The sequence below is a fragment of the Asterias rubens genome, chromosome 4 (assembly GCF_902459465.1).
Source record: "Asterias rubens chromosome 4, eAstRub1.3, whole genome shotgun sequence".
Taxonomy (NCBI): domain Eukaryota; kingdom Metazoa; phylum Echinodermata; class Asteroidea; order Forcipulatida; family Asteriidae; genus Asterias; species Asterias rubens.
Genome location: NC_047065.1, coordinates 6,967,420 through 7,039,508, shown reverse-complemented (window position 1 = coordinate 7,039,508; position 72,089 = coordinate 6,967,420). Strand labels below are relative to the sequence as shown.

At 39.8% G+C, this 72,089-nt stretch overlaps 1 protein-coding gene across 1 annotated transcript; it reads left to right on the top strand.

The window, feature by feature from the left end:
- Positions 1–35,970: 35,970 nt before the first annotated feature.
- On the top strand, positions 35,971–71,302 carry LOC117289754 (glycine receptor subunit alpha-3-like). The gene is made up of 7 exons (XM_033771019.1): positions 35,971–36,033; positions 39,855–40,081; positions 54,445–54,527; positions 57,260–57,409; positions 60,415–60,650; positions 64,651–64,800; positions 68,832–71,302. The coding sequence occupies exons 1-7, from the start codon at positions 36,007–36,009 to the stop codon at positions 69,198–69,200; spliced, it is 1,242 nt and encodes a 413-aa protein (XP_033626910.1). The 5' UTR covers positions 35,971–36,006; the 3' UTR covers positions 69,201–71,302.
- Positions 71,303–72,089: the final 787 nt, after the last annotated feature.

Genomic DNA, 72,089 nt, shown 5'->3' with positions numbered 1-72,089 from the left:
AAATTTAGGATACTCAAACGCACCGGTTTTATCTCAAAAGGCTTTTCAGTATTTTGAAAATCACACGATGCAGAACGCAAATGTACGAATATTGCATGTTGACCTACTTAGGCCAGGCACATCTCCTTTAGTACATGCCCTGCCGGCAGCGTTTATGCCAATTTAAGCCTTGGTGTCAATGCCTAGCTGCGTGAGTACTTCAGTCACTCTCATGGCCATCAACATTGTCTTAATTAAGGGATAATGGTCCTTGCAGATCAATCGAAACATACATTGTACAGCTCATGGCCGTGTTAAAACCTTCAATCAGGTCAAGTTTGGGTGTCGACCAAACATCACCAAAACTTACAACTCTCACATATACATAGCTACACTGTAAAAAGTATCCGTATTTTAACGGACTCCGTAAAGTGAATTATTCCGTAAATTTCGCCGTTATTTTACAACCGTGTACACATGTATAAACCCACGTTAAGGGATTTTATATTTTACGGAATGAAAAACTTTGTCCGTGTAATTTTGCTGCAGGAATACGGAAAAAAAAAAAAATTCCGGCAGCAAAATAACCGGAACTTTTTTTTTAATTCCGTAACATATAAAATCCCTTAACGTGGGTTTGTACATGTGTACACGGTTGTGGCTGAAACGAAGTATGTACTTACATGCACTTTATTATGTGTAGGTGTTTGGGCAAACGTGGTTGATTGTAATTACGCTAATTAGCATAATTAGTATTTGCATATACGGAAAACCCGTAAAATAACGGCGAAATTTACGGATTAATTCACTTTACGGAGTCCGTTAAAATACGGATACTTTTTACAGTGTATTTTCAAACCTTCAGTCAGGTCAGGTATCTGTGTCGATCAAACATCACCAAACATATACAACTATCACCAATCCACGTGACGTTCGATGATTCAAATGGGTCGAGCTTTGGTGTCGATCAATCGTCAACAAACATATGCAACATATACCCATGGCTATGTTCGACCCTATAATTAGGTTGAAAATCGTTGTCGACCAAACGTCACTGAAACATGTAGAACTCTTGCATGCGTTGGCTTTGTTCAAATCTTCGCTCTGGTCAAGTTTCTGTGTCGACCAAAGTCTAACGCATCATTGTTGGCTTAATAGCTCAATCGGTATTAATTTTGGTTTTTACCCATACACCGAAGTGTGTTAGCACTGTACACTCAGCACTGTATACTCAGCTCAATCGGTGTTCTATGTGTCGATTAAAATGTACAGTGTCCATTCCTAGTCGCTATGTGACATTGCAAGCCCACTGATTAGAAACAATGCCCTTGGCATTAGCAGACGTCTGTGCCCTTCCAACACCGCAGCTGCGCTGTTCAACAAGGCGTAACCTGATTTGGATACAGTTGAAAAAGCTAATCAAAGAATGTGAACTTGTGGATATTGACAGAATAAGGGTGATGTAATGGGCCTTCCTTAGGCATCTTTGACCATGGAATTTACACAACCTTTCTGCCTCAAATATTTGCAAGCTCAATTAAAGCTAATTATTGCAGTAGGCATTTACAATGAACATCGCAACAATCTTTTATAGTTGCATTCTTTGTTTCGCTTATACGGTAAGAAATTACAATAAAGCCACCTTACAAAGCGAAGTCCAACTGTATTTTTGTAAAACCCACAGCTTTTGGGTTGAATGGAAAACATCTAAGTATGGCTGTATTCCACATAGAAAACTTTGTCCATTGTATTCAGACTTCGACTGCACACCGTTGGAAGACAAACCATTACTTATAAAGTTGACGTTTAATTATAGATTTCAACAAATGGAAACACGATAGCCCAACAGTCAGTCAGAGCTGGATTTTACACACAAATTTTAACAAGATTCATCTTACGACGAGTTGTCTATATACCGCCATAGTGACTTGCATTGTTGTGACTTATTACGAACTTGACTTGTATTGTGACTTAAGCGCCTTGTATCCTTTTGCGAATACAGTTATTATTATCACACAAGATAGTAACTTAGATTGATTCACAGCTTAAGATTAATTTTAGCTCTGTGTGAAATCAGCCCTCTGCCTCTCACGTTCTTTTTGAAGAGGGCAGACCTTGGGCTTGGGCTTCTTGTCTGTGATCTCCTGATAACCTTAAACCTGAAACCTGAAACCTGACGTGTGGGCTTTTAAGTACTCTATACTAAAAACACTTTATAAAAATGACTTATTTAAGTTTAGACAAATCTATTGTTCTTTCAGCGTGAAGAATGACACTATGCAAGGGACCCCGGACCCACGAGGTAGCAGCAACAAGACTGCTAAATGCGATCCGACCGTAGTCAAGACGGGAGTCAGTGAATCCCAGGCTAGTACGACGGGTTCGGAGGATTCCGAAGGCTCTGCTAGTGAAGCAGCGATTTATAAGATGCTCGGGCAACGGCAAGCCGGCCAGCCGCACGTTGCGGAGTCGTCCGAGATTCTGTATTATCTTCTGCGACCGTACGATAAAAGAATCAGGCCCAACTTGGGGGGTAAGTTTTGAAAACTTCACTGCAATTTCACTAAGAAAGTTATTCCTTACAATTAAAACTTTACTTTGCTATCACAAGGAGTTGAACAAAGGAGGGTCCACGATTGCAGGTGTTTACTCACTTGTGTGTGTATGTGTTGGGGGCAATTCATTTGATGCCGCCCCTTCTCACAGGTGGATCTGACATGTCCCCCACATCCCATCCCCACCCCTTTGAGTTAGGAGGTATTGAATTGTGCTGTACCAGCCAGGCTCCAGTGGTTGATACCAATGCCTACATCCTTGTGGACTGTAAAAGGGGGTCACCCTGTTTCGGCCCGGGAGTAGTTGGCACGTGCCCCTGGTGGCAATCGGTTTGGGTCAACAGCCCACACCAGTTAAAGTGTAGCCCCCATGCCGTTTGGCCCCAATATTTTAATTAAATTTACCATCATGGTTTTAACGGATACAAACTTCAAGCAATCAGCCGAAAACAAATGACGCCATCTAACAGCGGAAATATTATTTGACATATCACGAGACTTCATCGCACGTTTAACGCACCACGTGTAGTGTGTGAAGTCCACTGGTACATACATTAAACGCGATTATTGCAATGCGTATGGATATGTACATTGAAAATGAGTAGGTCTTGTTCTGCATTAATGCATTCAAAAACACACATTAATTTGGACAACTTTATTGGATTTTTGTTCGGAACGATTATTTTTATTTAGTCTGGGAATTTTGCTTTTTCAAGACCATTGCGGTCGGTTTCGGAGTATCGTTGTGGGGATTTGTCGACGACGGAATTTATTGTAAGGAAATAAAACTGTGTTAAAAGAGCTTTAGCATTTAGTCGTCAGAATATCGTTTTCTCTTAATTTGCTGTGGTGAAAATTGGCTAAACGTTTTCTAAGTATTCACATGTTGGTATCAATTTGTATTTACCAATAGGCAAGGGTTTTGTATATTTTGATCAAAAGTATTGTGTTTTATGTATTGTTTTCTAGCAGTGGAACAATGGAGTGGTTAACCAAACGTACATTTTCTTATATTATAAAATATTATTATTATATATTATGTATATGAGCTCAATTTTTTTTAAATTTAGTTACCAACTAATATTGTCAAGGAGTGAGCCATAAATTTCGTCTCTTTACATACTTGTGTTATATCTGAAAAAACTGAAATGGAGAGTGTTGCACGAATAGCCAAGCTTACACTACCGTACGTTCCAGGGCCGCTCAAGAACCCCGGAAAGGGCAAACATATTAAAGATTAGGATCATGTTTTGGATCATGTTACCATCCTTTCTGGGTGATTGTTTCAGAAAAGAGGTATGTTCTAAAGCGTGAAGTGTCCTAACGTTCGATCACATCTTAAAAAAAAAAAAAAAACTCATTCTGAGATAATAAAGGGGTATGTGCTATGCCTCTAACTTCTCCGTCCGCATCAATCCTCCCTGATTGGTGCACAATCATAAAGCACTTTAAAGGCAGTGGACACTATTAGTTATTACTCAGAATAATTATTAGCATAAAACCTTTGTTGGTGACGAGTAATGGGGAGAGGTTGATGGTATAAAACATTGTGAAAAACGGCTCCCTCTGAAGTGCCATAGTTTTCGAGAAAGAAGTAATTTTCCACGAATTTGATTTCGAGACCTCAGATTTAGAACTTGATGTCTTGAAATCATTCATCTAAACGCACACAACTTCGCGTGACAATGGTGTTTTTTCCTTTCAATATTATTTTACAACTTCGATGACCGATTGAGCTCAAAATTTCACAGGTTTGTATTTTACGCATATGTTGAGATACACCAACTTTGAAGGCTAGTATTTGACCATTACCAATAGTGTCCACTGCCTTTAACAGCTAACCTTGGTTAAGGCGGTCGCAGTTGTTATTCCGAAAAAGACGGCGCAAAAACCAGCACATAACTTGTGTATCACACAGTACGTATAGGTCGTCCGCACTTGTATTACCCCATGCATGGAGTCGTTAATTATTAGATGAATAATTATTTTAAAAGCCTCCACCATTTTGAAACATTCTTTCGAAAACCAAGCTACGGTACACAAATTCGCGAACAGAAGAGTGTTTGTTATCATACTATTATAAATTGAAACAACAAAACATTTCTACTTTGCGAGACTTCCCAGTTGTCCGACAGGTCAGTGGCTTGGAGTCCCCGTGTGAAACGCACCGCCACCGCACTATCAAAGGCCATGCCGATTGCCGTAGTACCACATCCACATCATTAAACTTGTCATCACTAATCCACTTGCATTTTTAATTACGTCTTCAACGTGAGCGACGGTGCCGTGTCTGAAACGCCAGATTCCTGCCATCGTTGTTAAGCATTGAGGTTGCTGTTCCTGTTCTAAACTTAAATCCATCAAACTCACAGCCCCTTGCAAATCACGCGATTATAATTCTGTGGTGATCCTGGCCTGGGGTGGGGTGGGGGGGGGGGGGGGGGGGGGGCAAGTCCACCGACTACCCCTCAAGTAGCATGTACACCTTGTCAACTTGACTCGGCGAGTTCATTTGTGTAGTGCAATCAGGTCGGGCTGAGCCGTTGCATCGTTTAAGTACCCTGCTCTGGGTTGGTTTGACACACAGCAATACTACTGCAAGACAGGAAACTTGTGTTCTCCTCAAGAGAATGGTAATTGCATTTCTAAAGTGTTTTGACGCGCTGGTGCTGAGGCAAAAGCAGTGAGTTATGCACTGTTATCCCGAAACGTAAATACTTGACTTGCTTAGGAGATGTGCTAGCTTGATACTTTTTTTTTTGAGGAATACTATAGTGGTGAAGACTGTAAATTCTTTCTTTGTTTTCTGAACAAAATGGTTAAGTTCGTTCCAGAAGTGTTGGTGTTCTTACCGAACTGGTTTTGCTTTCGTTGTTGTTGGTTTTTGTGCCTCGGTGTTTTTACCGAGGATGATACTTTGCTTCATTCTTTACTTCTTGTTGTTGATACAAAGAATGTAACAACATATGCAAAATCAACTGAGGCATCGCCTGAAGCACAGCTGAATGATAGCTTTAAGGTTCAATAAATAATTCGCCTTTTTTCAGGAGTGTCAAAACCTTTAAGCGCAACTTGTTTCACTGCCGTCTTTCTCAAAACTGCAACAATTGCTGCCGAAACAGACATCTTTAGACACTTCAATAGTAACAATAATATCAGGACACGGGGCAATTCATAACCGACCGCTACCAATTGTAATCAAACTTGCCGTTTAAAAACAAAATTAGAAGAAAACAAAGAAAAAGAAAAAAAAACCCAGTTTAAACTTCCCTCGTCGTCAATAAGTTGGCTGAGAAGTCTCGAAACTTTTACAAGCAGGTTGAAAATATTTGTGTTGATCCCCCATTTTGACAAATTTCCTCAGCCCCTGAATGCATAGCAACCTCGTATCCCTCCAGGATACAGAAATCCCACCGTTTTACTTCCACACAAATAAAACTACAACGGCCCGGGCTACTTTCTTTGCTCCTCGGGCATTCACAGTCCAATCGTCGTTTCAAACTATTCTGTTTCTTAGAAACTCTATACAAATCCAATTAAACAATTTATAGCGTTTACGATGTCTTGGTGTTATTTGTGGAAAGAGTCGGGAGCTCTGGCGGTGCTGCAAGCATAAAGATGCCCGTGGGATACACGGCTAGCGTTTTGTTACAATGCTTCCGGGTTTTAACCATGCACGTGGATGCAGCTCTTTACAATTTCAACCCAAATCTAGTATTGTATTTCAATTTAATTCCGCCCAAAATTAGAACGGGTTTTGGTCGTAGATGAGTTTCGGTGAAATGTAACCCCTCAATTATGTGAATAGTCAATTTACATATTAGGAATAAGCCTGATCTTGGCTTCAACATTCCAATTAGAGTGTCGTATCGTGTTTCGGTTTGATTCGCTCAAAATTGGAGACTGATTTGAAATTACTTTCTGTCAATGTTTGAGTAGTCTTTTTGTCGATCTCCATGATGTTTGCAAGGCTATGTTTTTTTGTTTAAAATGTGGAAATCAGGCCGTGCGAATTCAGAATAGGTGATCATTTTCGGCCCAGTTCGTTAATGTTCAGCCCCCAATGTCAGGCATTTTTAGAAATGTAATTGTTTTCCTAGAAATGCCATTTATTAAAATGAAACAGAGTTTTCATCAAAATGTCCAACGTTATCCGGGTTAAGTCACTAAAATGAACCCCGGGAAAGAGGAAATGCCAAAGACTTTTATGGTTACCCATTTATGGGTGCACACAACTTCATTTTGGACATTACAGCTGAAATCTCAATCTAGTGACAAACCGATAGCAATCCCACAGTCTTCCGAATGGTTTACCATTCCATGGGCGGACCCATAGATATTGTTGTGGTCAGGTGTGCAAACCATTATATTACTATCACAACGTAAATGCTCGTTTGTGTACAGCGGACCAGTCTTGGTTGTAAAAAAAACAGCGGGTAAACGACCTTGCCCTGGGCACTCAAACTTTAAGTTGTGTTTCTCAATCGTATTTTATAAAGAAGTCCGGGGAAAAATCTTTGCCCTCAACATCATTGTTCAATACAGTCGTTCAATAACATCCCGATGTTTGGCAGTGGAACAACTCCCGCAACGGCCAAAGGATTGTCTCTACTTTCTCGTCACTCCGATGACCGATTATAAAAGCGTAAACTTTCACAGCTGAGTCATTTCATGTATACAGGCGACTGGGAACATACAGTACGAAAACCGCGAAGGTTGTCAGTTCGCTTTAAGTCACTACAACTAGCTATAAATCCGTATTTTATTATTTTAAGATGTGTTACATATTTCATGATATCAACGTTAGCTGCCTTCACAGTAACTATTCATAAACACGTCGTATAACCCAGATCTGTCTCCACTACACTACTGCATGTAAAGCTCACTCAGAATGGCACCACACCGCACCAGTGTGACGTCGAGCTATTCCAATGACAAAACTGGGGGTACCCAACCTCGTTCCCAGGGGTGATCGACTTTGCCGTGCCATTTTCCCCCTAAATCCCGTGCTCGCTCATAACTCTAGGACTTGGATCATTCAAAGTGGCCAGAGTCTGGCACATGTTAATTAGGCTTATGGCCGATCCACCCTATCAACCAAATCAAGTATGGTAACTCACAAAAGAGGCATCAAGTCAAAAAGCAGCTGGTCTCCTCTTTTTCTTTTTTGATCTTGTAAAATGTCTAACTTTATATGCAGTTCAGGGTGGCCGTGTAAAAACATGATTCCTTTAAAGTAAAGTCGTGTACAATACTTGCATTTTGACGTGCACGTACTAAGCGTCATAGCGTCACACAAGCGCTCGAAAGTTTTAACAAACGCTCTCACATTTTTTTAACAAGCGCTCTCACTTATTTTTTGGGGCCACCAGCTTGTTTTTCAGTGTCCCCCCCCATCCCCCTCCAAGGGGGTAATAGTGACGAGAGGTATCGAAACGGCGCGCCGCCCACGGCAGCGAAGCTGTACCGCACCCAATCTGTGACATGGACGGAGGACAGCGAAGTTGAAACTTTACCCCAAAATTAAAAACCAGAAGTAAAATACCACAGTCATATTTATTACTTCTTATAAAAAAACGCATACCAAGATGAAGCTTGCAACGTTTCCCTAAATTGCTTTCCCCAAGAAACAGATTTTTTACGCTCCTCGAAAAGGCAAACATTTATTAGAAATTCCAATTCCCTAACCGCCGGCCAGTGTCCTACGAATTCCCACAGCATAATGTGAGAAGTGCATTGTAAATAAAGACCGTGCATCAGGGATATATTTGTCTCCCTGAAATCTATAGGTATTTATGGCCGGATTTCTTTAGAAGGTTCTAGGATAATTAAACCGGGCTGCACTATCAAGACAAGTTTCCTTATGATGATTGCAGGTGTTTCTCTCACTGGCCAAGATTAAATAGCAATCATTCCTAGATAGCGGAGTTTAGAGTTACTTGTTCGCGTCTATAATATCACATAGATTCGTACACCCTGCCCCGGACAAGATCAATGTCAATATTGTTGATCGTATATAGAAACCTGTTAACATTTACGCTGTCCGCCCTCTTCGCTTTTTTTTAAATCGGTATAGTTGTTTCCTCATAATGCTTGTAAAGAAACCTGCATTTCTTGTACAAGATTGTCTCTGTATTACTCTCGGTTTTTCTATCCCAGCCGTTTCTTACAGCGTGTTAAGCCTCAGAATAACAACGTGAAATCTCTTCACCAATATTGTCCGTATAACTTGTCATGTCCAAGTTTGTTCGATTTGCAGATATGTTCTCTGGAGTATTTTTTAGTCAAGAGATTAATGATCGAGATTGCCCTGGACGTCTTGGAAAACTCTTTGTCTGCACTTTTCTAATAAAAATAGAGCTAATGATCACAGATTTGGATTGTTTTTTTTGGGTCGATTGACGTTTCACGGAAAAGTGTAACTCATGACAGTCTGACTTATTTTGATGTTGGAAAAACATTAATATCTTGGTGGGAAAACAGACTAGGTTGTTGTTTCTATTTCAAATAGAGTTGGCAGGTCCCGGTGGTGTAATATTCATTCGATCACACACGAGTTGAGACAGACGAACTTCTTTCGATTAATAGGTTTCGATTTCCCTGAAGGGAAGGTGTACGGTTGGTGATCAGTCTTAAAATGAATTGCAATACAAACTTTTATTAGGAAGCCTATATAGATTCGCTTTCGATGTAGTATCAACCCTTTAAAAAAACGTTTCACTTCGAAGTAATGTGGTTTGTGGAGAATTACATCAGTTCGTATGCCCTAAAATTTGAATCCGATAAACGTTACTGTCCAAAACATTCTTCAGATTGTGTATTTCCTATTAGGGTTTATTTTTCTGCTTAAACATTATTCACTCCGGATTTATAATAATAGTAAAAATATCGAAGTCTTATATAGCGCACGTATCTACCAAACAAGGTACTCAAACCTATCAGAAAGATAGGTTATTGCGTTGATGAATGTTGAGACCCAATTAGTGAGCACCTTATATGGGTTTACAAGGTGCTACGGTGCATTAAGCAGCCACAGCCAGGAACACCGGGGCGAACCCCTTCTCTTTTCGATAAGTGCACTGGGTTCTTTTACATGCGTTACACAACACATGGGACCAACGGCTTTACGTCCCATAGGAAGGACGAAGCAATGGTCAAGTGTCTTGCTTAAGGACACAAGTGTCACAGCTGGGGATTCAAACCCACACTCTGCTGATCAGAAACACCAGAGTTTGAATTCGGTGATCTAAACCGCTCGGCTACGACACTTCCACTTATGGCAATATCTCGCGACTATTTTCATCATAATATTCTCTGTACACAAAATGTACAAATTTGAAATATGGCGTTCCGAACATCAATTCGGCGTCTGCGAAGTTTGCTCCAACGTTTAAAGGTATTGATTGATTCCAACAGATGGTATAATAGCAACTTAAAGGCAGTGGACACTATTGGTAATTGTCAAAGACTAGCCTTCACAGTGGGTGCATCTCCACATATGCATAAAATAACAAACCTGTGAAAATTTGAGCTCAATCGATCATCGAACTTGCGAGATTATAATCAAAGAAAATACACCCTTAACTTGAGGTCTCGAAATCAAATTCGTGGAAAGTTACTTCTTCTCGAAAACTACATCACTTCAGAGGGAGCCGTTTCCCACAATGTTTTATGCCATCAACCTATCCCCATTACTCGTCACCAAGGACGGTTTTATGCTAATAATAATTTTGAGTAATTACCAATAGTGTCCACTGCCTTTAAAGCTATACAACGAAAACATATCTTGAGTTGCTAAAAACCTTTTTCCATAAGACTAAACTGTATTGATAAAGCATGAGTACCGATAAAGTAAAGCAAAAGTTGTATGTGCCCGTACGCACAATGAATTCCAATAGACTACAGGTTCATTAAAACAATGATAGATGACCCAATGTGATTGACAGTAATTGTGTTTATAGATCAATGTATCTACAGCGGTACGAGCTTCGACAACCGTTGTGGCTTTGAAAGATCTCTTCACCCCAAACATCACTGGAAATACCGCGTGGTTTAAAGGCAGTGGACACTATTGGTAATTACTTAAAATAATTATTGGCATAAAACCTTACTTGGTGACGAGTAATGGGGAGAGGTTGATGGCATAAAACATTGTGGGAAATGGCTCCCTCTGAAGTGCTATAGTTTTAGAGAAAGACGTAACTTTCCATGAATTTGACTTCGAGACCTCAGTTTTAGAACTTGAGGTCTCGAAATCAACCATCTAAACGCACACAACTTCGTGTGAGAAGGGTGTTTTTTTCTTTCATTATTACCTCGCAAGTTCGATGATCGATTGAGCTCAAATTTTCACAGGTTTGTTATTTTATGCTTATGTTGAGATACACCAACTGTGAAGGCTATTCTTTGACAATTACCAATATTGTCCACTGCCTTTAATCAAACAACTTCAAAGTAGCTTTTCACACTGACATGCTTTAGAGGGATTTTGCACTGTGAGAAGTTGTGTCTTATTGGCAGGGCCTAATTTAACAGAGCTGCTTATATTAAGCACCAAATCAGCTAAGCACTATCAAATTTTGCTTACTAGAATAAACTTACTAGCCTACAAGTCGCATGTACAATTTTTTACTGGTGTCCTGCTCATTTCAATTATTAAGCATTATGTTTTGCTTTAGCAGCTATATGAAGTTTTGCGGTACAAAGACAAGATCGAAGAAAGTGGTAGAGAGTTCCATATGCGTGGCGCGGCTGAAGAAAAAGACCTGTCACCCCATGAGTGTCGAGACTTGGGTTCAATGAGGAGAAGATGTTCATGTTCATGTTTGGAGTAATGGATTTGTTTAGTGGCTATAGCTCGATTGCTAAAAGCCCGATTCCTGAACGCTATAGCTGTAGCCAATGGTCGTAGCCGTAGCCGAAGCCGAAGCCACGTGATTCAGACACTGCGTCAGTTTCAGGAGGAAATTACTACCCACAAAACTTGTCACCCACAAAACTTGTCTCTGTCAAGTTTGTCTCTGTCAAGTTCCAGTCACGTTCCAGTCACGTTCCAGTCACGTTACTGCAGCTATTGGTAACAATATTACTCAAAATAAAAGCTTACATAACAACTTACTCGGTAAAAAGCAATGGAGAGCCGTTGATAGTATAAAACATTGTGAGAAACAACTCGCTCTGAAGTAACTTGGTTTTCTGAGAAAAAAAGTAATTTTCCATGAATTTGATTTCGAGACCTCAGAATAAGGTTTTAAGCCCCGAAATCAAGCATCTGAAAGCGCAAAACTTCGTGTGTCAATGGCGCTTTTTCTTCCATTATTTTCTCGCATCTTTGACGACCAACTGAGTTCAAATTTTCACAGGTTTGTTATTTTATGCATATGTTGAGATACATTAAGTGAGCAGACCAATCTTTAACAATTGCCAGTTGTGTCCAGTGTCTTTAACCACCCTTGTTAAGGTAAAGCTGCTCTTTGGGTTCGAGTCTTGGAGTGTACTGTTCTGCACCTCTGGAGCAAGCTTCCACTCAATAGCCTCATATAAGAATAATGATGTCCTGGATGTTTTTAAATCAGAAAAAAAGAGAAAAGAGTTTCCATGGTCATGTTTATATAGCTTCAGTGTTTTGAAGCTTTGCGCTTTTGGTGGCTTTCCCTTGTCGTTTGTTTACACTGTTTACCGCGGTCGGTATACATCTTTTATTTTATGTCTGTTATTTTCTAAAGCACAAGCTGATTTTGCCAATATTGGAAGTGTTTTCCGAAACCCAAACCCTGTCTGAGTTGCGACGGATTACCTGTTTCCAAAATAACAATCAGCAACAATCCAGACGACGTTCCAGCAAACATTACTGTGCGCAAAATGTCTGTCATGCAATCAGACACCACATTAATATTACTGAGCATCGCCAAATAGACCGGAAAACCATGTAGACATTCAGTGCTTTTATTTACTGAACCCACTTGGCGGAATTAAAGACCGCTTTTCATCTTAGATGGATCATATAGATTGGCAAAGCTAAAGACCTGCTTGAACGAAAATGTCAAGTCGTAAACTTTGCTGAAATTCACTTAAAATGTTTTCAAAGAATAGGGAAATTTAGGTCCGGGCTACATTTAGGAATATGTTTGGGTCTACATTTAGGTCCGGGCTACATCTAGGTACATGTTTGGGTCTACATTTAGGTCCGGGCTACATCTAGGTACATGTTTGGGGCTACATTTAGGTCAGGCTACATTTAGGGCTCGGGCTACATTTAGGTGCCGCACAGACGCCTGTTGCAAGTGAGAAAGAGGGGGAGAATCGGCGGCGACAACGGGATCTTCAAGCAATTGAACATATTAACTGAACAACCTACATGATTCTATACTGAGGCTAAAAGAGTTCTATAAAGAACACCGTGGCATTCCTGAACATTTTGCGTGCCTGAAAAGAAGGGTGTTAAAGATTTAAGAGATTCTCTGTTTTAAAGTTAAAGCCTTTCCAGGAAAAACAGGAAAACCTGAACGAATGATGCATTTGCAAAGCTTTAAACACTAACCGAACCAATACTTTTGGTGTGAAATGTCGAATCTAGTGCACGGCGTGTTTTACCAACCACATCAAAAACACAGATTTATTGATCACGCCACGATTCACTTCACACTCTTTATTACAAACTCTCCCCATACCAACCTTCTCGGTATATGCAGGTGTCACCACGTCTGGCGGCTATTATTCATTCCTTCTTCTTTTTTACTACTTCGACCAAGAGACTCTTGTATAGTGTTTGGTTTCCCTACGCTGTTGTATTGGATGATCGAACTACAGAATGGGAGCTTACTCTGATTCAACCTAGGTATGGGTGATCAAATATAATGGAGATTTATACTTTCTCAGCTGATGTACATTAAGATTCTACCAATTCTTCCGTTACCCTTTTCCACCACTCACACAGGCTGCCTTAAGACACTGGACGTCGAAGTTGCGAGATAACAATGGAAAAAACCCACCCTTGTCACACGAAGTTGTGTGCTTTCAGAAGATTGATTTCAAGACCTCACTTCAGAAGGAGTTTTACACTATCAACCTCACCCCATTACTCGTATCAAGAAAGGTTTTAACATAATAATTATTTTGAGTAATTACCAAAAGTGTCCACTGCCTTCAAGCAGACATTCCAATACTTGACACGAGTTTCTACAATGTCGGCCGATTATCAAAATGGAAAATTTGACAGTGGAGCAATAGTTAGGCATATGAATGATACTTTAAGTAGTGACGCAGTAGTCAATCCGATGTTGTCACTTTAATTTTAGTATCACCAAATATGGACAATCTCAATGTTTAACTACAATGTCAGTTAGCAACTGGCTGATTATGCTTTTTGTATACTCTGCAGTATGAACTTAGTTAAAATCCCTGACTTCTTTGAGAGGACCCTTGAGAAACATAATTTATTATTCAAGTGCCTTATGCAAGGTAGTTTACTCGCTGGATTATTTACAACATAGACTAGTCCGCTGTCTCCACGGAATTTCTCAGTGACTCGTACACGCAAACGGGCTTTAAGCGTTCACGTGGTAATACTAATATTGGTTGACACAGCTGACCCCACCCCTGCAAACATAAATGGGTCCACCCCTGGAATGGTGGAATACAACCACCTGAAAGACTGTTGGATTGCTATCAAGTCGTTTATCCTTCGGTATAGGACTAGCATAGACTGTATAATTTTCTGATTTTATTATTGCTTTGTGTACTATGTTATGTTAAATCTATATTGATTTTATTGTGTACCCCAGATGTGGGGCAACAGATCTACAGATCACAGTGTTTATTTGCTTTTGTTGTCCCTTGCCCATCCTGGGGTATAATTGTCTTGTATTTTGTTTTGTACTGTTATGGCAAATAAAATGATGATAATAAACAATAATAGTAATATTGAGACAAGAAATGACGGTTGCCAAATGGTATGGTTTTATTATAATGTCCCAAAAGGACTCTTATGCACTTGAGGGTGGCCGATTCACTTACTGCAAAAAAAACTTAGCATTTCCTTTTCCTTCGGGGAATTCCATGTGAAACCTTGATTCAGTTATGGACGGGAAATGGGCTTGATTTGTCCCCAATCCTACTATCGATTAGTTGAAACCGAATTGGAGGAAAGAGGGAAATGTCCCTATCGATTTTTAGCCGATGCTGGCGCTGTTGACGACTGATTTCCGTAGAATGTTGATGACTTTTTTACAACCTTCCGTTCAATGACTTAATGATTTCAACGTGACCGCCATTTCCCTCGTCCGTTTTCGGCCATATTGGAATTCATTACTGACACCATGTTTAACAAGACCTTTTATCGAACTAAATTTTGTGTTTTTGTGTGCTTTTTTTTTTTTTTTTTTTGGGGGGGGGCTGACTCGTCATAATGAAAATATAACTTTCAATTTTATGTCCCAAGAGAATGGTTTGAATTGGGAGGGAATATTGTTGCTGAGCATGTTGTGATTGCGTTGGAATAATTTGTCAGTACTGAATTCAGACTCAACGTAAAAACCAATCACAGATACTAATATGAATAATTTATCTCTCTTGGGATATTATTTCGTGTGCGACGGGGTAAGTCAATATTCTGTTCTGATTTCACATAACATAATCACTCATGCTTTAACCAAACAAAGCAAAGTTCATTAGCTTCTGGGAGTCTGTGGACAAATCATTTTGGTTTGAACTTCTTTTAAAGGCAGTGGACACTATCGGTAATTACTCAAAATAATTTTTTTAATAAAACCTTTCTTGATTACGAGTAATGGGGAGAGGTTTATAGTATAAAAAATTGTGAGAAACAGCTCCCTCTGAAGTGACGTAGTTTTCGAGAAAGAAGTAATTATACACGAATTTGATTTCGAGACCTCAGATTTAAACATTGTGGTCTCGAAATCGAGCATCTGAAAGCACACAACTTCGTGTGACAAGGTTTTTGTTTTCTTTCAATAACATCTCGCGGCACTTCGGCGACCGATTGAGCTCAAATTTTTCACAGGTTTGTTATTTTATGCATTATGTTGAGATACACCGACTGTGAAGACTAGTCTTTGGAAAATTATCGATAGTGTCCAGTGGCTTTTAAAACTGCTGTTAAAAATGCTTTCCTGAATATGTTCAGCGAATGTGTCGTGTTCAAGAACCTAACTATCATCTGCAAAGTATTCTCTCCGGATAAATGAAAATAGGATACGTTATGGGATTCGAGGCATTGCATGGTATTAATATAAATGTGGTTTGTGGTATTGTATATCTACCTGCTAGGTAGATGTTGTTCTTGAGAGAACTGTCTTGTTTTTTAGACTAGAGCATGTTAGTCGAAACGTCACTGAGACCAACTGAGAACTGATTTGCGGTAGTGAAGTTAATAACGATCCACTAAAAGCTGAAGTATGTTAATAAAGGGTACGCACGTTTGGTAATTACTTAAAACAAATATTAACTCAAAAACTGACTTGGTATAAGTAGCATTGGAGAGCTGTTGATAGTATAAAACATTGTGGGAAATGACTCCCTCTAAAGTAACGTAGTTTTTGGAAAAAAGAGGTAATTTCTCACTAAAAAAATATTAAAAGACTTCTAGCTAGAAGTCTTTTGTTTCCTATCCGAAAGCAAAAAAATTCGTCCAACAAGTGTGTTTTTTCTTTCATCATTTTCTCCCAACTTCGATGACCAATTGAGCTCAAATTTTCACAGTTTTTTGTTTATGTTATGTATACTTTGAGATACACCAAGTGAGAACACTGGTCTTTCACAATTGCCAATAGTGTACCTTCCCTTTAAGTATATTATTAAGACTGATATTCTACCTTCACCCCAGCAGGTTAAAAAAGCGGGACAGCTCTTTTCAGAATTGAGAAGTCTCCCGAATTCTAAAAATCAAGACATTTCTCTAAAGAACAACTTGACAGGTAGATGTCACCACAAACCATAGATATGATCAATGAATAATATTACTGAATGATTTACACTACGGCAATGTCATCCTTCGTGCTGAACCATTTTTGCAATTACATCCAGTAGTTTTAAAATTCTCACAGGCACATTATAAGCAAACACTTTGATCAACAAGGGACACCAATCTCGCAGTGAAAAAGTTCAACAAATCCCCTCCAAGCATATCGCAATTTCCCCCATCCTTCACCAACTAGACATCACGTTTCAAACTGTTGATTCATTTTCCAAAGATCCTTCTAATTCCTTGGTGAGAGTCAAATCCCTACGCCCCTGTCCGTCTCTTTTCCACCCCCTCTTCTGTTATTTAATTTCCAGAGCGTTTGTAGAGACGAAGCCTCTGGTGGTCGCTCGGTCTAGTCACTCACAAATCGTGCCGTGACGGCAGGTCACGGGCTTTTGATTTCGTCGAGGAGGAAGTGGAAATACCACGATAGAATTCCTCAAGAAAATATTCATCAAGTCTGCTTTTAGAAGGAAAGACTTAACAAATTACAAGGGTGGCCGCAAGAAGGATCTTCGCTATGCAAAGGTTTAGCGATCCACTAGGTAGTTTTACAAAGTGGGAGATGCACCGATAACAAGCGTTGTCTGACCGACAGTATGCCGGTAGCTGCCGTTGATTTCAAACACTTTCATGATCACGAGAAAGGAAGATTTGTGCGTCATTTTCAGGGCAAAATTAAATTCATATCCCGGTGTGTTTTTGCTCAGTGATGCGCTCTTCCTGCCAATAAGGGTATAGGTATGGGGAAGGGGGGGGGGGGGGGGGTGACGATATTTCATTTCCTCTGAAATGATTTTGACTAGAGGGTTCAGAGAGATAGATCGAACAAAACGATTCATTAAATCTAACAACGCGATTTTCTCTTATGTTCGCAATGTCAAGTTTATCACAGATTATGTACCTTCTTCCCTTTCCTATTTTGAATCATGACTGAGTCTTCTTTTCACTTCGGGTTTTTGAAAAGTGAATCCTGACAGCAACGATAACATTTTCCTATGGTATTAACTGACTGATAGCCTATATGCACTTTTGGTTTCCCTGTGAATCCACTTTGGGTTTCCTAAATGTGAATCTTGCTAATACTGAGGTATTTTGTCACTATATGTTTTCCTGATTGAGGTCCTTTTGCAGGTTGGGTTTTCATAATCTGAATTCACTTTGAGTTTCCTGAGTGTGAATTTGCCACAACTGAGGTGTTATTTCACTATGGGTTTTCCTGACTGAGGTCCTTTTGTACGTTGGGTTACCTAATCTAATCCACTTTGGTTTTCCTAAATGTGAATATGGGTTTTCCTGACTTAGGTCCTTTTGCACGTTGGGTTTTCCTACTCTGAATCCACTTTGGGTTTCCTAAATGTGAATCTTGCTAATACTGAGGTATTGTTTCACTATGGGTTTTCCTGACTGAGGTCCTTTTGTACGTTGGGTTTCCTAATCTAATCCACTTTGGTTTTCCTAAATGTGAATATGGGTTTTCCTGACTTAGGTCCTTTTGCACGTTGGGTTTTCATAATCTGAATCCACTTTGGGTTTCCTGAATGTGAATCTTGCTAATACTGAGGTATTTTTCCACTATGGGTTTTCCTGACTGAGGTCCCGTTGCACTTCATGTTTCCTAACGTGAATTCACTTTGGGTTTCCTGAATGTGAATCTTGCTAATACTGAGGTATTTTTCCACTATGGGCTTTCCTGACTGAGGTCCCGTTGCACTTCATGTTTCCTAACGTGAAATCACTTTGAACTTCCTAAACGTAAATCCTGATAACGAGGTATTCTTTTCTTAAGGTTTTTTTTAAATTTTGATTCTGAGTGAAGTCTTGTTTTCATCAAAGGAACACATTGCCTTGGATCGGTCGAGTTGGTCTTTGAAAAGCGTTTGTTATAAAACGCATATGGTTAGAAAGATGTTTTTAAAGTAGAATACAATGATCCACACACATTTACCTCGAAATTGCGTGGTTTCCCCTTGTACTTTGCGAACAAACACGGTCGGTCAATTGTGGGAGTCAAAAGTTAACTCCCATAAATTGCCGACCGTGTTTGTCGACGAGTTACAAGGAAAACCACGCAATTTTGACTGATCCTTGTGTGGATCATAATATTCTACTTTAGAAATATCTTTCTTTTCATATCCATTTTGTAACAAACGGTTACAAACGCTTTTAAAAGACCAACTCGACCGATACAAGGAAGCGTGTTCCTTCCAGGGGTTCTTTTGTGAATCATGATAACTGAGGTATTTTGTCATTAGTAGGTTTATAAATGCCGGTTGTAAAATATTCTTTCACCCTGGGTTTTCCCAAATGTGATTACTGATAACTAAGGTATTGTTTCTTCTTAAAGGTTTCTTTTTGAAGTCTAAATGGGGTATTTTTCCAATAAGAGTTTTTTATATGAATCCTGATAACTGACACTGTTTTTAAGGGTTTTCTTGTTCACTGGTACTTTTTCACTCTAGGCGTGTTAATTAATATCCTGGCGGTGGCCTTTTTCACTCTGTGGTTCACTGAATCATGACTTATCATTGTAAACTGAGGTCTGTTTTTAAACTTTCGATTTCTTATTACAATCCAGACTTCTGTATTATTTGAGTAGTCTAGTTGTAAGACACTGCTCTAGAATTGCGAGGGTCGTGGGTTCAAATCCCACTCGAGAGTAATATGCCTGTGATATTGTTTTTGCACAGGACTCGGGAAAGTACTGAGTATACAGTGCTAACACACATCGGTGTATGGATACATAACCAAAATTAGAATTAATATATTTGAGACATGTTTGTATTTCCTTTTCCCCTTCAAACTCACTTCAGCTTCGATATCCATCAGACTCATCCCCTTTTCCTCAATCACAGTCCCAATGTAATTTATTGGCGGGAAAAACATTTTGCTGAGCCGTGACCGTCCGTCTCCAAGGCCCTGAGACCACAACTCAAATCTGATTGCTAGATACCACAACTCGGTTGATCGTAAATAACTCGTCCTTTATAGAAACGAAACTTAATAGGAGCGACCTTGTGTATACGTCTGGTTCGAAATGCAGCTAATTTCCAGGAGACAAGATTCATGATGCAATTAATGTTGGGGAGTTATGGTCTAACTCGGTCGCAGTGGGGAAAACGTGTCAGTCATTTATTGTCTGATATACGGCCCTTCCTATATGTCAGTTGCTGCTGAATCGCAGATAATATTAGAGAAGATCAAGTGGGGCGCGTTTCATATTCGTAAGTGTGACGTCATTCCACTTGAGCCACATTTACTATACGTAAGCTATCTCAACTCAACGGTACTGGACTAGAAGCCCATAATAGCATTTGTATTGACTGGTGTATTGACTGTGACGAAATCTGGGCCCAATTTGATGGCCCTGTTGACTGTAAACAACGAATCGGCACTTACGGAAGCATGGAATTATGTGCTTACGTCAAGCGTATTTCAGGGGTTAGTGGGGAATTGTGACCTCTGCGCTAGCGGTTTCCACGTTACTTTGCATTTTAACGCTAACACAGCTATCGCAGAAATTCGGCCCTTTCTGGTCAGCGGCGAATGGTGATCGTAAGCACAGAATTCGGCGGTAAGCAGAGCCTTTATGGCCCTGTCGATATTTTGCATTAGACGCAAGATCTTTCCAGAATTGCCACTTTCTGCCAGTGTACTACAACAAGGAATGCATTTGGTAGATGACACACAAAGGTGTACCGCGCCATTGAAGCCTAAAATCCGGAAGTATAGCTAAACCTTGCGATGAATGAAATTCTTACTTATCAGGATTCATTGAGTTGCTGCTCTAGTTAACATGCAGCTGTAGTATGTCCACTTTATGTTTTTTTTTTCACGATTCTGGTTAAAGCCATTGGACACTTTCGGTTAACAGTATTTTCCAAAAGCCCACACTTCGTGTATCGCAACTGATATAAATAATAACAAACCTGTGAAAATTCAGGCTCAATCGGTCATCGGAGTCGGGAGAAAATAACGGGGGAAACCCACCCTTGTTTCCGCACGTTTCGCCGTGTCATGACAAGTGTTTTAAATAAATCTGTAATTCTCGACAACGAAAATTGATAATTGTTTTAAAGTTTTCTCGAAAAGTAAAGCATTTCATGGAACAATATTTCAAGAGAAGTCTTTCACCATTACCTTCTGTAAACCCTGTAAGTTATTGGTAAATCTGTGATTTTTATTTTGTCTGTGCCGAAAGTGTTGGTGGCTTTAAACATGTACCATGCTGGATAATCTGTCTCTTCTTCTTGCAAGCTATTTACTCTATGTACCTATGTTAGTCTTCATTGGTTTCACTATTTTACTCGGTCCTTAATATGATGTCTTCAACAACAATATAACAAATATTTAACTATTTCCCAACTTGTAATGGTTTACTTATTCTTCTTGATTCAATTTGAGATACAGCGTTGGTAACGCTGTTCAAACTGCGGATTATTGTAAACTAAACTTGTGATGTTGTTACAAATGAATTGAGAAAAGAGAGGTCCATCGTTGATTGATTATACTTTGTTGCTAAAAGTAAACTTTGAGTCCAGCAGAAAATAATGTATATTTTTGAATGTTTGCAAAAAGTGCTCGGCTTACATTTAAAGGTTTGCTAAGAAACCTGCTTATTAGTTATATGCTGAAAACTCACAAATCATTCCTTCATGTTAGACCTTTGTGAGAAACAACTTCCTCTGAAGTGACGTAGTTTCCGAAAAAGAAGTAATTTTCCAAGAATTTGATTTCGATACCTCAGATTTAGAATTTTGAGGTCTCGAAATCAAGCAACTTCTTGTGACCATGGTGCGACAAGGGTGTTTTTTTCTTTCATTAATATCGCGCAACTTCGACGACCGATTGAGTTAAAATTTTCACAGGTTTGTTATTTTATGCATATGTTGAGTTACACCAACTGTGAAAATTAGCCTTTGACAATTACCAATAGTGTCAAGTAACTTTAATTAATGTCAAAAACTCATCAATCATTCCTTCATGTTAGACCTCTGCTTAGTAACAAGCTCACATAATTAGATAAGACTTGAGCACATTTATTCATTTTATGAACACTACACAGAGTTATTTAAAACCTGAATGAAGCATTACAGGTTTTTGTCACATTTTTTTCATTAATATCTCGCAACTTCGACGACCGATTGAGTCAAAATTTTCACAGGTTTGTTATTTTATGCATACTTTTTTGTATGTTGAGTTACACCAATTGTGAAGACTAGCCTTTGACAATTACTAATAGTGTCAAGTAACTTTAATTAATGTCAAAAACTCACCAATCATTCCCTCATCTTAGACCTTTGTTTTAGTAACAAGCTCACATATCAGGTGAGACTTGAGCAAATGTACTCATTTTATTTTATGAACACTACACAAAGTTATTTTAAACCTGAATGAAGCTTGATAGGTTTTGGTAATAAGTACCTAATCTACCAACCAAAGCTCCGGGGGGATTGACTAGAGTTCTAGAGTTTGGAGTTCAATTGAAATATGTTTCTGCTCTATCATCGGGCGGATTCGGTTTTTTATTTACTCTAAGATGGAACAAGTTAATCGAACTCTCGACAGACTTTGTTGATAAAAAGAATATCCAATTGAGCATTAACTCTGCGACCCACACACAAATAAACAAATACCTTTTCAAACATTGACTACATTTTACAACAGTCACAGTTTGTTTTATTCAGTTTTAAATTGCTCAATCTGTGGTCGCATCGTTGATTCAGTATTCAGGGACTGTGAAATGCTTGTTTCTATCGTAAACCATGTTATTGTTTAATCAAATATGATTAGATGGGATTTGAGGCATTGCATCGTGAGGTATTAATGGTTTATGGTAACACCAAGAGTGTCTACTTTCTGCGGTAGATAGTATTCTGTTGTCGTGCTATATATTCTATTATGCGGAGTAGATTTTTCTGAATTCGGGAGACTTATTTGAATGATTCAATGTGTATCTATTTTCAGCAAATCGTCTACTCAGATGGTCATTAGTGTATTGCATGATTTCATAAAATTCTTTTTTGCATTGGAGCTCCTGGTAAAGGATTGATAACGAGTGGTCTTCGGTGTATTTATTTGGCAAAACAACTCATTTGGTTTTCTAATTTCTAAGTAAAACATTAAGTTGTTGATTTTTTTAAACAAAATTCTCCGGGATTTTTTTTTTTTAGCATGATAAGACAACACCTATACACTTTTTAACAAACAATATATAGTAGGCATAATGGTACGCTTCAAAAACTGGGTGTTAAAATTAACATAACATAACACTAATGTGTTTGCAGAAATATGTGTCGTTTTACTACCTTACACGGTGTAAAGGTTTCTACTTGTTATCTAAAACTGACGATAAATATTGATTACGTAATGTAGTTTTATCGCGAATCTCTCAGAAAAGCGCTCGAAAAGGGTATTCGAAATTATAGTTTTGTTTGTACAATTAAAATCTATTTAATTTGACACTTTCCATATTGATTGGAAACATTTTAAATAAAACTAAGCAAAGTTCGCGACTTGACAAGCAGATCTTTAACACCCCAGTTTGTGCAGTGTAAAACACAACACACCTTTTGTTTTCTTCTGCACAAAATACACGAAATAGTCAATTTAACACCCGAATGTTTCTTTACAATGTGTTATTTTCATCACAGGGTGAACGTCTGTGCTGTTTCGTCAGAAATTTGTCAATATCTTGACACACAACAATCATATTGTACTTTTCAAACTGTGTATACACTGTTACCCCTAAGTTGTTTAATTCAATTGATTTAATTTAAAGCGGATATTTTTTACACGTGTTATATTCCAAAGGACAACGCGTTTATTAACAAAAGGCAGGCGCTGACTTCATTTCTTGCTTTAAAGCCATTGAACACTTTTGGTAAACAATATTGTCCAAGGCTCACACTTCGTGTACCACAACTTATATATAAAATAACAAATCGGTGAAAATTAAGGCTCAATCGGTCATCGGAGTCGGGAGAAAATAACAGGAAAACCCACCCTTGTTTCCCCAAGTAAACATTTCATGGAATAATATTTCAAGATAAGTCTTTCACCATTACCTACTGTAAACCCTGTAAATTATTTGTAAATCTGTGAACTTTTATTTTTTTTTGTGTACCGAAAGTGTACGGCTTTAAAGGTACGGTACACGTTTGGTAATACTAAAGAAGGACCAGTATTCTCTATCGGTGTTTCCCATTACATGCATCAAATAAAAACTTTAAACATTTGGGCTCAATTGATCATCGAATTTGCAAAAAAATAATGAAAGCAAGGAAAATGAAAAACACCCTTCTTGTATTAATTTGTGCTTTTAGATGCCTACTAAAAGACTTCCGCGACAGTTTGTTATTATTTGAGTAAGAAATTACTTGTCTCTCAAAAACTACGTTACTTCAGAGGGAGCCGCTTCTCATAGTGTTTTATACTAAAGACAGTGGACACTATTGGTAGTTATCAAACACTAGTCTTCACAGTTGGTGTATCTCAACATATACATTAAATAACAAACCTGTGAAAATTTGAGCTCAATCGGTCATCGAACTTGCGAGATAATAATGAAAGAAAATAAACACCCTTACACGAAGTTGTGTGCGTTTAGATGGTTGATTTCGAGACCTCAAGTTCTAAATCTGAGGTCTCGAAATCAAAATCGTGGAAAATTACTTCTTTCTCGAACACTATGGCACTTCAGAGGGAGCCGTTTCTCACAATGTTTTATACCATCAACCTCTCCCCATTACTTGCCACCAAAAAACGTTTTTTTTTGCTAATAATTATTTTGAGTAATTACCAATAGTGTCCACTGCCTTTAACAGCTTTCCATTGTTCGTTACCATATAAGTTTGTATGCTAACAATAAATAATTTGAGTGATAACCATCAGTGTCCTGCCGCCGATTTCACCAAACTCTTCCTTACTTAGGATTAATCTTAGGACTTAGGACGGGTTCAGTTCCGTATCCAAATACGTAGGACGCATTGAACCCATCCTAATGTAAGGACGGGTTAGTACTCGTCCTAACTTGAGATAGGTTTAATCCCAGCCTTTCGTGAAATCGGCTGCAGTGCCTTAAATATTCAATCCCAGACTATCGGGCGGAAAGCTATCCGTTTAAAAACTGCACCGGAAAAAAAACACAATGCAGATGGGGCTGTTTCAACTCGTATTTAATTAACTGTTGGGGCAGGTGCCAGCCCCTAGAATGTTCACTGACTCGTGGTTGTCGTCATGAAATATTCATGGCTAATCAGTCGCTCCCAATCATATTCAGCACACACACACCTCGGCGCCTCATTAGTCACGTGACGCTTCATGCTCTCTTAGTTTGCAGCTTAAAGGGCCGACCTTTTATATACCGTAGGCAACTGCAATATACCCCCTATAGTATAAATACATTTTTTTTTCAGAGTCTCCTTAGGTTCAGAACTGACCCGGATGTCAGATCGTTGGACCTGACCCCAAAATAGGTCAGTATAATCCGGAGTTTCAAAAAAAGACGCATAAACTGAGTTAAATTCCACTGTATTGACAACTTTGTGTTCCGCACTGACCCCCTTATAGTCACTTTGACCGAGAGTGTCATAATGACGCAGATTCGGAGATGGGTATCCACTGTGTTGACCATCAGTTTCCGGATCAAGTTACCCAGAACTTGGTCAGGCTCCCCTGGGACCCGAAGTCCGGATTAGTTCTGACCCTGTTTTTTTTTTATACTATTACCATTGGACATGTCTATCGAAACAATGCTGGAAACATTTCCGACCGTTAAAACAAAATGCATAAAATTTAGTTATTCTGATGATAAATCCACAGTTCTTTGAAGAGTCGCATGACTTTTAGGAAATTATACTCTCCCAAACTCCGAAAGTGTTACGTCATCTTTAAAAAAAAGTTACAGCCCCCCCCCCCCAAAAAAAAAAAAGTGGCGTCGCAATGAAAAAAAATCAAAAATCAGACGGTCAGTATCCCCAGCGCATGAAATCAATCGATCAACGCGAACTTCCGTACCCCCGTGCTAAACTGACTACAAGCCCCGTCTGTCATTGGTTATGTCGGGCAGACTTATCAAGCTATAATACGGAGAGTTCGAGTTCTTATTGACAGTTTCTTCTTCTTGTTTTTGTGTTTCCCGTCTCAGAACAGTAAGATGCTCTGACTGACAGGTCATAAAGCTGTTAAGCAGAACATATTGATTGACAATTTACTTTGCTAAGCAAAAAATGAATGGGGCAGTACCAGCCACATTAATGTCAACTTTTTGTATATTTTCTGCGCTAGCTGTGTATTAAGCGACTAATGTTTCAAGTAACTTGGAGTTTCCAAGCGCACAAACACAAAATCCATGCTAACCCGTGAAATACTCTTGCAGACGTAATCGCAAAATTCCCTGAATTCCGTAAGCAGCAGATCCGTGAAATAAAAACTGCGATCCGGATTTCAGTGGTTGGCGTAGCCTTGCTCAAGGCAGTCGAATTATTCACTCCGAAAAAAGACCGCCGCTGTATAAAAAAAAAACGTATTCACTGTGCGTAACATCGCACGACACGATGCCCCCGTACACTATCCGCATGCGGAGGCCGTCAGGAGTGGTACGAGTGCGGATGACTTGTGTGCACAGTAGTCGTACGATGACAGTGTGTATATGGGTGGGCCATGCGGTGTGATCGCAAGCACCACACAGAGGGTATACGGGTGGGTTTACAGCGCGGCGTCTTTTCGGAGCGAATAATGCGACTGCCTTGAGCAAGGCTATGGTTGGGCGGGGGGGGGGGGGCAGTCGAATTCAGACAGAGGTCGAGTCAAAACTTGTTGTTGACACTTTTTGAAACTTTCATCTCATCCACTTTAAAAAGTCCTACGGGTGATTGACTTTAAAGATTCGGCCATTTTTCAATCAATAATACTCCTGTCCCAAAAATGCCTTTGGGTGTCTTCTCTATTTTCAGTGTAGAGAATAATTGTAGAGCAAATTCCAGATTGCTAGATGATTTGATAGATTGTTGTTTGTCCAACTTCTTGGAATGGCCCCTTATTATTTGGTTGACGACACAATCCTTTCATCCCCTTCTCCATCGTCAACCATGGGGTCTAGAGGCTCGTGCTGACGGCCCACACAGAGGGGAGCACCCTCCTCATAATACAACAAGTACCAAAAATGCCTTCGGTTCATCACCACTCATATTTCGAACCCTGTGATTAACTCCAAAGAGGAGTTGGGGACCCATGTCAGATAATGTTACCTATTAGATACAGCTTAGTGCCAAGAATCGCGTGAGAGACACCAAATCTCCTGGGATACGAACGAAAGGCAAGTGTGAAATCAAACCTGGACAGGTCTATTTTAAAAAAAATGCCTTTTTTTCTGAAGGGAGGTTAAGAATGCATGCCTGATTAACGTCACGGTTGGAATGGTAGATTTATGCTCTTTTACAAAGCTTCATTAGTCTGTTTATAGGACCGTTACATGGGATGGGACAGTGTTTGTGGTTGTCAAAGTATTTTGTGACCAACATTTTGAAACTGTGGTCCAGTTCTGTTCCTACAAGATGTGTAGCATCTGCTTTAGCCAGTTTTGGAGGCTTTCATCGCTTTTTTGATTTACCCCGATTTTGTTATAATGCAGCAATGGCATCGTACTAGAAAGTTGATAGAGTTTGGAAAATGAAAAGACGAGTTTTTGAAAGGGGTAAGATTGTGTCAGCTTGGATTTATGGTGTTACTAAACATGCCAATCTGCCTTACTTCAGTTACTGATGAAAACGGATAATATATCTTTCTATTTTATTATAATTAAGAAAGCCACACAAGAGGAACATTGCTCGTAAAAGTCAATGCCTGATTGCAAATTTGCCCATCTAAAAATAATAACATTAAAGACACTGGACCATATCCATAAAAAAAAAGAAAAATGAATATATGGGATACACCAAGTGAGAATACATGTCTTTGACAATGTTACCAAAGTTGTCCAGCCGTCGATTTCACAAAACTCTTCCTAACTTAGGATTACTCTTAGTACTTAGGACGAGTCCCAACCCTGCACTGTAGCATGCAGACCTTAAAGACACTGGACACTATTGGTAATTGTCTCAACATACACATAGAAATAACAAACCTGTGAAAATTTTAGCTCAATGGTCGTCGAAGTTGCGAGATAACTATGAAAGGAAAAAACACCCTTGTCACACGAAGTTGTGTGGTTTTAGATGGTTGATTTCGAGACCTCAAATTCTAAATCTGAGGTCTCGAAATCAAATTCGTGGAAAATTACTTCGTTCTCGGAAACTATGGCACTTCAGAGGGAGCTGTTTCTCACAATGTTTTATAGATGCCTTTAAGATTAATCCTAAGTTAGGAAGTTAGGACGAGTTACCTGCCTAACTCGAGATAGGATTAATCCTAGCGTTTCGTGAAATCGGCATCAGTGCTTTTAAATGGAAGGTATACGTTTACTAATCACTCTAAGAACAATAACAATGACTTTACTTGGTTAGAAGTATAAACAGCAGCTTTCGACGGTATCAAGCATTTTGAGAACCGTTTCACCTCGAGGAAATGTAGTAATGGAAACATATATCAGTTTATTTCCTCCGAAATTTGAATCTGAGAAACGTTTCTGTATTCCAATTACTGATTAGTCTTGCTATGTGTTGACATAACCGCTCCAGATTTCCGGTGCTACTCAAAAACAAAACGTCATTTTGAAATAAAAATGTCATAGGGTATAGTTTTGTTGTTTACGTCTAAATTATAGGATTAAAACAACCAAACGGTTCCAAAAACCAAAGGTATACGGTTCCCTTTAAAAGATGAGAGAAGTTTACATTTTAATTGTATTTTAAGCCCCAATCATATATCAGGTTTTGGTCGACGGACTTAAAAACAATGTTGTCTTCATATTGGCACTCTTATAAACGGCGTGGCCCGGGGAGCAGGAAGACGATACGTTGCTGGGCCGTGGTATCCCAACAAGTTACCCCGTAGCTTGTGATGGTACGGCGCAGAGTACGACTAAAGAAACGAAGAAGAAAAAAAAACACTAAGACAAAGGGATGATGAAGATTGCAACCCGAGCAGAAGGAATGTGGACAATTTATGAATTCTCCTCAGGCTAAAGCTCAGACGCAAAGCAAAGGGTAATTTACAGACGATCTTTGAGATGACTCCGAGGCTCAGTTTAGTCGCTGATGGTCGTTGATTATGATCCCGGGTGCATCGTTCATTTTTCTACGGCTTCATTTTAGGCGCTTTGAACTGGTCAAGTGCCTCGGACCTCGGTCGATAGTGAAGTGCGGGTCCAAACTGTAGTTAATAACTTTCAATCTAGTTGTTTGTTTTCCCCTTTGTTTTAAAATACTAAATCCAATGTTGAGTGATTCAAGCCTTGAAATTAGATTTAAAAAAAACACCATTGTTTTAAAGGCAAAATATGCAGTTAGTTTTTGTTAACCATTTGATTGATTTAAAACCTTTCTTAACAGTCAAGCTAACAAGTGAACATTTCAAAAGTGAACATTATTTTCAAAAGGTGTTCGCGTTTTTTTTATATAGATAATCCAGGAAACGTTACAGAATGTTAATTTTGGGGCATAACAACTATTGAATTGTTTTGAAATCCCTGCGATTTAGGCATGTTTCCACAGAGAAAGGTCGTCAGGGAGACTACGTTGGAATGGCACCGTCAAAACGCACTTTAGAATAGCTGCATTTCCGCGTTATTTTCCCCAGCCAATCGAACATTACAGTAGTTGTTTTGCAAAACAGTCGCTGGCAGTGTAAGCACTTTATGCAATCCACCATAATACATAAAATGACAAACATGTAAAGTTTAAGATCGATTGGCCATCTGGGTAACGAGAAAATAGTAATAAACTGATTTTTGCATGACTTCGATAAAAAAAAAAATAATAATAATAATAAAACGCTTACTGAGCGATAAACTCTAAACGAGAAATTAGTTCTGTTTGTTTCTCGTCAAAAACGACATTTAAGAAATAAATATGCCAAGGAACGGTTTTCTACTATCATCATCATTAGACCGTGTAATTATTATGTAAATCTGTGATCTTAGACGTGTTTTTTTTTCTCTTACAAATTCTGTAATGTTCCATTAAGAAAGTGCTTTGGCCGAAGGGCTTTCGACTCGGCTCATTAATACAGAGCGCGCAATCACGACCTCATCCACGGATACCCATTCGGTCACATGGGAGCGAATCATGAGCAACTGGCAAACCCACAACATGCGCGCTGTGCAAACAACTGCCAATCACTATCCCCCACTTGTAAACCCAAGTTGTCAGTGTATGTGCGTTCAACATTCGTGGGATGAATTGATAGTAGTTTCTCACATTGGTAACACTTACATTTTATAAATACATGGCCTGACATTCTTTATGTTAAACTATTAAAATTGATGGAGCTGCTGTGTGCACTTTGAATGTAATAAACAAGTTTTGGTCATGATAAACAAAATAATTCAAATTTTAGCCTTTGGTTAAGTAATAATGAAGTGGCAATTTTCAGTAAAATATTTACATCTGAAGACAAAATTAATGGTACAACTTGCCTTATAAATACATGGCCTGAAGTTCTTTGTGTTAAACTATTAAAATTGATGGAGCTGCTGTGTGCACTTTGGTCATGATAAACAAAATAATCAAAATTTTAGCCTTTGGTTAAGTGATAATGAGGTTCAAAGGAGCAATTTTTTCAGTGACATATTTTCCTCTGAAGACAAATGCAAACCTGAACTTACAGTTTTAATTGGGCAGAAGACGGTCATATAGGCAGCCCCCAGTTTGACCTGAGGTCATATAGGCAGCCCCAGGTTGACCTGAGGTCATATAGGCAGCCCCCAGGTTGACCTGAGGTCATATATAGGCATCCCCAGGTTGACCTGAGGTCATATAGGCAGCCCCCAGGTTGACCTGAGGTTATATAGGCAGCCCCCAGGTTGACCTGAGGTCATATAGGCAGCCCCCAGGTTGACCTGAGGTCATATAGGCAGCCCCCAGGATGAACTGAGGTCATATAGGCAGCCCCAGGTTGACCTGAGGTCATATAGGCAGCCCCCCAGGTTGACCTGAGGTCATATAGGCAGCCCTCAGGTTGACCTGAGGTCATGCAGCCCCCAGGTTGACCGGAGGTCATATAGGCAGCCCCCAGGTTGACCTGAGGTCATATAGGCAGCCCCCAGGTTGACCTGAGGTCATATAGGCAGCCCCCAGGTTGACCTGAGGTCATATAGGCAGCCCCCAGGTTGACCTGAGGTTTGCCGGTGATGTGATGATACAGAGACAAAAACGTGTGAAAGTCGCAGTACAAAAGTCAAGCAGTCACTAGTCACCCACGATGCACTTGTTACGGAAGTTTCACACATCTCTGTCCTTTCTCTATGGACAAAGTATGTTTTTAACAGATACTTTTAAATTTATAATGTTAAAGGAACACGTTGCTTTGGATCGGTCGAGTTGGTCTTTGAAAAGCGTTCTGTAACCGTTTGTTATAAAATCGATATGGTTAGAAAGATGTTGTATAGGTAGAATACAATGATCTTCACAAATATGCCTCGAAATTGCGTGGTTTTCGTTTTACCTCGTCGACAAACACGGTCGGCCATTTATGGGATTCAAAAATTTGACTCCCATAAATGGCCGACCGTGTTAGTTCGCGACGTAAAATGAAAACTGTGCAATTTTGAGTGATACTTGTGTAGATCATTATATTCGACTTTTAAAACATCTTTTTAACCATATGCATTTCATAACAAACGGTTTCAAACGCTTTTCATAGACCAACTCGTCCGATCCAAGGCAACGTGTTCCTTTAATGTAAGGTGAAACACTGTCATTTGTAATGTGATTGGCAAAGCTAATTCAGAGGCCGCCATTTTGTTGCTATCTTTTCGGCACGCTTATGCGCTATGTATACGTATAGGCACACGACGTCACAACTTTATAAACAAGGAAACGTTTTCGTGGTCTTAACCAATAACTGTTTCGGTTGAATTTGCACAACTGGTTTTAGCCGCGAAATCGTACCCTGGTCGACTGCGAAAACTTCACAGATGAGAACACTTCACAGATGTTGGATTTGTTCCAACTGTTTCAGCTGTTGATTTGTTCGAAGAGGCGACTGAGAATGTGCCCATCTGTCTTCAGGCGCTGCATTAGTCACACGTTGACTGTTCTGTGTCATCGCAAGGTCGAGACGAGGACGGAATTAAGTATTGCGGCATTACGCTGGCCTGGATAAGGCCACTAATAGCGTAATAGGTGTGTTTCCTACCGGGGTCTAGACCTGTGTATTTATACAGTTGCGACATACATTTTTATTGGTCTATTTTGATTGAAGGGTCATTTTTGTTTTACTGGGCCGACTGTCAAAAATAAATGACTTTTGAACTTTGGACCTCGACACTAAACTCAAAACCTACTTGTTCATTCAGCCTCGTCATTAATCCTTTGCTGTTCTGTTTTTCTCTCTTTTCTCGCTTTGTTCTTGTTTCATTTATTGTTTAGCGCTTTGATCTGTGTTAAAGGCGTTAAAATACCCGTATTATTATAAAGAGAGAGCCCGGGCAGGACTGGTGAGTTTTTAGGGGTTACCCATTGAAAATAAATGATTGGTTGATGACATAGCCCTCAAACTAGACTGTATCGGCGTCTATACACCGTTGAGAAGCGTCTTTTTAAATGTCGCATTGGTCTAATTAATGACTGGAATATTATTCTTTATGACCCAATAAAGTGTTCTTTCATCAGGACCAGATAAGTTCATTTAGAACGTACTAATCAGTGCTCATCATACTATAAGTTAAGTCTAATGGCAATGTTTTTTCGTGTTCTACGTCTAGTACTATAAGGAATGCGTCTGAAGCCGAAATAAAAACAATACAAGGCTGTATATCTCGACTCGTTCACTGATTTTTTTCTTCTTCGCTTTTCCCCCTTTTTCCATCTTCTTTTTCCGAACACCTCGCAGCTGCAGTTAGCCGTACAGCAGTGTCCATGTCCCGTTCGTTTCCGATCAATGTTTTCGATTTTTTTTCACAGTTTCACAGTTTTACCGCTCGAGTCTTGCTTGAGTTTACCGCCAGTCAGTCACTCACCTGCTCGAGACGACCACACATTGCAGACAGAATATTTCCTCATCCATGTGTTTTCTCTCCATCCTCCCGTTTATGCACAGCTCCGGGCCTTCCCTGTAATCGACACCTCAGATTTGTTCCTCCTTATTTTGTAGTAAAGGCTTAAAGGCACTGGACACCTTTGGTAATATTATCAAAGACCAGCATTTCTCACTTGGTGTATCCCAACATTAATTTAACGTATAAAATACAACATCTGTGAAATTTTTTAACTCATTTGGTCATCGAAGTTGCAGAGAATAATGAAAGAACAAACACGATTGTTGGACAAATTTGTGTGCTTTCAGATGCCTTAAAAAAAACTTTCATGCCTAAAGTCGTATATTATTAAGTGAGAAAATACGGAATATGGAATATAAAAATATTTTTAAAAAAGTGAGAAAATACCTCTCAAAAACCAACTTACCTCAGTTGGAGCTATTTCTAACGATGTTTTTAAATATTTTTTGTTGACTATCAACAGCTCCCCATTGCTCGTTACCAAGTTATTTGTTATGCTAAAAACATTTGAGTATTAACAGTGCCCAGTGCCTTTAAGTGAAGGTTTAATAGACATAACCAATCTTGACGAAAGTAGAGTTTGTCATTTTCCCCTTCGGCTGGTTCATGATAGTGAGTATAGCCTGTAACTGTTTCCCTTCGACCGGTTGTATCGCATGTAGTTAGTTAAAGAAACCGGGCACTCGATCGTCTCAGCCCAAAGGACACTTCCGGCTGGTTGACAGGGAATAAGACGTTTTGGACAAACAAATTACGCGGGAAAATTGTTCTTACTGAACACGAAATATTCCCTCTGAAACTGGAGTACATTTTTCAGGAATTAGTATAAGACTTCCCGAAACTCCCATATCTTGAAATGTAACGCGCATAAATGGGTGAGTGGTTGCGTGTAATTTTTGTGTACAAACACTTTCAGTAATGGATACAGAACTAATATCTTACAAACTTTCCCATGTCCTACGAATCACAAACATAATAATAATAGTGGCTTCTTATATATAGCGCACTTATCCGTCACTCAGTGTCGCTTCTGGCGCTGTAACACATTATTTCCTGCAAGATGTGAGACTACGTTTGAATTATGAGACCTAATCATTTTATAGCACCGTGTAGTGTTTCACAAGGTGTTGTGGCGCATTTTGCTTCCGATCAGACCAGGAACACTGGGCCGAACCCCTTCTCTTTATGAATAAGTGCACTCACTGGTTCTTTTACGTGCGTTGAACAACACACGGGACCAAAGACTTTACATCCCCTCCGAAGGACGAAGCAATGGTTAAGTGTCTTGCTCAAGATCAACTGGTGTCACGACTCTCGAACCCACACTCTGCTGAACGCGAGAGCTTGAGTCCGGTGCTTTTACCTTAACCATGGAGGTACCTGAACCAACATACAGAGACCAACTTTAAACAGTGCAAGCCGACATATGCACTAAGATACCAAGCGCTCCTACACCCTTGGTGATGTGACTCATATTTACAATGCAAACTATGGTAGTCAACTAATGTTAAAGGCAGTGGACACTATTGGTAATTGTCAAAGACTACCCTTCACAGTTGGTGTATCTCAACATATGCATAAAATAACAAAGCTGTGAAAATTTGAGCTCAGTCGGTCATCGAACTTGCGAGATAATAATGAAAGAAAAAACACGTATCACCCGAAGTTGTGTGCGTTTAGAGGGTTGATTTCGAGACCTCAAGTTCTAAATCTGAGGTCTCGAAATCAAATTCGTAGAAAATTACTTCTTTCTCAAAAACTATGGCACTTCAGAGGGAGCCGTTTCTCACAATGTTTTATACCATCAACCTCTCCCCAAAGGCAAATTATTATTTTGAGTAATTACCAATAGTGTCCACTGCCTTTAAAGATTCAAATTTCAGTCTCAGTTTGTCTTAATTAGTTGAAGGTGTAGCATTGTGTGGCGTCTTGGAATGCATGTGGGGTTTCGTGCCAAGGTAGTCACTTGTGAATATCTTCCTTCGGGCAGACAGTCTCAAGAGACCCCGGGCGGTTAATGTCGTTGTTTTAACAACCTGTTACTGTTAGTGTCAAATAACTTGACTATTGATAACCAACAATATTGGTAGAGAGAATAAAATAAGATAATGAAAATGATTACATATTTTTTTTTTGGAAGCCCTGATGAGTAAAAACCTCGACAGAGCACCACTATCACACTAGTCGTACCAGCTGTAATTTTGTGTTCGATATTATTTATTAACGTACCGTGCCATAAGAACATGAGGGCTCTAGCGAAATGTATAGCGTGTTCAAAAATTAATAGTCAATGGGGGCTATTTAAAATTAATAGTCAATGTTTAACAGTTCAAAATTCAGTTTTTATAAATACAAATTCATGCACGTTTTACAAACGAAAAAAGACGACAAATTACCAACCTGGCCAAGATTGTCATAATTTCTGATCTGTTTGTAAAATGATTTGTTTAAAGGCACTGGACACTATCGGTAATTGTCAAAGACCAGTCTCCTCACTTGGTGTAGCTCAACATGAACATAAAAAAACAAACCTGTGAAAATTTGAGCTCAATTAGTCGTCGAAGTTGCGAGATAACTATGAAAGAAAATATCACCCTTGTCACACGAAGTTGTGTGTGTTTAGATAGTTGATTTCGAGACTTCAAATTCTAATTCTGAGGTCTCGAAATCAAATTCGTGGAAAATTACTTCTTTTTCGAAAACTATGTCACTTCAGAGGGAACCGTTTCTCACAATGTTTTATACCATCAACCTCTCCCCATTACTCGTTACCAAGTAAGGTTTTATGCTAATAAATATTTTGAGTATTAATTACCAATAGTGTCCACTGCCTTTAACCCAGGAAAACACATTATAAAGAAATAATGTTTCTTGAGGCATTACTTTGTTCTCCATTGTTTTATGTAGCTATTCAATGATTCGATTTTGTATTAGAGTTGACTATTCTGAATGGTGCCCATAATGATCGCTTCTTTATACATTACGTGGCCGAATGACTCATGGATATACCACTGCTAATAACACTGTGGTAAGAGTATTCAAGGCAAATATTTTCGTTAAAAAAAATGAGGTAGCACACTAAGATGAGGAAATCAACAGAAACAAAGTTGAAAGTTTATCCAGTGATCAAACAAATAATTATTGCTGCATGATTTAAGCACAACGAATGTACATATATCACTGCGCGGACTTTTTTAAAGTAAAAGATTGATGCATTGTTTGTTTGAAATATCCAACCACTAATGTTTTAATGTCATTAATATATTGCTGGTTTGTCACTTGCACTTTCAGGTCCAGCGACAGTCGTGGCTTGCAGTATATTCGTCCTGAGTATGGACGAAGTCACGGAAGTTACAATGGTGAGTTTTTGTTATCAAACTTATCCCCTAAGAGTGAATAATTTACAAGAATATTGTTGGAGACAAAGGCTGGTTTGCAGCACAAGATTTAATGAGAACTTAATTTATTAAACAGGATCGTTTAAAGGATTACAAACATAATGGTTAATTTGGACATATTTAAAGACAAATCGAAATGTCATTTGTTTCAAACGGCTTTTCACTCGTTTGTTTGTTTCTTTTGTTTCCCTTTGTAAAAAAGAAGTACCAGTGCTACTAAAAATGCAACATCATTTCACTACTCATTACCATTCGGTGTGTACCATTCGCTGTGTACAACACATTTCAGTTCAAAAAGAAACAACTTGCCGGACGGCATCGTTCCCCGAAAAGCAATGGGAAAACAATGCACAGTTTTTCTAAAATTTCATCCCCCGATGTTTGTGGTATGTGGCTCAATTGCTCATGACCTCCTCAACTTTGAGAAGGACGCTGTATGATATACAGTTACCATATACCCCTGAGAAGGATCAAGTCGGATCAGTCACGCCAACCAGAGCCTGATTTCGAGGCGTACTACCCTGTGATATTCAGTTCGCACTTCCGTCCGCACGCAGGCTACAGGATTGATTAGGAAATTATAGTTACCTGATCTTTTGCGGCGAGGGAGGTTCAGCTGTAAATGCTGTAGCCGTATTGCAGGTTGACACCTTCCTGTCTCCACAAAGACGTCCTATTTCCGTGTGCACTCCAGCCATATTTTTGATATCAGGGTTCCTATCCCTTCAGAGTCTGGCTGCTGTGAGGACCAGTTGGGTCGCCAAGACGCGGATTTAATTACAGCAAATTAGAAAAGTGTGTACTGTCTATAACTGTAATTGGCTCCATCACTGCCCATTAAATGCTAGTAGGGTATATTATGCACTTGGCCCAGTTTAGCAGATCCGGTTCAGAGTGGAGAGATAAACAAACACAAAGAAAGAGAATACTCACTCCCTTGCGGAGTATTTTCATGCCTTCAATGTTAGCACTTCACGTTTTAGTTCCTCATCAACCCACAATGTTTTCGAAAATCAATCAAAGATCAACGCAAGAATTTTAAAAACTCATGACCGCAAAATACAGTCAGATGAGAGCAGATATTTTCAAATTAATGTGCAAAAAGACAGAATTGAACCTGGAACATACAGATTAGAACTGACCTACTGACGTCTAGTAATGACGTCATTTCACTGTTGTGGTCTGCCATTTTGATTGAAAAACTTGTGCGAAAAAATGGTGTGCGTGTAAGCAACACATCTTGCCTGATGGGATACTTTGGTGGCAGCAGACGTGCTAATTAAATAATATTAATAATAATAATGAACCATTTTTGTAGAGCGCATATCACAATCACAGAGAAGTCCCTATGCGCATTGTTAACCTTTTTCTGAGCACGCGCACACCAAGAACAATGAATTTACCTGGTGAATCTGCTGCCACCTAGCGTCCAGAAAGTCCCGTATTAGATGCGAATAGGGTACATTTCGCTCGTACGTCATGCGTGCTGTGTATTTCTATGGTGCAGTGGGAAAGTGCGATGCATGATGGGACTGAGCATTTTCTGAAAAGACCAATGAGTGCGCTTGATACGTTCGCCAATCCCAGCGCCTTGGGTTAAGGCAAGGCGAGCGAAGAGATACATCGGACTCCCAAAATGGTACAACGAAGTTTATTTCACGCAGTGACGTCAGGTGAATTTGCTCAATGCCACAGAGTTATGCGCTAAACGTTAATTGTCTCCCTTTGGAGCACGCTCGTCGTTGCATTCCTCGTGTTTGTTTTCCCTCATACTTTAAACTTTAAGCTGGTCAGGATTTGTATTGATCGTGATAGTAAAAAGGTTCACAGCTGGATTCACGAACCATCTCTCTTTGCTCAGTACTGCGATTGATGTATACAAAATATATATAAAAATTCAGTCACACCAATACAACTGTACAATTCGATGCCTTTGCAAACACACCCACAATCTCACTGTGCAAAGATGTTTGGAAGGACGGTTAACAAGCGTCATTAACAGTAGTTGCCGTGTCTACAACATTAATAGCCCGTCAATCACCGTTATTGCCTGTCGATGCCCATTATCGTAACTCTTCCGCCATGGTCGTAACAGCTACACTTCTAAAAAAAAAAAAAAAAGAAAAAAAAACCCAGACATTTGTTATGCCTTATGATTGGTTTCAAGCGCGTCACGTGTTATGTCACAACTTTCTAGAAAGACGCACGGACTCGACAAACTATAACCCGTAGCAACCGCATATAACAAATATTACTATATCCAAAGCAACCAGTGAAGTAAACCCGTACCAACTGTAGCTTCTTTGCACAGTACCTAGACGTCAAAGCTGTCTTACCGTATGGGGGTGTTACATGACAAATTGCCTGCTTTTACTTGTGCTACTTACCTCGGCGAAATAGAACGCGCCGAGGATCTTTCCAGGTGTGGCGGTTTCAACTTTCCCCCGTGTTCAGTTTTCCGAATGACCAAATACGGCAAGCGAAAGAAGTCAATTGTTATGTGCTTTACTGAGTTCCGGAAAACTGAACACGGCGGAAGACTGAAACCGCCACACCTGAGTTAGCCCTGTCGGCCTTTCACTTTTGGTATTAAACTACAGTGTGATAGCACAGACGAAGATTCATATAGGGCTAGTTTTAACCACATCACTCGAAGCAGTCAATACTGGTATACTATGATGCTATCTCAGTATTATTGTCGTTGCTCCAATGTGCATTAGCAGTTTGAGTTTCTGATTCTTGATACCAAACTCGGCCATGTAGACCTCCCCTTTCTATAGTATCGATGTGGTTACATTGCTGAGGGTGTATTAGAGAAAGTAAGACGTCTGACATACTTAGATGTCTACGAACAGGGTCAAGCCTTTCTGTAGTGTAAAAGGGTCATTTGGGAGTGTACATTGACAATATCATGTGCCTGATGGTAGTGTTTCTAAGGTTTGTTTGCTTGTGCAATGGGCTCCAAAATTTGCTCATGGGGGCGGGGGTGACTTATTTTAAAGGGGTGATTCACCACTGCAGTAATGAAAAACGACCATGATTTTTTCGTTTAAAATGTTCAATAACACATTATTTCTTTAAAAGGCACTGGACAATATTGGTAATTTCTCAAATTGTGTATTAGCATAAAAACACTATTTGGTATACGAGCAATGGAGAGTTGTTGATAGTCAAACACATGATTGGAAAAGGCCCCCTTTGAAGTAACGTAGTTTTTAAGAAAGGGGTAGTTTCTCGCTCAACCATTCAAATACTTCAGGCCTGAAGCGTTTTTATTAGGCCAACAGCCCCCAAATTTGTGCACTTTTTTTTGCTGTCATCATGCTCTTGGCATGCAACGTCGATGACCAATGAGTCTAAATTTTCATAGATTTGTTATTTTATGTATTTTTTGTTGGGATACACCAAGTGAGAATACTGGTTTGTGACAATATTATTCAAAGGTGTCCAGTGCCTTTAAACAGCTCATTAACTTTCTTGGAAAAGGCAAAAACTTCGTTGTGCAGTATTTTTTTGGTATTTAATGAATACGCACACGATGACGCACACCACATTGTGAGCCACCTCTCCAGGTGTCGATTTCACAAAGAGTTAGGACCGTCCTAAGTTAGGACGAGTAACTGGTCCTAACTCGAGATAAGACTAGTTCTAACTCTTTGTGAAATCCACCCCAGCTCTAACGGTCACGTTGAAAACAGTCGGGCTGTATGTTTTTGTTTTAAAGATCAATCTTACCATACTGCCGAATGTGTAATTCTTTCATATTGCTTTTTATACACCAGGATTATGGTATGACAATCCTATTGGAAGAGACTTGGAACGACCCACGGCTGGCCTACGCCAATTTCTCCTCCCTCCCCGTCATCTCCTCAGGAATGGGAGTGGCTGAACGAATCTGGGTACCAGACCTGTTCTTCGCCAATGAGAAACGGGCAAGCTTCCATGCTGTCACTGTACATAATAGATTGATCAGGATATACCCCAATGGAGATATATTCTACAGTATGAAGTAAGTACATTTTAAGTCATATGTTAAGTAATTTAAGACAGTGGACACGTTTGGTAGTTGTCAAAGACCAGTTTTATCATTTGGTGTATTCCACCAAAGGCTCTTTAACATAAAACAAAACATGTGACAAATTTACCTCAATTGGTAATCGAAGTTTCAAGAAAATAATTGAAGAAAAACCACCCTGTTGCACAAACTTGTGTGCTTTCTCAGGTTATTTTTCAGATTCAAATATTTTTGTGGGAATTTGCCTCTTTCTCAAAACCTATGTTACTTCGGAGGGAGCCGTTTCTCACAATGTTTCATACTATCAACAGCTCCCATGTAAAGTTTGTATGCGAATTGTTTGAGTAATTACCGAATGTGTCCAGCCGTCGATTTCACCAAACTCTTCCACCAAACTCAGAATTAATCCTGGGACTAAGGACTAGTTAAGCATTGAACCCATCCCAACATAGTTACTCGTCCTTATTCGAGATAGGCTAGGAATAATCCTAGCGTCTCGTGAAATCGGCTGCAGTGCATTTAGCTATTGCTCTGTCCTTTTGTAGTGATGCAATGTTTTTTTTTTAGCGGTGTCCACTTCACCCATTCTCTTTGCAGGTTAAGCCTGTTTTTTTTTTTTTTTTTTTTTTTTTTTTTTTTTTTACCAAACTGACTTGTTTTTATGTCTGTACTTTGTCTGAGCCTCGACGAAGGTTTCGGATCGAAGGCTAAGGCAACCGTAGACTTTGTTCGAGTCCCATTTTCGGGTGAGAGGTCCCTAAGCTATCACCCCAACTTAATACGACACAACCCGTTGCATACAGTACAGTGCGCGGACAAAATATGGCCCCGAGAATGCGGAACAGGTTGGGGAGATGCAGAGCATCATAAAACAGTAGCTTCCTGGGGATGGCACGGGATTGGGACTTGAGTCAAGTCTAAAGGCAACCCCCGCTCATTGTATCAGCTAAGGTGTACACTTTATCATATGACCCGTGCCCCATTGCTTAGTTTTCAATTAATTTCATCTGCTTGTGAAGCAAAGGACTCACAGAAAAGTGAATTTAATTACTGTACAAGCTGAAAACTCAACGGAGAGAAGAAAAGGAACGAAGTTAAGGTTTAGATGTGAGAAAAAAACCGCAGATAATTATTCAAGGAAAAACCAACGCAATTAGGGGACTGAAAACCCAATCAACATAGTGTCTGATGTGAATCGAACCGGGGGTTCCATAGAGATAGAAGGCAATGAAAGATTCACCCACTACGCCATACTGACCCAACATCTCAATAATATGTTAGAAGCTGGACTAGAACGGACTAAAAATATGTAGACTTAGCATATAAAACCATACACAACTTAATCCCAACTGTGTGACGCCTAGACCACTGTCTAAGTTTATAACACCGTGTAATAGTGCAGTACCCTGACGTCTTTTTACCCACCTCGAACCCAATCAGTTGTGCACCTGTGTATCTGAAACGCGCGTTCGAACGTTACGTGTACGAGGATAAAAACTAGTTTGTTGGGGGCGTTATAGAACAAATATTGACTGATTTTACTCGTGCTCTGGTTAAAACTCCGACTCCCGAGGTGATCCATGGACCGTTCCACTTTCCCTCGGCTGCGCCTCTAGAAAAAGAACGCTCCGGGGATCACATCGGGAGTCGTATTGTTAACCATAACATTTGAAGCAGTCAATATTGATATTGACCTAGGCCTATTATACCTCAAGCATTCGTGCATTATAGCCCACGCCTAAATTTCGCTAATATCCTTTACAAAGTGCAGCAGAGGTACACACTGGTACCGGGATAGGTTCGGGCTATAGTAAGTCGGGCTACACTTGAGTCCTTACTACGTTGAAGTACGTACGCGTACGTACGGGGCACCATACAAGCCTAAACCATACCGTAGGATATGCTCGACTATTGGTTAAGGCTATTATTATGTTAAGTACTGGCCACGTTTTGTTGAGTGTCGGGACACCAACTAACTTAAACTTACCGATGACAAAAAAAAACTAACAATTAGATGTTAAATTTACAGCGAGGATAAAAATATTCATTTTGGTCTTTCACTTTCCCATACACCGATGTGTGTCAATGTATACACGGTACTTTCCCGAGACACTGCTCTAGAATTGCAAGGGTCGTGAGTTCGAATCCCACCCGAGTAACATGCCTGTGATTTTGGTCGCAGGACCCGGGCAAGTACTGAGATACAGTGCTGACACACATCGGTGCATGGGTAAAAACCAAAATGAATATTAATCACTCTAGTTTGGCATATACTGCAAATCCACACCGTTCAGATTGCATTCGAGATGTTGATAGATCGCAACACCCTCGGGATGTTTTAGTAACTGCTGCTCAAAACAAGACTTTTGTTTTTCCGAAAAGGTACGAGTAGGTAGATGTAGATCCCGCATAACCCTAGGGCAATAGATCATCCTCGATTTGTACATATTATATATAGGTCAGATGTAGTTGTGTTGCCCCTGGCTCGCGGCAAAGCAAAGCAAAAGGTCAACCACACTATTATCTTAGTCACGGCAATCTTCACAGTCAACAGTAAATAAACAACATCAAACAATGGTCTCGGAGATTAAAGCGCATTATCAAATATAAGCCTCGCTCTCATTTCAATTCAATTCAGTCACATTTATTTCAATGCTGTCAATTTAGTACAAAAATTCACATTTTCGAAATAACAAAAGCAGTGAGGTATGATATAATTAGGTAAACAATGATTTAATAATAATAAGCAGCAAATTAATGGTAACATTTAAGTAGAAGGTTAAGCGAGATCCCTTTGTTTTCTAACCTGGACATTTAAAACTGTTAATTTACACGCATCCCCTTCGTCTGTAGTTTTTCAGAAATCTACTATCCAGCAAACCGTAGGAAACTTTAATTGGGGAATCGAAATAATTAAGAAAACTGCATAGTTACGTACTGAGGATACTGTTTAATGGTGTTTTGTGTTTTTTAAGTGCCCGTTAGTGTTTTTTTAAAGGTTTTTTTTATTTGGCGTTCCGAATTTTTTTTATTTATTTTTATTTTTTATTATATATATGCAAGTCGCCCAAAACAAGGCTAAAAGCCATTCTTGGTTAAGGGCTCCAAGGAAGAAAACATAGACATGCAGAAACTCAGTGGAGCTGAAGGTAGGAATTGAAATTCCTCTTAAAGACAGTGGACACTATAGGTAATTGTCAAAGATTAGTCTTCACAGTTGGTGTATCTCAACATATGCATAAAATAGCAAACCTGTGAAAATTTGAGCTCAATCGGTCGTTGAGAGATAATAAAGAAAAAAAACACCCTAAAACACCCTTGTCACACGAAGTTGTGTGCTTTCTGATGCTTGATTTCGAGACCTCAAGTTCTAAACTTGAGGTCTTGAAATCAAATTTGTGGAAAATTACTTCTTTCTCGAAAACTACGTCACTTCAGAGGGAGCTGTTTCTCACAATGTTTTATACTATCAACCTCTCCCCATTACTTGTAATCAAGAAAGATTTTATGATGATAATTATTTTTGAGTAACTACCAATAGTGTCCACTGCCTTTAAAAGGGGTATGGCAGGCATGCACTATAGGAATCAACTGTTTGGTTTGGGTGTACATAACGTGGACAGATTTACCCAAACTAAATAGTGCTCTCGTAATGTGTCAACCATTATCTCAAAATGGCTTATAGGAAGCAGTGCTGTATGATTTTGTCTCAAAATGTAGTGTTCTAGATTGGTGTTTCTCTGTGATCAAGTAAAATGAAAGATAAGGAAATGAGCAACCGTACACTATGTGTTTATCGCGTCCGATCAAGCACCAATAATCATGCTTTGAAGAATCTTCTTCAAACTGATTCCATCGAAATCGACCGTAAAAAATGCCCCTGTGCAAAGAAAAATCAGTGCCGAGAGACCAAAATCACTGCTTTGATGAAATCTCAATTTACGCTATAATGTGATTCGTATCTTTTGGGAATTCTTTAAAAGGATTGTCAACGGGAGAACCCACCTTATGGGCGAGTTTTATTATTTCGACATTTACTTCTGCTTGTGGTGAAAATTAGACGCTTTGTTTGTTGATCAAATTATTCGATTGTGATTTTAAGTCTGGCTCCGGGCTGCGTTTTCTAAGTGCTCTAAGATAGCACCGCGAGGAAGATTCCAAACTAACAGTCTCATGGCTAAGATGATTATGGAAAATAACTTGATTACTTTCATTCTGAAAATAGATTGAAGGTATTTTGATGGAACGAGTGTGAGCTAAATGACAATGCAAATAGTATAAACTAGAATTTGGTCATACGTCATGCCAAAACGTGACACTTGAACGGCCGATGAAGTTAATTGTTAGTAGTGCGACGGTGTGCTCATTTGCGGTACTTTTGTGGAGACTAAGGGGGAAGAAAGATAAAAGAATGAATATACAGGCCACATTAAATAAAATAAACTGTTGATCGTCCTTTTTTGCGGATGGGGGAGGGAGTTTTTTTTTTAAAGTTTTGTTGACATGCCAAATATGAAATCAAGAATAAAGAAATCATCACAATCACATTAAACAGAGGGTTTGTGTGTTTTTGATGTTTTCAATAGTTTTGTCAAAAAAAAATTAATTCCTAGATGACATTTTCTGTAAACTTTTTCAAACAACTAAACACAGTGTAGCCCAAGTAAATATTTGAAGAATTGTTCTTGCTTTGCCAACATGAATAAAAACCTTCTTTTCAAACCTGTACATTTTGAAAAAAATATCAGCTTAAAAATCTGGGCAGTAAAAGTATAAAGAGATATCCAGACATGAAACAAAAATGGGGTCGTGGGGTTTTGAACGGGTCGGGCGGGGACGATCAACAATTTTTTGTATGTGGCCTTTAAGGTGAATTCTTAAGACTTGGATGGGTCACCAAGGAAGTGTATGTAGTGCACGGACAAAGGAAACAACAAAGTAATGTTCCACAAGGATGCACTATTGAGAATGAGTGTATTTATATGGGATTTGAGGCATTGAATGGCGAGGTGTCAATATATATTGGTTTGCGGCAACACCATGCCAGATAGATTTTTTAATCGACATAACTATTGCTATAATCTACCGAGTGTACTCAAGTCGTGTGAAAAAAACGAATAGTTTATCACGAAAAGGATGCAGTCAATCAGGGTCTGGTGGTAATGATTCATGACACAATACTTTCCTGTCATTACCTTTTGAGACGTTGCAGCTGAAATCTGTGCAAGTTAACACGTTGTGGCCGGTTGAGTTTTTTTGTAAACTAATGTAGGCATATTTGTTTTGACAGTACAATATTTTACCCTGATACCAATTCTATACTTCATCGTGACTATGTTTACCCAAGATATAATATGAAACACAGTGGTACCCTTCCCAGAATAATTGCTTACACAACGTAAGAGGTTACGGTACAAATCGTAAAACAAACAAAGATGACAAATTATTGGAGCAGTGGCTGACATATTTTTCCTGCCCGTGAAGCTTTTCAAAATTACCAACAACAAACTGTGTTTCTGGCGGTTTGATGAAAAGCCGCGCGGAAATCGGTTGAATATAGGTTTTCTCGGTCACATTCGGCAAATGAGCAGCCAATTTCATTTTCATGCGTTCGAATTAAAGCTGTTTTGCCTCTCCAGTTGTTACTGCGTTTCAAACTCAGAATTCGGCCATTCAATTTCGTTTTTGAGTCCGAGTCAAATTCCTTTAGCACTATCATCAATTTAGTGTATTGGCCTGCTTTTTTCGAGACACACACGCCTCAAGAAGCGACTGCGAATTTGAATGCTGCTTTGATTTGTTAAATTGAATGATTATTTTATTAAATCGAATGACGAAACATTACATTTGACTAATCACAAAACGGAATCGAATGACCCTTTTTTCAGTAGCACTCGATTGCGCGCGAAACAGAATAGCTTGATGGTTAAATTGGCTGCTCTTTTTCCGAAATTGGCCGAGCAAACCTATACTAAACCTAGTGAAATATCAGATTCAAAAAAATAAAAAACTTGTTGCAGCGGAATTATTTTTTTCTCGGCTTATTTTCTTTGCTTTTAGGGGGGGGGGGGGGGGGGGGGGTACCAAAGAATATTTTGTCAGTGTTTCTGGAAGAGTCCAGATCCAAACAATTTAATATGTTATTGAAATAAAATGTGACGGTATTTTTTTTAGGAAAACCTAAATTTGTCGAGGAAAATATGCAGCATGATTGGAATGAAATGAGATTTAAAATTCCGTTGTACCTCTAGTGACAAGGGAGCAGAGGCAGATATTTATCTTGATGATAAGAACCAGTTGCACCATATAAATTTTAAGACTTCGTTTTGTGTTTGTTTTGTTTCTGACAACCACAAAACAAATTATTATAACACATTTCAGTCCCCCTATAAAGGCAAAGGTATGCAATTCTAATAACTCTTACATGTGAAAATCTCATTTAAAAGGGCGGTTGCGTTTTTGAGATGCGCAGAAAGTCTTGAGCGAATATTACGCCCACAAAGGAAGAAAAAAAAACTACTATAGGAATACAGATTTTGAGCAGCGTAACGATAGTAACGCTTCTCAGATTCAAATTTTGAGGAATACAAACTGATATGTTTTTACATAACAAAACCACATAGTCTTGAAGTAAACTAAGGGAAACAATGTTTGGTGAAGAGGCTTTCACCTAGTGGTTTAATCCCAACGAGGCCTGGTTCTTGATAATTTTACCGAGACGAAAGCGAGGTAAATTATCAAGAACCAGGCATCGGCAGGTTTAAACCACTAGTTGAAAACCGATTCAACACACTTTGATTCCCATTCATAAATACCTTTTCGGTCAAAAACATAAACAGTTTTTGGTCAAAAAGTAAACTAAATGCAAACATTATAGTTGTTCAATGATTTCTTTCAGCACAACACCCCTCCAGCTATGAAATGGTAAAGCCCTCCGCCGCCCTCGGGTAAACAACTCCTTATAAGGGAATGCTGTGCGCGTCGCGCATATCGCGTGGTGTGGCACAACTGTTTCAGCCATTGCTCTCGACCAATAGGAATGAAGAAACTGTCCTATAGGAACAGGTGCAAGCTCGTGTGTATTTATGATAATGTTTTTAAAATGTTTTTACTATCGAAAGCTGCTGTATGCTTCTAACCCAAACAGTGTATCACCAGACGTATAGCTTCCATAAGAACTATAAATATTTTGTAAATTTGCGGATATTACCAAGTAATAATCTCAGAGTGCTGGCTCTGAAAAGAATTGGTTTGGTCTTGACGTTTCAAACAGTATACTCTGCTCATTGTAGTTCTTCTTCCTTTCCTTCTGAAGACGAGCAGAGTATTATGGCAGTGTCATGACCGAGCGGTTAAGAGCACCGGATTCAAGCACTGGTGTTTGATCAGCAGGGTGTGGGTTCGGATCCCGGTCGTGACACTTGCTACATAAAATTGGGGAGGTAGTGCTTTCTGCTCTATCGGCCAGGCTTCGAATTGATGATACCCAAGCCTACATTCGTATGGACTGTGAAAAGGGGTAACCCTGTTTCAGCCCTAGGAGTAGGTGGCAACGGCCTCTGGAAAATACAATTGTAGCCCACACCTTGAAGTGGCCTGCAGGCCTTGTGTGCCAGGCGACTTGCATAAAAAAAACACAAGAAAAGAAGTACTCTTTGAACTGTCGAGACCAAACCGGCTCTTTTCAGAGCCAACGCTCACTCAAAGGTGATTTATACACGGTTGTACCCGCAAGTGTACTATTTGAGTTATTTCTTATTATTCACACCATGTAGAGTTCAAACATCTTCGCTTTAACGTCCTCTGCACAATGCTGATCCCAGCAGAGAAAGAGCGACACGTTTTCGTGTTTACTTTGAAGAGACATCCCAAAGGGCGACCCTATGCCTCAGGGAACATAGTCATTCCTTGAAAAGGTTCTTGGAATCTTGCTACAGTAGGACATTTTATTCATGATGCATGCTGAATGATGTTTTAACAAGGGTGCATGTGTTCTTCACAACCGATTAGGGAGGTACATGTCAAGACAACAAAAAGACACGAGCCTTGAATATAACCCGATATGACTAGGGGCACGTTTCTACGTGGCCGTGCATTTGAACGACAATACGAGAAAGGTAATTTCAAACTGTCTCGTCCATGGTACGAAACCTTTCTATATGCGAAGCATACTTTGAGATTTTAGAACCAGTCGACTGTTTTAATCCTTTGATACAATATAGACGAATATTAATACAAAACAAATCAAGACTTTCTTTTGAACAACGATTCTGTTAAATGAGTGCACAACGCTGTATAGGGTAAGCCGAAATTATATTTTATAAACCCCTATCCCTTTCAACGTATTCAATGTACTTAAAATTGTAGCTTTAAAACGAAACGAAGTATGGTGTGGCATGAAATAAAATCTCTTAATTGAAGTTGTATGTTTTATGTGTCCCGAAAAGAGCAGCCTACAACGTAAACTAAAGAAAGCAAAAAGTTTGGACTTCTGAGCCCAATTTCATACAGCTGCTAAGCATAACAATTTTGCTAGCATGACATTTTTGATTTCTTAAAAACAGGACTACCAACAAAAAACTCCACGTGATTTCCAGGACAAGCAAACAACAGCTGAATATCAGTTACAAGCAAAATGCAACAAATGCAAATTTGGTTAGTAACCCTGTTTTGTAAAGGGAGAAATTACATGCTAAGCAAATTTTCGTGCTTAGCAGTTATATGAAAGTGGGCTCTGGACAGTGAATAGATTCAAAGATATAGACTTCTTGACCGTGGGTTGACTCAAAGGTAGATCTCAGGCACTGCTTGTGTGATTCCATCTGAGTCTTGTTATTTGTTTTATTTTTTTTTGAGATTGGCATCAAAGGTCCCAACATTGATGGAATCTCGCCCAACCACTTTCCATATCGAACTGGCAGTTTGTTAAATCTGGAATCGCGATGGAAGTTAGCATACCGTATTTGTGGGAAAGATATTATCGCCTAATGCTTTTTGCGTCCAGATTTATGTCAATAGAGAATTACCTTGACTTGGATCATCTCTCGATGTATAAACATCCTATATTAAATGGTGGCTGCAACCCAGCCGAGGAATCCAGTGTCTTGTGATAGAGCCGAGCCTTGCTCTATGTGACGAGGGTGATATGCATCAGTGAATTTCTAAGTAGTGAGGGAAAGGGGTCAGAGTCGAGATCAATATAGAAAGGGCTGCTAAGCAAAGAAAAAATTGCTTAGCATGAAATTTCTTCCTTGATAAACACAGAATTACCAACCAAGTTTCCATTTGTTGCATATTGCTTGTAACTGGTATCCAGCTGTTGTTTGCTCATCCTGAAAATCACATGGAAATTTGGTTGGTAATCCTGTTTTTATCAAGGAAGAAATTCCATGCTAAGTAAGTTTTTGTGCATAGCAGATCTATGAAATTGGGCCCAGATCACACCCTACCACCCATTGATACCATACTTCTGTTACTGTGGCGTCATTTCATTCACAAATGTTTAACATTTGCAGGATGTTAGTATAATTGCCGGGTAAAGTGACGGCAGAATGTTAAATAATGAGGGAAAAGAAGGTCCTACGAAAGACACAGTGTACAACAACAGTGGTTGTCCCACTTTGAGTTTTTGACATTACACTATCATCATTCTATATTAGTATTAAGTTTTTCTTTGACATACTTTTCCGATGGCATTATTTGTCCAAAGGAATGGGTAAGGAAAAACAGTTAAACACCCAATAAACCCGTGATGAACATGTGTTAAAAGCAGTGTACGCTATTGGTAAGTGCACAAAATAATTTTAAGCACAAAACCATACTTGGTAACGAGTATAAAACTGATAGTATAAAACATTGTGAGAAACGGGTCCCTCTGAAGTGACGTAGTTTTAGAGAAAGAAGTAATTTTCCGCGAATTTGATTTCGAGACCTCAGAATTAGAATTTTACGTCTCGAAATCAAGCATCTAAAAAGCACACAACTTAGTGTGACAAGGGTGTTTTTGGTTTCTCATTATTATCTCGTAACTTCGACGACAAACTGAGCTCAAATTTTCACAGGTCTGTTATTGTATGTATATGTTGAGATACACCAAGGGAGAAGACTGGTCTTTGACAATTACCAATAGTGTCCAGTATCTTTAGATTATTACAAAAAAAGAGGCTGGGTTTTGATTCTGCCTGGGCAAACAGGCCAGGGACACTGGTCGGAGTTTCTCACTCACACACGACACGGGCCAAGGATTTCCATATAGGGTTAAGTAAACACTTCCCAATCGTTGGTGAGAAATAATCTGTTAACGTGTGGAAATTGGGGAAGGGCAGAAGGCTTTAAAGGTAAATTTGATTTCGTAGCTGGGACGGGGGCGGAGGGGGGTGGGGGGGGGGGCCTGGGGACACATAACCAAAGCACAGGTGACTCGGGAGCGCTTCGAAGTTGCCCCCCCCCCCCACCTTGGCTGATAACCTTTTGTTCCGTCAGACTTCCTCATACAGTCGCGAAGTGAAGGTTTTTGAAACTATTTGGTATAACCGGAATTTGAACTTTATTCAACCCTATCCATGTACTTGACTGCCAATTATTAAGGCTGGATAATGGCTGATATTAATCATCATGCATGGATGGATAATTCAAAACAACAAAGATTAATGACTCACTTATATAACCACCGTAATAAGACAAGCTTCGTAAGACAAGCTTCTTAGAGGATGGACTTTCGTATTGTAACCATATAAAGGCTTCAGGTTGTTACAAAAATAATCAACGATTATATGGACTACAGATTGCAATACAAAGTCAGCGCCTGTGTGATGCCTAAATGTAGCCCGAACTTGGAGCGTTACGTCGTTTTTGGTTAAAGTTTCGGGGCTACAGTTAGGTTTGGTTTACATGGTTGGGGTTCCATTTCGCATCACTTACAAAATATAGTATGGGGCTACAAAAGATCCGAGCTAAGGGACGCTTAGGTACAAGTTTGAGGCTATATAGCCTATTCAGATTTTGGGTTGCATTGAGATGGTTGGGTGACATTTAGAACCGATAGAAAACATTGGTGCAGTAATAGGTTACAATTAGCCCCTAGCTACATTTTAGATACGGAGAGGCTTTGCAATTATACCTCGGGCTACCGGGTCGGGGCTACATTTAAATCCCGGGCAAAATTTGGTACAAGGACGGGGGCTACATTTGAATCCCGGGCTACATTTATGAAAAGGGTTGAGGCTACTTTTACATGCTAAATGTATGTACAATGTAAGGGCTATATTTAAATAACGGTCTTTGTTTATTTGCTAAATTTAGAGCTACAAAAAGGTACAGCGTTGGGTTACATTTATTTGTCATGCCACACGTAGATCCCCGCACTGAGGTTGTAGAACAATTTACTTTGAATTTCAGTTGATATTGTGTTAAAAAAAATCTTTTGGAAAAGTAAACTTTCTTACCAAATCCTAATACATGGCAGCAGTTGAGTCGTGATAAAACCATGAAAGTCGCTATTTACTCCGTTAGGGCTCCTGCTTATTTAAGATAAAAATTCTCAATTCCGACTTGTAAAGTTCCCTCATCCCACAAGATCTCCATGTTATAATGTAAACTGATTTTAAGGATTTGTATGTGACTGACTCGCCATGTTTGAAGTGAGGCCGCATGGGCCAGAGGCAATCAATTTTGGCGCGAAACAATCAGCCTCTGAGAATTACGCCAATACTCCCCCAATAATGTTTGTCTGATGAGTAAATACATTGTTCAGTAATAGGCGGTCTAGACAGCACTGATTTCCAAACTCGGGACAGCGTACTCTCTGATGCATGGACATGTTTTGATTGAAATGTTCAGGCATCGTTTGGTTTTACCTTCATGCTGATTTATAGGCCCCAAGAAAGATAAAGTACAAGTAACTTGTGACAGTTACCGTTAACATTGCCTACTTGTTGAGAAAACATCGAAAAACCTTTCACGGTAAGTTCACTAAGGATGTCGAACCCATCCAAAGTGTAGCGAGGTGACAGCGGGTATCAACCACATCCCTTGCCGTTTTGTGGGCAGCTGTCAAACGGACAAAACGAAAAGTTCCTTAAATTTCCCGCAGGTGATCTTTGGAGGCTTCAATATGTCAAGATACCTTTCTTTAGTTTGTCATAAACTTGGCACTTCAGACTAAATCATTTCGCGTCATGCTTACTACCAACATTGTAACAAGGAGATTTTAGAGTAAAAAATTACCTAATTTCCTTTTTTAAGGATCATTGCCAATGTATGACCATACCTTTAAGAGAATACGATATTCAAACACAACTGATATGAAGGGCAAATAACTCATTAGAAGTTTGATATAATTATTTGGAGAAGGTTAATCGTGAAGACTTGGATGGATTAAACGTGGCGTCATCGACCACCATCTTTGATGTAAAACAATGGAAAAGTGCACGCGTGTACGCAACTGCGCACAGCTCTCAGCTTACGATAGCCTTTCACGCATGCACGTTTCATCAAACATGGCGACCAATGCAAAGGGTCAATACGCCCTTCTACATTCCATACACAGAAAAAGCAAAGAAAAGAGTGTTGCTGAAAGGTTGAGGGCGGTGCTATGTGAGAGGAATAAATAGATTGGAATCTTTCTCCAGAATACGATCATGCAGAGCATGTTCGAAACGTCTCGAGTTGAAACCAACGCATTGCAACGGTTCTTTTCAGAACCATCCCAACTCATTTAGAGATAGTCAATACATGGTGTTTCCGCAAAACCTTTATCGTATTTCCACAAGTGATCGAGCGTGCAATATTGTTCAATCCATTAATGTATGGGCTTATTTCTTAAACGTGATGTTGCAAAATTGCTTTCGGAAATGTAATAAACCCCGATTGGACCATCAAGTGTTCAATCAATAGGTAAATTGCCAAAGTTTAGTAACAACTGTGCACACTTGTTTGTATGAAAACCGAAATTTAAACTTTGAATTTTGATTATCGCCTCTGTATCTACGTGACAACACCAATGGTGTTAATTCTAACACCCCAGTTTGTGCAGTGTATATTCTGTATTCCCGATGACACCATAATATAAAGTAAAAGGCAGTGAACACTTTTGGTATTTGTTGGAGACCAGTATTTTCACTTGGTGTATCCCAGCAAATGCACAAAATAAGAAACCTGTGAAAATGTAATGACTCAAGGGGTCTTCGGATGCTAGAAAGATGCTGAGAAAGACTTTATGCCAGACTCAGATTAAAGTCACTGTACTTAGTGTATTCCATCATAAGAATAACATAACAAACCTGTGAAAATTTCAGCTCAATTGGTCATCGAAGTTGCGAGCTAATAAGGAGAAAAAAACGCCTTTGTCACACGAAGTTGTGTGCTTTCTGATGCTTGTTTCAATCTGAGGTCTCAAAATCAAATTCGTGGAAAATTACTTCTCTCTCGAAAACTACGTTACTTGAGAGGGAGCCGTTTCTCACAATGTTTGTACTATTAGCCTCTCCCCATTACTCGTTACCAAGTATGTTTCTATAGAAATTACCAATAGTGTCCAATGCCTTTAAACGTTTTGTGTGAAAATAAAACTATATTATTGTTACAAAGTTGTCGTTTCTGACAATGTTATAGTATCAACAGCTCTCCAGTGCTCATTTATCAAGTAAAATAACACTGTTTTATATGACCATTCATTTGTGTAGTAATAACCAGTACATTTCCCCTTTAAGATAAACACTGTTCTTAAATATTAATAACTTGCTATTGGCTCTGTATGTAATTCCCCGGGGAGCATGTGGATAAGGGCAGGGATGTCGTAGACAGCCCCCGTTGAGATATGATATCACTGTGTCTTAAAATAATCACCGGAGACAAGCGTGCTTCTTCCTCGGTAACCTCGCCGATGTTTTGCACCTCTGTACCGCATGGTAAAAGGAAGAAACAACCCACCTCAATGCCGGAGTCCATTACCACATAATGCACTTCGGGTCTTGTTATCTGTACTAAGAGCCAGCTGGGACACGCTATAACAAATTGAGAGTCCGCGCAAATAAAAAATTGGATCGAGGGACATCGGGCGCGAATTAATTTCAATTTGCCCATGCAATTATGATTTCATTAAATGTTCATTAATTATTAGTCGGGTATAACATAGGTCAATTGCACGGATGAGTGGATGACTGTGATTTAGTGCAGAGCAGACAGGGTACTAGACATCTGTGTCAATACTACTCATCCACTTTATTGTGATTCTTTGTTGATGTCATATTTCTAATAGCATGACGAGAGTGGGTAACAATGTTTAATGAAATTAAAATCTTGTGATTGAATATTTTTTTTGTATAACCGCGGTTTGTTTTTGTCTGATTTACACACAGATTGAGTCTGGTGCTGTACTGCCACATGGACTTCAAGGCTTTCCCGATGGATAAGCAGAGATGCAAGACTGCCATTGAAAGCTGTAAGTTCGTCTCCACCTGTGTAGCCATCGCTCCTTTTCGAAACCACGGCTTCGGCTGAGAATTCGGCTTGAGGCTCCGTTCTTTCGCCTGAAGCCCTGAGCGCATACACGCAAAGCACGCGCAATATTGTCAAATCAACCGGCAGGGCCAAGCTAGCCTGAGCCGAATCCAAAGCCAAAGCCGTTGTTTCGAAAAGGGCCTATTTAAGTCAGAATGTGGGGTTTGGTTCGCTATTTCTGGCATTCATTCCCGAGAAAAGACCATTCCGCTGTTGTGCAGCCTTTCCTAGCACAATGTTGAACCTATAAATTGGGTCAAATTCATTAAAAAGAATATATTGAATAAGTGCTTGATAAAATTTTAAAAAATCGATCATATATGGAAACTAGGTTGAAATCATACACAGAGGAAGCTTAGATAATGAAGGAACGAATGTTCAATTCATACCTGTATTGAATTTAGGTTTTCTTCATCAAAGGGAAAACATTGAATTGAATAGAGAACAGTATAACCCAAACCTCCAGTCTTCGTCAGAGATTGAAATTATATAAATACATCGTGTAAAATTAAACGTAAAAGATCAATATTGTTTTGTATTTTATCTGCGTAAAATATTCATGAAGCATAACATTTTATTTTGCATATTTTTTTTCTCATAGATATTTTACGCATGATGTTAATATTACATCATACTTTCACAAAGTAATAAGCCTATTATCTACTTGGCCTATTATATCCATGACCCTTACACCAAGTGATATTATTAGAATTACACCGCATTTACACACAATTTATACCAAGTGATAGTTGGATTACACAAAATTTACACCAAGGTGTATTAGAACCTTTACATCAATTGATACTTGGACTACGCACAATCCCTTTACTCTTATCTGGTTATAAGGATTACAAAATTGTATCACCAAAAATGACACTTGGTTACACTCCCTTACCACCAACTGATAGTTGGATTACACCGCATTTACACCGAGTGACAGTTTCGATTTAACAACAATTTACACCACATTACATTAGAATTATCATTACCTATATCTGACAACATGAAATGTCAATAATACCACCAATGTTATAACACCTCGAACTATACCAGACGTATAGCAAGCTGGAAGCAAGAACAAAGACGGTGCCCATTGTGTGCATTGATTATCACGTTGTCGGTTTTGCTCGGCCCCAGCGGCTATAAGCAAGGCGTTGGGGACGAGCGAAGTTGTCGGTGTGGCATAGGAGAAAACCCCCACATACGGCGAATAGCGTAGAATTTTAGTCTGACAGCGCCCTCTGTTGAATCAATTCCTTCAGCACAAGTTTACCGTATGGGAAACACACACCAATGCACCAAACCCCCCACTGACATGTAGGTGTTCTGTTTCACACTTTGCATTTACTGAGTCTTACAACGAAAATAGTCTGGTGCACCAGTAAATAAGGCCCACTTCATTCACAGTGACTTTGAGAAGAACCACGAATGCGTTGTACAGGAATACAGCAAAATAGACAAACTATTTAAAGGCAGCATATACTTTTGATAATTGTCAAAGTCACGTTTCCTCACCTGGTGCATCCCGACATGCATGAAGTAACAAACCAGTGAAAAGTTAGTCATCGAAGATGTAAGGAAATAATGAAAGAAACAAACACCCTGTTGCATATATTAGTATCACCATCCTGAAACCTTCCTCGGATTCAAATTTGTGATTGAAACATTAAAATCTTTCTCTGAAACTAAAAAGGGGTCGTTTCTAACAATGTTTTGTAAAATCAACAGCTCTCCAGTGCTATTCACCAGGTTTCAGTGTTTATGCCCCACAAACTTTACCCGAGAAGCGTCTGTCTCAAATTGTGTATTGAACGTGACCACCTTTTGAAATTAGCCATGATGTAGTTTAAGTATACGTATTTATGACAGTGGATACTATTGGTCGTTGTCAAAGACCAGTCTTCTCACTTGTTGTGTCTGAACTATGCATAAAATAACAAACCAGTGAAAATTTGAGCTCAATTGGTCGTCGAAGTTGCGAGATAGTAACGAAAGAAAAACACCCTTGTCACACGAAGTTGTGTACACTGCTCCCAGATGCTATATTTCAGGACCTCAAAATCTAACTCTGAGGTCTCGAAATCAAATTCGTGGAAATTAACTTCTTTCTCGAAAACTAGGTTACTTCAGAGGGAGCCGTTTCTCACAATGTTTTATACTATCAACAGCTCTCTTGCTTGTTACCAATTTGCTAATAATTACAATAGTGTCCACTGCCTCAGTCGTACGGTTCCAAATAACAAAGATTGCATTTAACATCTTATCAATCAATCAATCAATCAATCAATCAGTCAATCAATCAATAAAACAGTTATTTCCACATACACATCCTAAAAGCCGAGGCTTGTGGCGGATGTGCCCGTTACAAGATTACAGAACAAAACAGGATAACAGTACTAAATAGACTCATAAATAAATACTAACCGCTACGCGGTAGATAACTACACAAAGGTTTTAACCATGGTTAAACAATGTATATATAACTCTGAAGCAGAACATGTATGCGAAGTAAACAAAACTTAGACGAGTAATTAGTAAGTAAGTAACGGCTAAGCCAACTATCAGTATAAAAAAGCAAATCGATCAATTATGTTGGGGATTTAGTAAACATGTTTTACGTCAGACTCAACGCCAGCGAGTGATGTCTTCTTCTTTGTATCATTTTTATTACAGATCAGAGTACAGAAGATGAGCTTCTAATTCAATGGACGGCTGAACGTGCAGTTGTTATGGGACCGGAGATCAGCCTGCCGCAGTACTCAATGGAACCGTATATTCCTTTTGGAACCTGCAGAAATCGAGTATCAACCGGACCTACTAAAGGTTAGGCCTGGAGCTGGTTAACTTTTTTTCTAAGAATAATTGCGGTTGAACTTAGACTGGCACCATATTATATCTTTATCCGCAAGGATAAGTACAGGTACTTGCTTTTAAAAACCAATGATTTCATTGGATATGAATGTTGATTGGTCCAAGGTGACGTTCGACAGCTGCATTGTCGGTCGTCTGCATAATGTATGTGAAAGGAGATTACGGACGGGGACAAACAACAACAAAAATAAAACATTCCAACGGTTCAAAAAAATAACTGTGTAGTTTCCCTTCAACCCCAGATCATCATAAAAAATAGCCATTTGTATAGATCTTATGCACATGACGTCATTTCAGTACGGCGCCCTCACCTTGAGGTCAAAAGGAGGTTGTTCATTGGCCAATCTATGTGCGTTTCGATTGTTTCGTCACCGTTTGACCTCAAAGATGGCGGCTGGATGACGTCAATGCATACGGTCTATTTCCCTCTACCCCCCGTCTCTAAAGACCAATGCTGTATTCTAATAACTGACTAGACGGACATCTGTAGCAGACTGTTTTCGTCAAACTGCTCTTATATCATCACACCACATTGCCTTTTATGGGGGACGCTGAAGTATCGTATGGAGAGGATGCCACGGGTGCCTTTGACTCGTCTGAAAAAAAAAAAAAAAACACAAACAAATGGCCAGACTTCAATGTTTACTCAAATGACTCTTCCCATTTCTGGCTTCCCTGGAAATGTAAACCATACAGTCGCTGTGCCCATAGGGAGTCCAACAGATAAACGTTTTAAGTATCGAACGCTTGAGGGCCCCCTTTATGACCGAGTCATTTGAATCAGACGTTAATGCCATTAAAGATATTAAGAGAAGACAACGAGGACCGTAGACTGATCGCGTTGTTTTCAACCTCCATACCTTGGGTGATCTCTGTAAATAATAGTCCCTTTGAAGTTTACTAATTGCTGCCCATTTTACCACTAGCACAAATTTGGTGGACTATTATCTCAAGAGACCTTGCACTGGCAGTGAGACTGCTCCACCCAGAAGCATTGAGCTCGTGTTTCCAGTTTCTGTTTAGATCCATTTCCGCTAAATTTTGTCTTTATTGCACACCGCAAAACGTTAATTATTTAAGAAAGGCAGTTATTTTAAAATTTGTTTTTACTAGGCTAATAAGATTCAAATAGGTGGCGGGTGTAATTTCAAATAAATGGCAGGGCAATATCTGCATTAATTTTGATGCATCTGGGTCATGCTAACCGCTAAATAAGTCTGTACATTTTCTGCTGCACCAAAATCATTGTACATGTAAAATATTCAAAACACTCTCAACAACAACGTCATGTCGGGCATTTCTTTACAATTTGAGGAAATAAAACCGATTCGCACACACAAAAACGCGGGGCAGACAAAGCGGCACACATTGTGTCCGTCCGATATATAGGCTATTACCATTAAATGTTCACGACATATTGCGAGTATACTTAAAAGTAACACAACGGGAGTTTTTAATGCTCCCACGGGCGACTATAAGCCAGGCAGGTTCATTGATATCATTCTGCATTAATTTGTAATCCTCCACCAAGGTCTTCACTCAACAAAAGAAAAATCATTTCAATTTTTTAATCATTGCGTTTCTTTGTATCCGAATAAAATCTGAAGGCGACAGTCTTCGAGCGTCTTTTTTTTTCAAGTTCATACTGAATGATTTATCCGAAAAAATTTTAGCTGGTTGTTCTGCTTTGAGATTGTCCTTGAAATATTCCTAGGCCCTATTGAGGATTAAACAAAAATGGGACTTGTAGTTTGTGCAAAAAGAGCAACTGGCGAACACTGAGTTGATGTAGCAGCGTTGTATTTATTTGAGAGAGTTGCGGCAACTTTCGATTCGAAGTATCTTGTGTCAAAACACCCGCGAGGGCTTAGACAAGAGACTTGAAAGGGACCATACCTCCTGCGTGTCTGCGATGGCCAGCGGGTGGTACGAAAACAAAAAATTGCGTCCGTCCACATGTGTGAAGCCCGGTATTAGGGAAGCACACGTTTTCTAAACGGGGCCTGTTCCAACCCATAAGCCCATGCCACAGTTTAAAAAAATGGCTGAGTTATCATAAATATACATTTGGTTTGCGGTAACACCATGTGTGTATCTTGCCTGGTAGAGTTTGTTCTTAGACAACCCTGTCTTCTCATAAATAACTAGAGTAGAATTATATTATTTGGTTTGCGGTAACACCATGTGTGTATCTTGCCTGGTAGAGTTTGTTCTTAGACAACCCTGTCTTCTCATAAATAACTAGAGTAGAATTATATTATTTGGTTTGCGGTAACACCATGTGTGTATCTACTTTCTACGTAGAGTTTGTTCTTTAGAGAACTGTCTTGCTTAATTATACTACCGCGGAGTAGATTGTTTGGTTGTTCGTGAGACTTCTCAGTTCTGCGGAGTCAGTTCTTGGGTTGGTCTCAACTTTTCGACTAGCTTGCTCTAGTCATCGTCCCCGGTAGTACAGTTGAGTACAATCCTAAAATATGCTAAAGTAGTAGTCCGAGCCTATTTCTCTACCATCCGCCCAGGTAATAGTTAACAAGCAAGACAGTTCTTTTCAGAACTGAGAAGTCTGCCGAACACCCGAACAATCTACTCCGCGGTAGTAGAATAAAGCAAGACAGTTCTCTACAGAACAAACTCTACCTAGCAAGTATAGATACATTCATGGTGTTACCGCAAACCAAATGTTTATTGATACCTCACCATGCAATGCCTCAAATGTTATAGAGTAGAATTGCATGTCGTTATGTGATCATGAGGATTATGTTAGATCGGTCACGTCGCACGTCTTCCACTCACTCACAAACTCAGCGTACATTAATAGTTGTTCCTTTCGAGGACTCCGTTCACCAGTTCTGATTACCCAAGTCACACTTTTATTAAAGATATCTTTTTCTTTTGCAAAGGTAAAATGAAGTCCACTTTGTAACAGATTGTTTGTATTCTTTTAACTTTCGCAGCTAACTTTTCCTGCATAGAATTCAGCTTCACGCTGGTTCGTGAGCTCACCTTTTACGTCATCCAGACCTACATCCCTACGTCATTGCTGGTACTCATTTCGTGGGTGTCCTTCTGGATTGATATAGGACAGGCTGCAGCTCGGGTGTCGTTGGGCGTGACAACTGTCCTCACCATGACGACGACCACCGTTGGATACGGTGCGTTCGCCGGTCTACCTAAAGTGTCGTATACAAAGGTAAACACAAATAAACAAAACATAGCTATTATTTCATACTTCTTTCTGACGTTACAAATAAAATCTGACATATATAAACTTTATCTGAAATGGCTGATATTGCCTGGCCCTTGTGTTACTGATCGGGTTCGAGTCCCGGTCATTACACGTGTGTCCTTGAGCAAAATGCTTTTTACCATAATTGATTTGCCCTTCGGATGGGACATTAGGCTGTGTACTCTGGGCTCGATATTACGCGTCCGTCCCCCTACTCCCTGAATTGATGTCATTTACATAATGATTAATTTAAGCGGGAGGTATTTAAATCGGTGCTGTTATAACCATGCATTCGAATTCTGATCACATTATAATTTTGACAACATTGCATTGGTGTGTGCATTGTGATGAGGCTCCTTCTATAGCCCAATCACAAGAAAGTTCCTATAGCTGATTATTGTGCATTGAACCCTCCTTGTTTCAATACGAAAACGTCACAAATGGGTAATGGTCAATTATTGCAAATCTTTCAAAATCTGTCAGAGGTGAAAATACCAGGGCCCAATTTCATAGAGCTGCTAAGCACAAAAATTTGCTTCGTATGAAATTTCTTCCTTGATAAAACAGGATTACGAACCAATTTTCCATTTGTTACATATTGCTTGTTACTGGTATTCAGCTGTTGTTTGCTCATCCTGAAAACCATGTGGAGATTTGGTTGGTAATCCTGTTTTTATCGAGGAAGAAATTTCATGCTAAGCAAATTTGTGTGCTTAGCAGCGCTTTGAAGTTGGGCCCTGATCTGCGGGTCTGGTTTGTACTTCTGCAGCAGATAATTCGGACAACAAGGGTCATCATTGACAGAAACCCTCATACAAGAAACCCTCAAACAAACAAAATGACATTCATGAATTAAAAACTTGATTAAGTCTGTCATCAGTGGTAGGTAGGTTTCCGCAGTCCTTTAATCCAGGGTTTATTGGTGCAGTTTTTGCATTAGAGTTGCTGCTGTTTCCCGTAGAATTTGAAAATAAATTGCATATGCCTCCCATCCATCACAGTCACTATGCATTTGGTCAACGGCTTCAACAGTGCACTAATTGACGGTTGTTGCCGGTGAATTAAATTTACTGCTCTGAAAGTGTGATTAAATACATGACTGATTGTTCACCTTATTGATATTTGTGGGTGTTTTTCCCCGCATTGAAACAAGAAGGAGTTCATGCAAAATTAAAGCTACCGGTACTTTCTAGAGAATGGGCTATAGACTTTTAAATGGTGCGGCCATCTTGATTTTCTCCCATTCAAATCAATGTATGAATCAAACTGAGGCTGGAAGAAGATAGTCTGGTTCCTACTTGTACAAAGAGTATTAGAGTCCGTTATTGGATACAGGAAACATAACCAAGATGGTGGCAGCGTGATCATTGTCTATAAAAGGAGCGAATCCATTATTGTTGTCAGTTTTCTACCCCGTCTAGGTGCACATTATCTATACAGTGTTGCTAACCATTAGCAAATGAAACCTATCACCATAACTGTGACTATTTATCTTCTTATTTGGAAAACAAACAAGACAGTGACGACATGCTTATGAATCTACAAAAGCCAATGCATGTCAAAAATGTGCCAGCCTCGCTACCATGGGCAGCGCGCCGCCTCTCGTCACTAACTATGATCGAGCAAGGCATGCTGGGAAAAAAATGGCGCGGTGAGATCGATCACCCATGTGAACGAGGTTGACAATGTGCATGATCGGCGCGCAAAGAGTTCCGGGAAAAATCCAAGGCGAAGCAGCAACAATCATGGTTGGGTTGACTTCGTGTTTAAACCTGCCAGTACTCGGTTTTCCAGGATGCATTAATTGCGGTAGGTCTATACAAAGTGTGCATAAATTGGCTGTTGTATTGTTTTCTGTTATGGGACACGCGGTACCATACCGGTGTATGATGGCTCCACTATTCAAATAAATGCCAAAAATGGAACTAGTTATTCAGGGAGTGCATTATGTGAATACATTATTAGTATCTTTATTTTTTTTAAGGGCAGATTGTTGTTTTTTTTACACGAAGTCGGTTAATCAGCTGAGAGGGCGAATGGTGACAGCTCTTTCAATGAAACGGAAATACGGTGTCAAAATAAATCAAACACTAGGAGTCGGGCAGGCATATTGTTTCTGCGAAACAAATCGCTAGTTTATTAACTACAAGTGTGACAAGAAGCCAAAACATGATGTTTAGTCATCTACACACAGTAGGCGTTTACTAAACTCATGTCTTTATCAAGCACGATGTTTCTTTAAACATACTATGGAGTATTACTTACACTGCAGCAATTCCTAGTGACTTATCTTTCTGACGAGAAACTGATAAGTGTAAATAACAGAATCATGACGGGTGAAAGTGTTTCAGCATCTGCTTCGTTCTGCGCAACAAAATACTTGTAATGTGTCATCTTTTGATATCGCGTTAGAGTCCCGTGTGTAACGGACACTCCGTGTGGCTCAAACGCAAATATTTACATTGTTCCTTATGTGGTATTTCCTTCATCAGTACACTTAGGATCGACGACTGTTGGGTTTTGGGGAGCTTTAATGGCCGTAGTCATTGCCAGGCTGGAGGAGAATTGTCGCTCTAGGGTCGGCTGAGTATGGGTTCCACTGATTGCTTTACACAAGGATTGCCGGCACGTTTGCTTCGGTAAACAATGCCACGGTTTTGGCGCGCCACACACTTGTCAAACTGACAGTTGACGGGGGGGGGGGGGGGGGTGTGTGGGGGGGGGGGTGCAACTATTTGCGCTTATCATTGCCACATCCGTAGTATTTCTAGGTTTGTTTTCTTTCAATGTCAAATTACAGTAAAAGTATGTGCGAGTTGATGTTGGAATGCATCACTTACCGCTGGACGGTTGAGTTCCTTAAATGCACAGTACATATGGATTGTTTTAATCCTTAATACACCAATGAGCTTGTGGAAATTTCATTTCAAACGGTGTTAGCAATTTTGAGATATTCCCAATACACAGGTTTAGAAACTACGTCATTTGGTGTGTTTACCAAAAAGCAATAATATATCGTAGTTTTTTAAGAGAACGAACTAGGTTAATCTAACAGTGAAAGAAAGACAATCTTCTTATTATATAGGAACATGACACAGTCCACCAGGTAGGTGATGGGATTCTGCCTTTGATGATTACAAGTGTTGGATTTAGCTAGCACTCATGCAGAGTGTGTCATTATAATGATATCTGGCTGTAGGGCTTTTGCAGTGTCATTTGACGCAGTGTCCTTTGACACTCTAGGTAGAACAACCAGCAATGGCAGCCATTTTGAAAAATGTTGGGGATTGCTTTTACCTCTATCTGTATTGCTTTTCAAAATTGAAAACCTGCGATGCCCCCCCCCCCCAAAATAAATACAATGGGAGACTTTTGAACACCATAGATGGTAGAAGACTTTACCAAGTGAGACCTTATCGCAAATACTCGGGAGTTATCGCCGTGGAATGAGGTGCATGCTGGTCTAGCTAGCGATCAAGTTTGACATCATAGCTAGACCAGCATGTACCCCATTCAACAGTTAGTGCTTGCCCAATTGGCATAAGGATCTATTGGTACGTCGTTCACTTTTCCATGAACAAATAATTTACCTGGGGAGTCTGCCGCCACCTAGAGTTCTAAAAAGGTCACCCAAGTATTAACCCAATTTGTCTTAGCCTGAACATCGGACGTCTACTTCGAGCCTCATGAATAACGCCCGAGACCTACTTCTAAACCGGCGTGTACTTTCACCTTTGACCTCATTCATTTCACATAGAGATACATAGTCAAATTATATTGCGGACGTGGCAGCTGTTGGGCATCTATTGAACGCTCGTTACACTGCACGTAGCATTGTACCCTATGGAATCACTGGATCTGACAGCAGGGACCTGTCTTCATCCGTGCGGATAAAGACAGGGCCCGGTCTAAATTTGCCTTCACTACTCTAAACCCTTCCACCTTTCTCTCCTTCTGTCAACAGGCTATCGATCTATGGTTTGATGCCTGTCTGTCCTTCGTGATCGGGAGTCTCTTCGAGTATGCCATCGTACACTATTTATGGACAAGGGACAAGGCCGAGAAACATATACGGTGGGCTGCATCAAGGGACTCCTTTAAAGCACCCTCACTGGTAAATACATTGTATACTCATTGGTTCATGCAAACATTCAATCTAGTTTTTATCAAAGCAAACAAAGCAATATAGTTGACAAATTGTACATTTTTTTGGTAAATATAAAAACTCAACGCTCGCGGAGTAATCTTTGGTAAAATAACGATATCAGGAGGTCGTTGGTTCATAGCCCACTCTAGTACAGTTGTCTTTGTTCAGCCACAAATCATTTAAAATTACAAAAGACAACTTGAAGGGTTTCTTTGACAAGAGCACATGAAACGTGATAATCAAAAAGTACATATCAAACATGAACAGACGGTAACTCACATGGTGTACTTTGCATCATTTACAATACACTCTGAAAAGGGAGGAATACGTTCGGTAATGACATGGCAACACAAACTTTTGGTTTGAAACCTACAGCTGCAGCTTTCGATAGTATAAAGCATTTTTTTTAAGAAACATTCCACTTCAAAGTAAAATATGGTTTTCTAAAACAGTATAATTTTGTATGCCCAAATATCTGAGAAGTGTTACTTCCAGAAACGCTTCTCAGATTGTCCTATTTGGGATTAGTCTTCGTGCGTGGCATAACTTTGCTGTGGATTTTGGCGATGTCTCAAAAACGTGACCGTCTTTTGAAATGAAACTATCACAGACTAGTTTGATTGCTATCTCTCCATTTATATAGGATGAAAACAATCGAACGAATCAAGAAACCAAGTTATACCTTCCCTTTAAATAACACTTTAGGAGGCAGTGACAGCTGAGTGTCCGTTTAAACATGAGATCCGCATGAAACACGAAACTCGGGTTTATGCGCGTATGTTGCATGCACTCATGGGAATGATTATGATAATCGAAAGAACATAACCGAAGATGTTGATGAAGTACAGACACCCGCAATTCACATTGACACCCGCATATCGACAAGATACGCAGTGGAGAGGGGCACGGGAGAGGGGCAGTGGAGAGGGGCACGGGAGAGGGGCACGGGAGAGGGGCACGGGAGAGGGGCACGGGAGAGGGGCACGGGAGAGGGGCACGGGAGAGGGGCACGGGAGAGGGGCACGGGAGAGGGGCACGGGAGAGGGGCACGGGAGAGGGGCACGGGAGAGGGGCACGGGAGAGGGGCACGGGAGAGGGGCACGGGAGAGGGGCACGGGAGAGGGGCACGGGAGAGGGGCACGGGAGAGGGGCACGGGAGAGGGGCACGGGAGAGGGGCATGGGAGAGGGATAGTGAGAGGGTCGCTCTGGGTGCTGCACTAAAAAGAAGGAAACCAACTCTTGGCTATAAGTTTTACTTGTTGAGCATGTTTCACCTATTTAAGTATTGATCTTAAGAACAAATCTTACGAAAACAATTATTGCAAATTTGAGACATGATTGTTACACCAAATTAAAATATTTGTGAAATGCGAAACACTAGAATTACGTAGACTTTATACACGTGGCGAAAATTATTTTGGTGACTTGTATTCAAATTAGTGCAAAAACAATGCAGTCTTTAGCATATATTTTTACCTTTCGAAGGGCTTTATTACTAGGCCTATATAAAATGAAAATAAAAAAGTCAAGTAAGTAGGTTAACTTGTTAAAGGCAGTAAAATGGTAATTGTCAAAGACCAGTCTTCTCACTTGGTGTATCTCCACAAATGCATAAAATAACAAACCTGTGAAAAATTGAGGTCTCGAAATCAAATTCGTGGAAAATTACTTCTTTCTCGAAAACTACATCACTTCAGAGGGAGCCGTTTCTCACAATGTTTTATACCATCAACCTCTCCCATTACTCGTAATCAATAAAGGTTTTATGATGATCATTATTTTGAGTAATTACCAATAGTGTCCACTGCCTTTGAGAGGTATAAAAGAACATTATAAAGAAGTGGCTTCACTGAGTGAAGGATGCTGCCACAAGGGAACTCTTTAATAATGGTTTGAAGGCACCGAAAGGCAGACTGTCAAAGGAAACTAATATATAGGTATGTAAGTCACGTTATCAACGATTGGTGCAAAGCAGGCAGCAATACAAAAGGAACACCTTGCTGATGAGCACCAAAATTGGCTCAATCGAAAGAGAGGAGTGCTGCGCTGCTTAGACTTGGATCAAGTCGGGTCTCGTACTCGATACAATGTGGTTAGGCGAAACCGGACTCGGCGAAAGTCAAGTCTCGGTGCTACTAAAGGGGAAACGTCTTATCGGAGGAACATTATAAAGGCCCGGTCCCAACTGCAGCGATAACAAGAACGATACCGATAACCACGCAAAGAGAAGGCATTCTTGTGGTTGAATTGCTCCGCACAGAATACGCCCGCGCTTATTCAACCAATCGAGGGCGCGTATTGATAACGTTCTCGTTCTCGTTATCGAGGCGTGTGTAACCGGGCCATAAGGCTACACTAGTCATTCGTAACACTGGTTTTCAATTACTGTGAAGGGTGTGAAGGGTGTCAAGGGGACCGGACCGCATAGTATGAGGGAGCACATCGTTATATATATATATTTATATATATATTGTTTTTAAATGTACTTATTGGGGTTGGGGACTGTAAAGGCGTAATGAGAAGAGTTGGCGGACATTTTGAAGGGTCCTCACTTACGTCAGGGTTGCACCAAGGTGGACATTTTCACAAAAAGAGGAACATTAATAGGGGGGGGGGGGGTAGGGTGGACCGATAGCAGAAGTAGGATTAGTAAATGGGTTCATTGCCAAGAGGGGAACACTGTGGATTTGGAAGGGGGTGACATGCAAAAGGAAACCGCGCGGGCTAAAGGGGGATAGTGGGCATTGACGCTGGTATAAACATCCTTTCTCTATGGTATAAACCAAGCCCAACGGACACCGATTCACGGGGGACACGGCACGCTGTCAAAACGAGTGGACACCTAAAACGCCAAGAATACCCAGGTGATCCATCGCCAAACGGGGGCGCACTGCCAAAAAGGAAAAGACTTATTGCCAACACGGACAAGTAAACAAAAGAAGTGCGCTGTCAAATCAAACGGACGAAAAGTTTCGAAGGCGTTGTGGCATGCAACAATTTCCAAATGGGCAAACCTAGTTATGTAGGCCTATTATTATTATACAAATTCTGTGGGCAGACCCTTTTATTTCTTCTACTCACGATTCTTGTTTACACTATGAAGGAGAAACCTGGAACTTAAAGCAGGAAAGGTGATTTTCTAAGTAGGATTTCACCTTCAGGATGTAACCTTTCAAGTTCGAAACCATCTTCTGTTTCCGTCCGTTGAACATGTACCATTATGACCCTGTTACGGCGAATAGAGTTCGTAACTCTAGCAGGATATAGGCCTCCGGTATATATCTGGTGTTCCTGTTCTCAGTTTCGCCAGCATTTTTGCCAATGGATATACCTTTATGCCGATTTTAATGGAGAAAATTAAACCTTTGGTAAATGCAAAAGGATGCCTGCCAAATGCGACGAGCTAAACGGGTAAATACAAAACTAAGGTGAGAGATTTTTTAACTGGGCCTTTTCGGCATCTCACTTCTTACTTATAATGATATTTGGATGGAATTTTGCGCCTTAAAAGTACAATTTCAAACACATCTGTACTTCATTATACTAACAATAGTGGCTTCTTATAAAGCGCTAACGTCACTCAGTGGCACTCAATGCGCTTCAAAGTTTAGTATTTTCCGCATGGTACGTTTTGTGCAGCTTGAAGTTTAAAACTAAATATGTTGTGGCCAATACGCCTCTCTTATTTGTTATGCATGACGTCATAATTCTTACCCAAAATGAGGCTATGGGCGCACGTCCGCCACCACTTGCAGTGACTGCGCCCATAGCCTCGTTTTGAGTTAGCATTGTGGCGTATAAGAGAGGCGTATAAGCTGCCAATCAAGCCAGAAACACCGGGCCGAACCGGCCTTCTCTTTATGATGGGTGCACTGGATTATTTTACGTGCAGTACACAACACACGGGACCAACGGCTTAACGTCCCATCCGATATCCCAAGTCCATAGTCTGGAAACTGTATCTTACGGTGTATCTTCTTCTTGTTCTCTCTCTCAGTACGACAAACACAAGTCACAGAACAACTGCAACTCGTACAGCAGCAGCAACCAAAAAGCACCGTCTTCCAGGGATTACTCCGACCACGACTCAGCAGACTCACAAACAAACAGCCGCTTCGGCAGTCGATACAACTACCAAACCAATTACAGAACGGTGCGAAAGAACTCCTTTAACAGTCAAGACGGCGATATGGAGTTGGGGTACAGTAAACTTCAACAAGAGGGACTGGCAGACAGGAAACGATCTAAGCTCTTCGCACTGCGAATCGACAGGATGTCAAGAGTGCTTTTCCCTCTGGCATTTGTCGCCTTTGCCGTTACATATTGGGTGTGTTATTACAGAATATATGTTGCTGAGCTTCCGTAAGAATGGGGATTGTGGTTGCGTTCAGACAGGGTTGCCTGCCATTCATATACTCTTTGTGTGAACTGAATATTGAAGGTGTTTGGCTTCAGTCGTTTACCTCGACGTTGCTGTTGAGAAGAAGGCCTGTCCCAATGCAAGTCCGAGACAAACTTAGGCTAGGCGGCTACAGCTTACGGCTATGTATGTTGCTAAGGATTTACCATCAACGCATGATGACGCGGAAATCTAGGCGTAGCCGTACGGTAGCCGCAAATACTGACAGATTCTCACCTCATTGTACAATGTCGTGACACTACGGGTGAATGGGTACCTGTGAGGGCAGATATGGTTCTCAGTGTCATTGGTTTAGTAGAGTAACGCATTTATTGCGCACATGGTTCGACTCCCCAGAGAGCTGAGATGGTCTAAGGAGTGATTTGTTAAAAATTTCGGAAGCGCTTTGAGACAACCCTCGGGCGCGAAAAGCACTAAAAGACAGCCATATTTGTTCCCTGGGTCGCTCTATGCAACCATGGTGTCCCGATTGTTTAAACAATGAGAGCAAAATTCTTACTTCAGCACCATTGTTTAAGCTGTGGCGTTAATGGTTACTGCTCAAACCCACCTTATTATTGTATGGTACTAAACTAGGTCACTAATAAGATACCCGTACTGGTGACGTCACGATTTGTTTACTGCATTGCCCGAGTGCTGAGTGGCCACATTTCCAACAGAGACACAATGGTTTCCCATTCTTCTGCAAACAATGGTAACGAAAACTGTGACGTCATCACTAAAGGTATATTGCAGTACTTAATATATCCTCCACACGGTTACTTCGTGTCCTGATTGTTTCCCTTCAAAAATTAATGTTCAGTTGTCCCGCCAAATTGGCATGCACACTTTTTTTCCTCGTGTTATTGCAGTTTCTTAATATTACGTCAGTAATTTGTTGTGCAGAAAACAAATATTTTTCTAAAATGCAGTATTTACAATTTTGATGCTGGACGTTTTTGTCATTTACAAACGGTAGTTTACTTGCATAATACACGACAAGTTTGGTCGACTCGTCGTTTTGACTTGGGTGGACTTTGGTACAAGTTCTTTGACTTTGAGTACGTTCTTAAATAAGTAGCTCTTGAAACCCTCTTTCATATGTACTCCTTCATATTGCTTTGACTATTTCGGTAAAATATTGTACATTTCTCGTTTCAAGCCAGGCGTTCATAAACACAAAAACGGAAAATAGTTAGTTTAGTAGAGCTCGATGAAAAAACAGTAGGAAAATGCAAACACAAACTGCAGTTGGCAATATTAGTGTCCCACCACTAATAAGGGTCCACCCCAATCCCGTACCTCCAATGTATTTTAATTTATTGTCGCCCAACAGCACAACTTTATCAAACACAAAGGGGATTTTTGCCAGGCCGACAAAATGGCCGACATTGGGCAAACCGGAACTAAAATTGACCCAAGATTATTGTTGTTGATGTTGTTGTTGTAGTGTTTTTTTTCTTTTGTGGTTTTGTGAGAGTTTTGTGTCTGTTTGCGTTTTTTTTCCCTTTTTTTTTTTTTGGGGGGGAGGGGTGTCAATGATTATGTCTTGAACCTAAGCGGGAAAACATTTTTGTAACACGTGACATTGACTGTGAATGACATTGACACAATCACCATGAAATATGCACGACAGTGAAAACCTGGAAAAGAACCGCAGATTTTTGTAGTAGAAAGAACAAAACTAATTCAAAGTTAAAGTTATGCTTTATGCAGTTGTGAGATTTTGAGTTTGAGCTGCTCACCATAGTTTGTGTATTCGTGGCAAATTATAAAAACATTGCAAAGAAGTAACATTAGACAATGATTGGTATTTTTTTCCAGAACAATTTAAGTAACGCATTACAAGTGTAAAGCCAAGTGCATGTCAGGAACACTGCATGTTAAGCTTTTGAATAGGCCTTGAATCCTTCTTCAATACTTGCTGTGAACGCTTCTGGTGCAGACAACATTTTTAGAAACTGATGGTTAACATTTAAAATTCACTTATTTTCATTGTTGCAACTGGTGCCCAACTCATTTGTTGCTAAGCAAAGAAATTTGCTAAGCAGCATTATTATCTTATGCTTTAAGGAACACGTTGCCTTGGATCGGTCCAGTTGGTCTTTGAAAATCGTTCTGTAACCGTTTGTTGTAAAATGTATATGGTTAGAAAGATATTGTAAAAGTAGAACACAATGATCTACACAAATAATGCCTCGAAATTGCACGGTTTTCTTTTTACCCTGTCGACTAACACGGTCGGTCATTTATGGAATGGCCGACCGTGATAGTTCGCGACGTAAAAGGAAAACCGTGCAGTTTCGACTGATATGTGTGGATCATTATATTCTACTCTAACCATATGCATTTCATAACAAACGGTTTCAAACGCTTTTAAAGACCAACTTGTCCGATCCAAGGCAACGTGTTCCTTTAACAGCTTTATGAAATTAGGGCCAGTTTACCAGGTTATCTTGTCCACCCACAAAGACTGACAGACAAACATTAGACAGGACAGTGGACAGACAGTCACAGAACCAATAATAGACATTCCTCAAAGATGATTAATTTCATTGTACATTTTACTTTGCTGGGGGTAAACAAAATCAAAAGAAGCGGTTCAGTTTGTGAACGTTCTGAATTCTCCCTTAACTTAAAATTGATCTATATGAGTGATTTTATGAGTGTATTTTGTACATTCAGCATATCAAGTGGATTTGATTCACAATATTGTTGTAGACCGATAGATGTTTGCTGATTTATTCAGCGTTGTCCGAAAAAATTATAATAATAAGTAGAACAAAAACTATGATGATTGTGCTCAGGCATCGCACCGCGTCGTCATTGACTCCCCATTATAAACAGGGGGTATAT

What these genes read in the sequence shown, in the direction of transcription:
- LOC117289754 (XM_033771019.1), top strand. Translation starts at nt 36,007, where the DNA reads ATGGACGAAGTCACGGAAGTTACAATG. An exon ending in GATATATTCTACAGTATGAA is followed by an intron (nt 40,082 to 54,444) that starts GTAAGTACATTT and finishes ATTTACACACAG; the next exon opens with ATTGAGTCTGGTGCTGTACT. An exon ending in ATCAACCGGACCTACTAAAG is followed by an intron (nt 57,410 to 60,414) that starts GTTAGGCCTGGA and finishes TAACTTTCGCAG; the next exon opens with CTAACTTTTCCTGCATAGAA.